The sequence below is a fragment of the Pieris napi genome, chromosome 7 (assembly GCF_905475465.1).
Source record: "Pieris napi chromosome 7, ilPieNapi1.2, whole genome shotgun sequence".
Taxonomy (NCBI): Eukaryota; Metazoa; Arthropoda; class Insecta; order Lepidoptera; family Pieridae; genus Pieris; species Pieris napi.
The window spans coordinates 4,435,535-4,496,482 of NC_062240.1; the positions used below are offsets into that span (position 1 = coordinate 4,435,535).

General features: G+C 32.5%; 6 protein-coding genes across 8 annotated transcripts in view; 5 read left to right on the forward strand and 1 right to left on the reverse strand.

The window, feature by feature from the left end:
• LOC125051421 overlaps positions 1-7,574 on the forward strand; it is a 9,782-nt gene extending 2,208 nt beyond the window's left edge. The window contains exons 2-10 of one of the 2 annotated variants that reach the window (XM_047651717.1): positions 100-268; positions 488-657; positions 730-896; positions 1,149-2,398; positions 3,141-3,309; positions 4,468-4,637; positions 4,712-4,744; positions 6,367-6,533; positions 7,360-7,574. In XM_047651717.1, the coding sequence (XP_047507673.1) occupies positions 3,141-3,309; positions 4,468-4,637; positions 4,712-4,744; positions 6,367-6,533; positions 7,360-7,555 (735 nt within the window). In that variant the 5' untranslated portion in view covers positions 100-268; positions 488-657; positions 730-896; positions 1,149-2,398 and the 3' untranslated portion in view covers positions 7,556-7,574. The remainder of the gene's footprint in view (positions 1-99; positions 269-487; positions 658-729; positions 897-1,148; positions 2,399-3,140; positions 3,310-4,467; positions 4,638-4,711; positions 4,745-6,366; positions 6,534-7,359) is intronic. The other variant, XM_047651718.1, reaches the window with a different exon arrangement.
• A 4,008-nt stretch (positions 7,575-11,582) lies between these two features.
• On the forward strand, positions 11,583-17,168 carry LOC125051422. The gene is made up of 5 exons (XM_047651719.1): positions 11,583-11,718; positions 12,875-13,043; positions 14,097-14,266; positions 15,570-15,736; positions 16,636-17,168. The coding sequence occupies exons 2-5, from the start codon at positions 12,875-12,877 to the stop codon at positions 16,829-16,831; spliced, it is 702 nt and encodes a 233-aa protein (XP_047507675.1). The 5' UTR covers positions 11,583-11,718; the 3' UTR covers positions 16,832-17,168.
• A 2,316-nt stretch (positions 17,169-19,484) lies between these two features.
• On the forward strand, positions 19,485-24,381 carry LOC125051423. 2 transcript variants are annotated; one of them, XM_047651722.1, is made up of 5 exons: positions 19,485-19,583; positions 20,222-20,390; positions 21,173-21,342; positions 22,671-22,837; positions 23,776-24,381. In XM_047651722.1, exons 2-5 carry the CDS (start codon positions 20,222-20,224, stop codon positions 23,969-23,971), a joined length of 702 nt encoding a protein of 233 aa, XP_047507678.1. In that variant the 5' UTR covers positions 19,485-19,583; the 3' UTR covers positions 23,972-24,381. The 2 variants fall into 2 exon arrangements, with proteins under 2 accessions (XP_047507678.1, XP_047507677.1); XM_047651721.1 differs by having other exon boundaries at positions 19,486-19,597.
• Positions 24,382-25,266: 885 nt separating this feature from the next.
• LOC125051407 (DNA topoisomerase 2-binding protein 1-B) lies at positions 25,267-47,092 on the reverse strand. The gene is made up of 26 exons (XM_047651698.1): positions 46,805-47,092; positions 46,577-46,728; positions 46,299-46,431; positions 46,090-46,197; positions 45,764-45,901; positions 45,305-45,426; positions 44,136-44,311; positions 42,836-42,933; positions 42,635-42,751; positions 42,017-42,244; positions 41,533-41,710; positions 40,176-40,292; positions 39,707-39,888; positions 37,945-38,114; positions 36,698-36,897; positions 35,582-35,746; positions 34,823-34,942; positions 33,762-33,908; positions 33,054-33,205; positions 32,267-32,371; positions 31,587-31,637; positions 31,024-31,177; positions 30,506-30,624; positions 28,897-29,097; positions 27,007-27,230; positions 25,267-25,488 (listed from the first exon to the last, which is right to left on the reverse strand). The coding sequence occupies exons 1-26, from the start codon at positions 46,892-46,894 to the stop codon at positions 25,293-25,295; spliced, it is 3,843 nt and encodes a 1,280-aa protein (XP_047507654.1). The 5' UTR covers positions 46,895-47,092; the 3' UTR covers positions 25,267-25,292.
• A 211-nt stretch (positions 47,093-47,303) lies between these two features.
• Positions 47,304-49,767, forward strand: LOC125051425. The gene is made up of 4 exons (XM_047651724.1): positions 47,304-47,597; positions 48,036-48,171; positions 48,245-48,384; positions 48,532-49,767. The coding sequence occupies exons 1-4, from the start codon at positions 47,493-47,495 to the stop codon at positions 48,682-48,684; spliced, it is 534 nt and encodes a 177-aa protein (XP_047507680.1). The 5' UTR covers positions 47,304-47,492; the 3' UTR covers positions 48,685-49,767.
• A 728-nt stretch (positions 49,768-50,495) lies between these two features.
• On the forward strand, positions 50,496-59,866 carry LOC125051409 (alpha-1,2-mannosyltransferase ALG9). Its single transcript, XM_047651700.1, has 9 exons — positions 50,496-51,956; positions 52,223-52,389; positions 53,103-53,289; positions 53,617-53,816; positions 54,696-54,973; positions 56,344-56,501; positions 57,808-57,992; positions 58,666-58,875; positions 59,412-59,866. Exons 1-9 carry the CDS (start codon positions 51,856-51,858, stop codon positions 59,699-59,701), a joined length of 1,776 nt encoding a protein of 591 aa, XP_047507656.1. The 5' UTR covers positions 50,496-51,855; the 3' UTR covers positions 59,702-59,866.
• Positions 59,867-60,948: the final 1,082 nt, after the last annotated feature.

The window sequence follows — 60,948 nt, forward strand, 5'->3', positions numbered from 1 at the left end:
TAATGCTTAGGATAAAGAATTTTAACGTGTTCGTTTAGAAGCTCTGTGGGTTTCACAAAGTACGTTGCAAAAATTAATCCTAAACTATTTTTGTTTCAGATGCCATTTACAAGAATTTGGGATGAGTCTTGTCCTCGCGTTTGGGATAAATGGGAGGCTAATGGCCTAGAGTGGGTTGTTCAGGATTTGGACCCGAAAGATGATGAAGAGGCACTTAAGATTTTAGTAGAACATCTTTGTAGTGATGAACTTCTTTGCTCTTTAAGTAGTATGTCTAAATACTAAATAATACATAGTCCTATTTCAAAAAACTATTATTTATTCAGGATTCATAAAAATTACATATTTACAACACCATTTGTTTTTTTTTAAATATATAATAGGGGGGCAAACGAGCTTGTGGGACGACCAAAATGGGCAGTTTTTTGTATCACATTTGTAATGTTGCATTTTCTATATTGCATGTAAATTTGGATATTTATTGTAGAACTTACTGAAGACAATGAAAGTGTAGAAGGAATTAGAAAATTTTGGATCCCTTGCATCGCACAGAGGATGTGTTTAGGGTGTTACACCTGGGTGGATGGCAAAAAGACTTTGGTAGCTCTAAACCTGTGTATCGTTATGTCTGCTGGTGATACTTTTCCCAATGTTGAGGTATACATATACGAGTAATATAATCTATTATACTATATAAATAGCAAATACGTAGTAACATCATCATTTCAGATCACAGGTGAGAAGTGGAAAAACGTATATAAAGGGATGGAGTATGTTGAAACCAAACGAGATCCACACAAGTATTTGGAATTGAGTACTCTTTTACATGCGTTTGGGCTTGTTGTGAAGAGGGAGTACAGAGGCCGTAAACTTGGTGCCAAACTGTTGGCTGCTAGGTAAAGTCCAATCCTTGTACTAGCTGTTTCTCTTAATCTCGTCCCTTAGTCTGTCTTTTCCTTAATAGCATTATAAATAATCTTGAGTTTAGTGTCAATGATGTCTCAATAAGTAGGTGATTGGTTATTTGTATTTTATGGTTTTCTCGGGTACCACACATTTAAATAATACTACCTTAAAGGAATTTAAGCGCTAGTCTCTCCAACTACAACTGATGTAACACGTTTAATATAAATTTTAAATATTTACAGGGAGCCGCTGTGTAAGTTACTTGGAGTAAAAGGTACTACTACGGTATTTTCGGGCCCAGCTTCACCAATCTTGGCCGCTAGATGTGGATTCGTCTGCATTTACAAAGCGTCTTTGAAAGAACTAGCTGACTCAGGACTGGACTATCCTCCTGAACCTAATACGTATATAAAACTCATGGTTAAGCGATATGATTAAGCAAAGATATTGGTTCAAAACGAGCAGTGTTGGCCTAGTAGCTTCAGCATGCGGCTCTCAGCTGCACCAATGCACTTTCTGTCTATGTGCACATTAAACACTCGCTCGTACGGTCTAGGAAAACAACAGACTCAAAAAGCCTATTTAAAAAAAATAATGATCACGAAATAGATACATATGAAATTTGAAGTCCTGATCTAGAGGGTTGGTGGTCACAAGGGGTCACTGGTTTTTTTTATTGGTACACATCCAAAGTTTAAAAAAAGGAATAATGAGCGTTTAACGTCAATGAAGTAAGGTCAATTGATTGAAATTGAATTTGACGGTTATACCATCAAGATCTTAACACGTAATTGAGGAAATTTGGTTGACTATTCTGAGAAATTCATACGAATGTCGAGTCATACTGGAAAATTTTGTTTCTAACATCGTTCAGATACTAACTACCCTCACACAACATAGCAATAAAAAATTTAGTTTTTGCTTTTATAAAATATTTATAGTATATTTGAACTACTCGATGGAAGGTTGCCATCTCCATTATTTTTACCATTTATTGTTATTGTTTTGTGCCCATTTCACTTAAATCAAAATTTACTTAATCCCATAATGTACCCGTTTTTACGTCAATAATAAAAATAATTTTACTTAAAATTATATAAAGTATTATTTCTAAAACAGAATAGTATATATAAAAATTTTATTATAATGAATATAATGACATTTAATGTCGACTTAAGCGATGTTTTAATTTACTCTATTTAGAAAATACTAAATTATTGAAACAATTATGTACGTAGGGGATATAAAATAACACTTTACAACATTTAATAAATTAAAATGGCAATAAATCAGTCTTTCCTTTACAAAGGGCCTTACAAAGTTTTGTATCTGTTCAAGGTCCTGTCTCGAGCTCGTCTTAATGTGTTTATTAATACTAGAATAGCCGTCGAGTGACACTGTCGTGTAGTGCTTATGATAAACTGATAATACAAATTGCAATTATCCAATCTGTGGTGACACGTGAATAAGGACGTATATATTATAATTTATAGTAAGTACTGAACTACACTTTCAGTTCTTAAATATAGAACAATTAGAATCAAGCTTTTCTTAAACATCTTTGTTTATAGTTGAGAAAATGATTAATAAAATAATACGGATATTAATCAGTTGTTTACTGTCATTTTAATTATATAATATAACAGCTATATAATCGTCATATTACCATCATATATAATGGATCATTTAAAGAATTATATTTTATAAGGCGTTTAAGAAATTGTTTAAAGAAATATGTTTTACAAAGTTTACGCCTAGCTGATATAATAGATATAATATTATAAATTAAATGTTTATTGCTTACGCCAAACGGTACGCTTCACTAAATACAATTGAACGAATACCAACTCAACGATTCATTAATATTAAATTTTCCTTGTTTCATTCAATACTTATATTTATTAACGTTTTTATATGCAAAATATGCGTAGGTAATCTCTTATATACTTATTATATATATAATGAAAAACTATCTCATATTATGAAAAGGTATGCGGATAATTTAGTCCTGAATTATGGCAACATATACAATAAACATGAAAGAGACACTACAATAAAGAACGATTACTACAGTCAATTTTATATTTTATTAGTTTGGTCATTAGTGTAACTGCCAAGGTAACCGCGTTGGGATGTTAAAATAAATTAATTAGAACATAATCTAATAATAATTTACCAGTGAATATTTAATTAATATCTAAATATAATCTAAAATGTTATATATTAATTTATAGATGCCTTTTAAAAGAAATTGGGATGCATCGTGTCCTCGAGTTTGGGATAAATGGGAGGCTAACGGCCAGGAGTGGGTTGTCCAGGACTTGGACCCGAAAGACGACGAAGAGGCACTTGACATTTTACTGGAACATCTTTGTACTGATGAAACTCTTTGCTCCTTAAGCAGTAAGTCATATGTAATTTAGTGTAGAGGAGTTATTTTTACTTTCTAATGCCTAGTCCTTTAAAAAATGAATCAAAGTTTACTTATCTTTTAAGTTGAGTCGATAAAATAAATCAATCAGGTCAGAATGAAATGATGAATCTTTTTGCCCTCTTAAAGTTCTCATTACCGACTCAGTGGCTAAGTGGTTTACGCAGAAGAATGAGATGAACTCGGGGTTCAATTACCAATTAGAGGTCATCCATAAAGTAGGTACGTCACACGTAAAAATATAAAATACTAAAACGCAAAGTTTGGATGTGAATTAAAAATTAAAAAAAATTACGAACTTGATCTATATTAATTAATAATTTAGCATTCTATTAAAGTGAAATTGACCAAAAAAAAGGGGACACTTTTGAGTTTTTTCTCAAAGAATCCTTCTTCATCAAAGGCATTAGCACTAGTAAAGCCACAAGACAGTAAAGTAATTTTATTAGATTATTATTTAATAAAAATAAGTAAAAAATGAAAGTAGCTGTTTTCTCTAGATTATTTTTAAATACATACATAAATTTAAAAATGTGTGACGTCACATCAGGAGGGGGGGTTATAAAAATGTGACAACCTGTGACAAGGACGGGGGGAGGGGTTCAAAAGTCCTAAAATTCGTGTGACGTACTTTATGGATGGCCCCTTACAGCAAAACAATAATTGTATCGGTATACATGTCTTAAGAAAGACCAATGATGACACAGAAATATGTCGGCCCCTTAATTGGCTTTGACAGGGCGTGTGAACTTTTTGACACAGTAAGGGTATGTTTCACAATGTATGGATAAAGTACCAAATAGCTATGCAACACAAATTATTTGGAATATAAATTGTGCTATTTGACATTCATCGGACTCATAACTTATGATGGACTTTATTTGACGAATAGCGCTATCTGACAGTCGTGAAACGCAACAATAGTGTTTATCCTACCAATAAGTAATTTGGAACTTATCCTTACATTGTGAAACAGACCCTTAGCGTCGTAGTTAAGACAAAGTTCTACTACTTTCTTATTTGGAAAATGTTGATTCACGGTTTTGTACAAAAAATTGTTTTGTTAAATTATTTTCGATTTATTTTATTGAAAAAATTAATTTATTACTGAATTTTCATTGTTTACATAGAGCTTTCGGAAGATGAAGAAAGTATCAAGGGTATGAAGAAGTTCTGGGTACCCTGTATAGCGCAGAGGATGAGTCTAGCACTCTACACCTGGGTAGATGGTAAGAAGACCCTGGTAGCTTTAAACGTGTGCGTCGTCATGTCTGCTGGTGATACTTTTCCAGATGTTGAGGTTAGTATTATAAAAATTAAGCAGGCTAAGTAATTGAGAATATTGTTTTTATTGTTTATATTAATTGGTTTCAGTCGCCAGGGTCTTTAGACATCAATCTTAAAGAGGTAACTTTTGAACCCTTTTGCAAGTAGCTACAAAACTCTTTATCTACCTTCTATTTAAATATTGGTTTCTGCGAGGTCTAGCATGGCTTTCTGTTTTCGATGATTCGCGGTATACATTCTTCTTATGACCACGCTTTTATAATACATGTTAGATTTTAACTGTTTAGGCTAGAAATTCCCTTCAAAATAATATACCCTCGGCACGCGCAAGATTGGCATACAATTCATGGTATGGCATGGCATGTGTTTGAAATATGAATAAGATTGATTGTCTCAGTCGTTTGACTAAATTTAAAATCACTGTATCATCTAGATACCCAAGAGCCGTCATTCCATTGTAATAGCAGTTAGTAGTTATATAAACGCACTAAGTAATACTAGTATCTATAGTCTATACTATATAACTTTTTTCTCATTTCATTTCACTTTGTCCCACAAGATAATGGCACACTTACAAAGTAATACCCAGACAAAACTACATTTTTAATTTCTTCTATTTTATCGGTTAAACGGGCTGATTATAATCGTTTAATCTGGCTTTACAAAGTTTATTTATCATTGCTAAATTAGCATATACATTCTTTACACTTTCTACAAAAATTTTAGGGTCTGTTTCACAATGTACGGATAAGTTCTACATAAGTTCCAAATTAGCTATATACGTATTAGGTACTTATTGGTAGGATAAACACTATTGTTGCGTTTCACGACTGCAGATAGCGCTATTCGTCACATAAAGTCCATCATAAGTTATGAGTCCGATGAATGTCAAATAGCACAATTTATCTTCCAAATAATGTATGTGTTGCATAGCTATTTGGTACTTTATACATTGTGAAAAAGACCCTAAGTGTTAATATTTTCAGGTTGTGATTTTTTATCATTACTGATATGTCCAGACACATGTCTATGACATATATACCTAGTCAAATACTTAATAGTATTATTTGTTTGCACATAGTAATTATCAAGTACCTTTTATAAATGATCTCCTCCGCGATTGTAAAGAAAGTCAATACCCTACTCACAGTCGTAATACTAGCAATAAGCTACCAGGAATGTCTTTAGTTATTTATTAATACTGTGATGAGTGCGTTTTGTATGTATCGAATCAATAATGAACTTTTAATATAATATTAAAAGGCTATTTAAATCAAGTCTCCCTCTCCAAACATTACACTTCAGTTTGAGTGTCTCAAAGTAAATCAAAATGATGAAATAGCACATTCCCACTAGTATTCATTCCTATAACAAGAATCCTATGAAGAGTTTGGATGTACAAATTTCCAAAAGACTTTATTTACTTGCTTCTATAGAGAAATATTTGTTCTCACTTTATGTAAGTGCGTGGTTAAATTTTCTGCTGATGCGTTTGTTACTTCATTATTAACAATAATTATATTATTATTATAACATTTTGTTTCAATATGTCGAGTGCCATTATGTTTAATAAGTACATAAGTGTACATAATCACCAACATGAATAAATACATTTTGATTGTGATTTTATGAAAATATTACTGCCTTATATAACAAAAAGGCTACAACACGATAGTTTGAACTAAGTACCCTATTATTCGTTAGCAATATGTAAGTTATAATAATTTTGTTATCTTTTTCAGATCGAAGGTGAGAAATGGAAGAACGTGTTTAAAGCGCTTGAGTACGTGGAAATCAAGCAAGATCCACACAAATACTTGGAACTGGATTCGCTGTTACATGCATTTGGGCTTGTTGTAAAGAGAGACTACAGAGGACAAAGGCTTGGTGCCAAATTGTTGGCTGCTAGGTAACTTTCTTTTAAATTCAGCTTACGCTGGCCATAGACGGACCGCATTTTGCAGTCGATATTGACTGCTCTAAGCGGTCGCCGCACGGCGATCTGCAGTTTCCATACTAAATTCATATCCGCAATACACGGACCGCACGACCAGTTTCTGAGTGGTCGGAGCAGTCGCCCTGCGGTCGAGTTTCGCCGTGCGGTCGACTGCTTAGAGCTGCCGGACCCACCATACACGAACCGTTACGAGCGGTTGCTGCCGACCGCGCGCCACTCCCGTAAATAAAATAAAATACTAACTAATTCATCAAATGAAACCAAGGACATTCTACTACTTTTAGTTGAAAAACTATTTAGTGTCTTCTCTCAGCTGGGGATACAAAGTATGAAATATTCAATTCTGTTCTCTTGATTGTAGTATTGGACGCACCCACATACTACGGTGTCTTCTACGCCTACGCTTGCCTAATAGTAGTACAAGAAGCAGTGTTTCTTCATAGAAATCCATCTTGTAAATGAACTCACATCAGTATTATTTTGCGGTCGAATACAACTGCTCCTAGCAGTCGTAGTCGACTGCATGTTGCAGTCAAGACCAACTGCTGTAGAGCGGTCGCGTTGAAGTCGTACACGACTGCAACACGACCGCATAATGCAGTGCACGTGCAAGTGCACTTCAAGTGTACTTAGTTACCTATATGAGTAAAAAAAAATTCATGAGCCAATCTCAAAGATAAGATCAAAAGTCCTCATGTACAGATATTACTTCTCAGCAATTAATTTTTAAGAAACAATTTAGCCAATTTTTGCTGTGATTAATTTCAAATATTTCCAGAGAGCCACTATCAAAAGCACATGGGATCAAAGGTACTACGACGGTATTTACGGGTCCAGCATCACAGAAATTGGCGGCTAGCTGTGGCTTCGAAAGTATTTGCGAAGCATCCTGGAAGGACCTGGTTGATTCAGGATTAGACTATCCTCCTGATACTAATAAATATATTAAACTTATGGTTAAGCGATTTGACTAAGCAATAGAATTTTGGTAGAACTATAAATTCCACATATTGAAATAATTTCAATTTTGTGTATAGAACCGGATTGGCGTTTAGTGTGCATTTATTAAGGTCACTTAACTAAGATCAAGACCGAATTACCTTAAACTGTTTTATGGGTTAAGGGTATCTAGTACACAGCTGTTCAAAACGAAACATCTAAGTTGTAAATCAGGAAATCCACAGGAAAAATTATTTTCATTGTATATTATTTATTATTTAATTAGTTTTAGCAAAATATTTAATGAAAGCACGAATTCAAAATCTTAATTGTCTTTTCCAGATTAGTTTTGATTTCAGAAGTATTATTTCTTATACACAAGGATAAATAATAACTTTTATTGTCATTAATATAAATTTTAGTTTTATTTGTTCAGAATGTCTATTAAATTATTTCAAATTCCAATTCAACTTAGAGTCCTTCAAGAAAAGAGCGTACCAATCCATTAAAAGTCGGCAACGCACTCGCGAGCCCTCTGGCATTGAGATTGTTCATAGTCCACTTAACATCAGGTGGGACTCCTTCCCGTTGTAGGACCCTAAGTTGAATTGGTTTGAAAATACTTCGGTAGCCAGCTGGTTCCATTAAACTCCTTTATTTTATAGAAAAATATTTCAAAGCTTATAATTCCGACACCATTTTACACAAAATATACTATTTAAATTAAGAAACATTTAATATAATAAACAAAGATGGTTGTATCGTGCCGTTTGATTGACATATTTACTTTATTATCAGGCTACTGTTGCCTTAGCTAGGTATCGGTCTCACAACCTAGCGGTCATGCCATCGAGTCAAGGGATTTTTATTTATTTATACTTCGTTATATTAAAATAAAACAAATAACACGAAAATTATAAGGGATGCAACGGGTGGCTTTTAGGCCGGGAGATAGTAACAAAAAATAGTGGGTCATTTATATATAGTATGGTGGTTCTTCAGGGGTCTTATTATGCAAAGAAAAATGATGGTTATAGCGCTGATACTGGCGGCTCAATCGCTTGGGCGTTAGTCGAACTCGTCGGATTAATTACCAAAGTCAAACGATTTGTTCCACAAAAATTCTAGTATTTTCCGATCGTTCATAATAAAATAAGAGGCGGCAGTGTCATGCCATACTTCTCCGGTGTGACTTACAGCCCGCCATACCGACGCGAATGCGTCAATTTAAAAAAAATGTAACCATTTATCGTGCAGCCATTTACAAAAATCACCATGCCATACTTTTCGGACGGTTCCAAATAATCACTAAATTCAAAGCTCTCGTTAGAAGTATCTAAAATAATCAATAAAGCTTTTTTATAAATTTTACGAATATTTAAATGATCCTAATCCTTGGGATTGATTTGCTCCAGTTCAAACACATTTTATGACTCAAAACATAGCGATTAAAAAGAGTGCCGAAGAGTTTCTTGCCAGTTCTTCTTGCCCGCTCTACGCCTTTGACTTACGAACTGGTAATAAATGTCAATTTAGAATTAATTTAACTTCTTTTCTGACGTTCATAAGTGTACTTGTTTACCTATATGAATACAGTTATTTTGACTTGACTTAATGTAGAAGAATTTTAAGGTTAGGGAGGGAAGCAATCGTGTGTATGGATTTTTCTTTCTGTGCACGCATTTAAGGGAAGGTAATAAGTAATAAAACAAAGTGAGAAAGCCGACATGGCTTAGACAACAAATTAAAGTCGAGACTTAACGGTGAGTATGACTTATGTAGGTAAGTCAAATCGAGTCATGCATATGTACTTAATGTGTAAGTACAACCCAAATCGACGTGTCATATGTGATAATACAAAAGGCATAATTCGAAAAAGAATAATATTGAAAAACGAAAAACGCGACTATGTTTATAATGTTGATGTTTTAAAGCATGTTTTTTGAATACAATTATGTTTAATAAAGTCATGATTATGAATTTACAGTTTTGTGCTTTGATAATGACACTATAGAAGCTGTAAAAATTTGTTTAATTTTTGATAAATTCTATAAATCAAGTTTACTATTTTTGCTTTCATTTGAATCCATACTAGACACACTGGGACTCTGTCATTTTTATCGACTTTATACAGGGTGTTGTGATTATAGCAATTTAAACTTTGGTAGGCATATTTATTTAAATTAGAATCCATACTCGATGCACTGAACTTTATAAAAAAATATTGATTTAAAGGTTAATAATTAATAAGCATAAAGAACTTTATGCTGAGGGAAGTTATTGATTCAACTTATTAATGCTATCGCCTTCGTCTATGGACTCTTATGGAGAGATACTTATGACTGGGGTATCAAAATACCTGCTTCATTTGTTTTCTAATCGAATGAGATCTCTTAAGAAATATACGGTCTTATTACATTTCTATGTAAAAGTAATGTTAACCATGGTAACAAATATCTTCTCTCCATATATTACTTATTAGTGTCCCTATCTGATTGCACGACGACAATCTTTATTATTGAGGTTCGAACAATAAGTTAATTATCCTCCTGATTTGTAGTAACAATATAAATGAGAAAGGCTAACAACGTAATAAAATAAACATCGTACCTAAAATACTGTACACTTATACTTACACAAACAGTTTTTACTTTTATCACTAAAACCACATAATATATCGATTTCTTTTAGTGTCAAGTCTATTTTAGATAATATTTGAAAGGCTATTTATAGATAACTCTATACAATCTTTTATAAAAGATAAATTTCCAAATATATTTACAAATACTGACGGTAATCTTAATATATATATATTTCTTGTGTGCGTGTGTATGTGACTGAACTCCTCCTAAACGACTGGACCAATTTTGATGAAATTTTTTGTGTGTCTTCAAGGGGATCTGGGAATGGTTTAGATTCACAAATCAGCCCGCCAGATGTTAAGGGTAGTCCACCCCTAAATTTTTATTTTTATTTTTTAGACAAAATTTTTAATTTCTATTTTTTTTTATGATACAGCATTAAAAAATACATACAACCCCTAACTTTCACCCCTCTACGATCAACCCCTATTTTTTTATTATAAATGATATACATGGCGAAACGACGTTTGCCGGATCAGCTAGTAACTATGTATTATTTTACATTTAGGTTTTTAGTTCTTGTGTAGGTTCCCTAGGGACTTATATGTCTCACTGAAGCGGGGTTGGGAGACATCACATCCACCTCTTTGTTTGTATAATGTATATATCAACGACCCATTTGTCAAATTGAAGTTTCACGGTCTCAAGGTCAACCCATTTAACGACTTCGATCATCGTGACGAAACAAAATTCCAACGCAAGCGACCAATTCAAATAATCTCGGAAGTCGCATGCAAAGTCATTCGTAATGGATAAAAAAATAGCTGATAAATATGACAGTATTGTTGGTGACGTCATGTACTTAATACCTCATGCTTATGTTTCGAATTTTAAATTTTATTTGGCAGATGAAGTATTTGATTTGATTTAAATTAAAAGTTTAACAATAACGACAATTTTGAATTTGGAACATTTAGATTGTAACATCTTTCAGAAACTAACTACCCTCACAACAGATATTCATTCATGTTTTTGCTTTTATAAAATATTTATAGTATGGAGGTTGGCAGCTCCATAACTTTCATAAAAACCTGTGATTTTGTCATGATAGCGTTTTTGTTTGAGCCCATTTCATATAAATCAAAATTTACTTAATGTACACTTTTTACATCATAAAAATACTTTTACCTACTTAAATATGTATTATAAAAAAGTTTTATTTATTAAACAAAATATAAAAATTGTATTATAATAAATTAAACACTTGATATCGATTTGAACGATGTTTGAATTTACTCTATTTAGAAAATACTAAATTGTCTTTAAATTATTTAAACAATAATGTACGTAACATTTAATAAATTAATACTCTATTACGAAACGGCAATAAATCGCAGTCTTTACTTTACAAACGGCCTTACGAAGTTTTGTATCCGTCATATCTATCGATATACCTATATATACCAATATATCGAGCTCGTCTATCTTATTGAGTTTATTAATAGAAGAGTAGCAGTCGTGTGACACTGTCGTGTAGTGCTTATGATAAACTGATTGTACAAATTACAATTGGCCAATCTGTGGTATACGTGAATTAAGTCGCATATATAATTGAAGTAAGTAGAAATCTGAAGTACACTATCCATTTATAAATATAAAATTGAATCAAGCTTTGCTTATATATCTATAGTTATAGTTACTTATATTAAGTTATTAACTAAACAATGCGGATAATAATTAGTAGGCTTACTGTCATTTAAATCATTAACAAGTATCAGCAGCAGTCATATTACCAATATTTAAAATGTGTGAGTTTGAATGTTTTCTTAATATGGCATTTTTTACGAAGTTTACGCCTAGCTGATGAAACTAAAATTAAATGAGTGTTATGCTTAGGACAATCGGTACACTTCTCTAAATATAATTAACTGAATACCAACTCAATGATTTATTAATATTAAAGTTTCCTTGTTGATATATTTATTCAATAATTATTTATTAACGTTTTTAATTGCAAAATATACGTCGGTAAACTCTTATATATAATGAAAAACATTCTGATATTATGAAAAGGTATCCAAATGTGATGACAGTTCACCTAAATTATGGCAACATATTCCACAAATATGAAAGAGACACTATAATAAAGATTGAGTACTACAGTGAATCTTATTAGTTAAGTGTAAATTATTATTATTATATATTATTTATTATTAGTTAAGTGGATATTAAAACAAATTAATCAGAACATAATCTAATAATAATTTTCTAGTACAGACAAAAAAGTAATAGATACATTTATCTCGATTTTGCATTTCGTAATAATATTCCTTTTCGCGCCGAAAACAGATACATTACCGCGCATGCACCAAAGCATATATATGTGAACATTGTAATTTGCTGTAGGGTGACATAGATATATTCGTATGACTTAGACAAGACAGAACCCAATCGTAACATAGTCTATTCCTCTTATGTATAAAAACTAAATAAGTTTATTTAAAGTAAACACAATACTTACTTTAAGTGAGAATCACGGCGTTAATCCAATTAGAAAATAATAAAGAAGTCTTCATGTCAAAAATAGTTTATCAAAATCAAGATCATACATATGTACAATCTCCGCGATAAGCGATTTTTATATTTTATTTTCTTGAAGGCAGAAAACTTCTATAGAACTTGAGCATGTGCATTTGCTTTAGATTATCCGGTTACTACACATTAAAGTAAAACTTCTTTAACGAATCTAAAATATTATATATTCATTTATAGATGCCTTTTAAAAGAAATTGGGATGAATCATGTCCTCGAGTTTGGGATAAATGGGAGGCTAACGGCCAGGAGTGGGTTGTCCAGGACTTGGACCCGAAAGACGACGAAGAGGCACTTGACATTTTAGTGGGACATCTTTGTACTGATGAAATTCTTTGCTCCTTAAGTAGTAAGTCATATGTAATTTAGTATAGAGGAGTTTTACTTTCTAATTTCTAGATTTTTCTATAAAAAATGAATCAAAGTTAACTTGAGTCGATAAAATAAATTAATCCGGTCAGATATCTTTTTGCCCTCTTAAAGTTCTCATTGCCGACTTAGTGGCTTGCGCAGAAGGATGAAATGAACTCGGGGTTCAATTCCAGCAAAACAATAATTGTATATACTTGCCTTAAGAATGACCAATGTTGACACAGAAATGTGTCATCTAGACCAGTCATTATAGACATTCGAAATCGAAAATTTGATAATAATTCCAAAGTTTTCAAACTTCGGTCAAGTGAATGGTACATTGGGACGACAATAAATCTCATTTTGCAACCTTGTCCGCAGTCCGGAACATTGTTAAAATTGCAATTAAATTAATTTTTGCTGTATGGTTGTGAAAAAAATTCCAAAAGTTCTGCAAACTTGGGGAAGTTTTCGATATAATATTTCATATCACGTATAAAATTTGCAACCAACCTAAGTGTACGGAACATTTTTTGTTATTTATTTTATTTTCGATATATCTGTCAAATTTGCAGAACTTTTGGAACGTTTTCCTTCAGTTTAATAAAGAAAAACATTAATTTTTAATAACAAAAAATGTTCCGTACACTTAAATTGGTTGCAAATTTGACACGTGATGTAAAATAATATATTTAACACCACTCCAACTTTGCAGAACTTTTGGAATTTTGGTCTCAAGAACTGAGCAAATTATCATTTATTGCATTTTTAACAATGTTCCGGACCGCAGAGCAGGTTGCAAAATTTTATAGTTTGTTTTAATACCACTCCCGACCTTCATCAAAATTTGAAAACTTTTGGAATTATAATGAATTAATTGTCTTGACTGACTGGACTAATCCCCTCCATTGGATTTGAGAGGGCGTGTGAACTTTTTCACACAGTAAACATCTTAGTTAATACAACGCTTAATTTCTTATTTGAATACTGTTGAATCACAGTTTTGTACAAAAAAATTGTTTTGTGAAAAAATTTCGTTGATTGAACACAGAGATTACGGAAGATGCAGAAAGTGTCGAAGGTATAAGGAAGTTCTGGGCGCTCTGTATTGCGCAGAGGATGTGTCCTGCGCTCTACACCTGGGTAGATGGTAAGAAGACCCTGGTAGCTTTAAACGTGTGCGCCGTCATGTCTTCTGGTGATACTTTTCCAGATGTTGAGGTTAGTAGGTAACATAAAAATTGTACAGGCTAAGTAATTGTTAATATCGTTTTTATTGTTCATCTTAATAAGTATCATTCGCCAGCGTCTTTCGACATCAATCTTGAAGGGGTAAATACTGAAATTATAAATGAAACGTTGCTACAAAACTCTTTTTACACCTTTGTTATGAGATAACTAGCTTGGCGATATTTATAGAAATCGACGCAAGTCGCTTTACATAACTTTCAAAATTTATTTTTGTATTAGTAGTTTAGATACTAAATTATTATTTTTATTTCACTTTGTCCTACAAGATTATGCCACATTCAAAAACTAATACAAAGACAAAAGTACATTTGTGATACATCAAAATTAAGTAGTTCATCCATTTTTAAAGTTCTATTTAAACGATTATCTTCTGTTTTATTTCGGTTATTGACATGTGATAGATTTTAATTAGTCAGTGTTTTAAACAGGCTCATTTTAATCTGGCTTTACAAAAATTATATAGCATACATATTCTTTTATAATTTTTACAATATTTAAAACGTATAATAGGGGCTTTCAAGGGGGTATACAAGAACCGGTGTGGTCAATCGACTTCCATAATTTTACAGATCTGAAAAATAAGCTATAAATTACAGTGCCTACACACTTCTATTTTTATTTATCTATCTATCTATCGTTAGACCATATTTTTTTAGTCTAAATATTTTCGGGTTGTGATGTTTTATCAATACGTATTATGACCAGACTATGACATATCGAACAAACATATACAATAAAACTCAGCTACGGTATCTAGATTTAAGTCGAATTGAAGTATATAAAAAGCCAAAGATAAAAATACTAAAAAGAAACTTCGTCTCTGTAACGTAAGCTGTATACTTTTTATCTTATTACCCTAGTATTTAAATCTACAACGCTAAACGCCTTATATAAACTTCAGTTTGAGTTTCTCTAGTAAATCAACAAGATAAAATAGCACATTTTCCCTAGTATTCATCCCTATAACAACACTACTATGAAGAGTTTGGATGTATAAATTTCCAAGACTTTATTTGCTTGCTTAAATAGTGAAATCTTGTTTTGTTTTCACTTTATGTAAGTGCGTGGTTCAATTCTCTGCTGATTTCTAAGCGTTTGTTACTTTATTATAACATTTAGATTCAATTTGTCTCGTGCAATTCTTATTTATGATTATTTTGAATAAAATATGAATAAATACATTGTGATTATGATTTCATGACAATATTACGGCTGTATTTGAACTACCTATTATCCGTTAGCAAGTTAATAATAATTTTATTTTCTTTTTCAGATCAAAGGTGAGAAATGGAAAAACGTGTATAAAGGGCTTGTGTTCTTGGAAATCAAGAGAGATCCACACAAATACCTGGGACTGGATTTACTGTTACATGCATTTGGGCTTGTTGTAAAGAGAGAATACAGAGGACATAGACTTGGTGCCAAATTGTTGAATGCGAGGTAACATTCTCTTAAATTTAGCTTAGACTAATTAATTCTGATTCCTGCGTCTACAACGCTTTAAAGAAACTACTACATAATTTTACAAACTTTGCGTTAATTGATATAGCAATTCAATATAGAACTATCAGTTTAATTGTGAAAGTATAGAAAAATATATAAATATTTTTAAAATAATATTTTAAAAATTGTTTATTTAAAATTGTAAAAAAATCAATAAAAATTGTAATTGTTAAACAAATATTTATTAGATTTTGTTTAATCAATTTGATTTCTTTCCTGGTGCCAAATTACAGGAAAAATTCGAAATATACTTATAATATGTGTGTGTATAATAAGAATGTAATTAATATTGAAATAGTACCTAATACATTAAATATTTATCTTTAACTATATTTATAATATCAATAGCAACATTGGCCATAGCATTCTGATCTTGTTGCAATTTAATTATATCAATTAAATGACCGCCACATTGTATGACAAAAACTGCAGTTATAATTTTATCTTATTTTTACTGAAAATATAATGTACTTCTTACATATTCATTGTAATAATTAGAGTATACTTAAACTTAAGACCAATATATAATTAATTTTTTTTATTGATTAATATTGGTTTTGTACAGATACGTGATCAGACTTCTGCGACTCATTGATTTGTGGTTCTAATCTGTGCCCGTTATCAAGGCGACCCTCAAAGTTTTCCAAAGCACATGCATATTAGGTCAAAACTAGCTTCGAATCTGTGAGATTAAAAAAATAGCATAAACGAGTAAAATAGATCAAAAGCCAATCTCAATGATAAGATCAAAATTCCTCAAGTACAAAAATTACTTTCCAGCAATTGAATTTTAAGTAACAATTTATTCTGGTGTGATTAATTAAAAATATTTTCAGAGAGCCACTATCAAAAGCAAATGGGATCAAAGGTACTACGACGGTATTTACGGTTCAACCATCACAGAAATTGGCGGCTAGATGTGGCTTCGAAACTATTAGCGAAGCATCCTGGAAGGAACTGGCTGATTCAGGATTAGACTATCCCCCTGAAACTGATAAATTTATTAAACTTATGGTTAAGCGATATGACTAAGCAATTTGTTTATAATATATTAGCGCTTAGTATGCATTTATAAAGGTCCCTAAACTAAGGTCAAGACCGAATTTAAACTGTTTTTGGGTTAAGGGAAGCTGTTCAAAACGAAATATCTAAGTTGTAAATCAAGATATCCACAAAGAAAATAATATTGTCCCTAAACAAAATGTTATTTACTATTTAATTAGTTTTAGCAAAATATTTATTGACATTCAAGATTCATCATCTTTTCAAGGTTTCCAGATTAGTTCTGTGCCTTTTCAGATGATTGATATATTTTATCATTCTACGATAGTTAATAACTTTTATTGCCTTGAATATAAATTTTATTTAACAATTGATTTTTTATTTGGTCAGAATTTCTATTAAAATAATTTAAATTCCAATTCGACTTAGGGTCCTTCAAGAAAAGAGCGTACCAATCCTTAAAAGGACCAACGCACTCGCGAGCCCTCTGGCATTGAGAATTTCCATAGTCGACGTAACATCAGGTTAGGCTCCAGCTCGTTTGAAGGACCCTAAGTAGAATTGATTCGGAAATACTTCAGTGGCCACCTAGTTCCACGTAGAAGTGGTGCGCGGCAGAAACTGCCTTAAACAACGCTTAGTTGTGGAACATGAATGATCGACAATGAAAATTATCTAGAAACTCAATGAGGAAAACCAAAATTTTTATAAAATAAACTTTATTACAATCTAAGTCTAAATTCGGGAAGACAGTGTTCGTTAGAATCAGGCAGTGTCTCGTCCGAGAGGTACGCGCTCAGTAGTACACACACACACAGGAATACGTTTAGAAACGAGCCACCTCGCGTCCCGATCGGAAAGCGGATACCTTTTAATATCCGCAAAGCACGCAGTCACAGTTTCATCTGCGTACGGTGGTCTGCAAATAAAATAGAAAATCTTTGATTTGTATTATCAAAACTTCTTTAACGATGCCACTCAACGACACGTCGGGTTATGAAAATGTAATAAATCGCGTCCTTCAACGTAACCTTTTTAGGAAAACTCCTAGTTTGATGAAAAAATATTTCAAAAATGTGTAGCATTCGGGGACTGCCGCGGTAAAGCTATTGCATAGCATTGTTTTATCAACTTATGTAGTTATAATTATTTATTTATGCAGTATTTTTATTCTTTGATATTGATTCAAGTTTTTTTTAATATTAATTCCATAATCTACCACTGTACCAGACTCAGACTAACACGCCTATATAGTCTATCTCACTCTAACGCGTACCGCTTGCACCCGATGTGAGACGTCACGTTACGTCATCGTGTGTTAGGTTATTTTCGTTACGGAATTTCTTGATTCGGTCTCCACGCTCAAGGCCCGCGATAGAAGCTATGCAATAGCTTAATAATGAAGTGTGGAGTTTACACGAAACTACCTTTTGGAAGGGGCAACTAGAATCATCTTTGACTGACAGATACTAAACTGTAATAACTAACTTTTTACAATTTTAGCTCAAGTTTAGGTTACCTAGGGCTTATTCGACCTTATATGTTTCACTGAATAAGGCTGAAGAAGGCTTCATATCAACCTCTTTGTTTGTTAACTGTATATATATATCAATGACGCATTGATCAAATTAAAGTTTCTCAAGGTCGACCCAATTAACGACTTCGATCATCGTGACGAAACAAAATTCCAACGCAAGCGACCAATTGAAATAATCTCGGATGTCCCATGCAAAGTCATAGATAATAATCTATATATATAAAAATGAAACCCGTTTTCCGTTGTCACGACATCACATGAAAACGGCTCGACCGATTTGTCTGATTTTTTTTTGTTGTTTGTAATTGTCAGGAGAAGGTTCTGATAAAAGAAAAAAATAAAAAAATTGCGCGGAAAATTAGAAAATTCAAGAATACTACACCAAAAAGTTCGAATTGTATGGTACAATTCGAACTTTTTGGTGTAACCTTATGGCGTTTGACATAACACAACATGACAGAATGCGTGCTGCAAATATCGTCAGAGGATGTAAGAAAAATGAATATCGTTCAAAATAAATGCTTCGATCCGAGTTATTATAGTGATAATATAATAATATGCGAGCCAGAAAAACAAACAAAGAATGTTGTATAACATAAAGCATTAGAATAATAAATACTTTGTTTCTGAAATATTTTTTAATTCATTATACCAATTTGAAATCAATATTCATAGTTAAGACAGGACAACGTCTGTCGGGTCCGCTAGTAGATAATAAAATAGCTGATAAATTTTCGAATATTGCTGGTGCGTCAAGTACTTATGCCTCATGCTTATCTCTCATGGTTCGAATTTTAAATTGTATTTTGCAACCCCATGAAGTACTTGATCTCGTTTTATATTAAAAGTTTAACAATAACGATAATTTTGAATTTGGAACATTTAGTTTCTAACATCTTTCAGATACTAACTACTAGCACAACACACAGATTCAACAGAAGAAAACAATAATGTACGTAAAAAAGAGTTTCTAGGGGATATGGGGACATACAATACCACTTAACAACATTTAATAAATTCTCTGTTACGAAACGGCAATAAATCGTAGTGTTTCGTTTACAAACGGCCTTACGGAGTTTTGTATCTGTTGTAGGTCTTATCTAGCGATACACCTAAATATATCTATATATCGAGCCCTGTCTGTCTTATTGAGTGGATAAAGAGTAGAGTGGCAGTCGCGTGATAAAGTGATTTTACGAATTGCAATAATTCAATCTGTGGTATCACGTGAATTAAGTCGCATAGGTATATAATTTGAAGTAAGTAGAAGCACCATCATTCATAAATATAAGAAAAATTTAATCAAGCTTTGCTTATATGTATGTATATATATTTTATGAAGTTAAGATTATTAATTAAATTAATAGTTGTGTAATAATATAGCCTTTATATTCCGAAACTCTGTGATCTACGCTACAGTATATCTCGGAGTTCGGTGTGCCTCTTGGCAAACGCCTTATTTCTACTGTTCTCTATCCTTTGCGACTCTTCTCCAGTTGTGGCCTAGATTCAGGAGTTCTTAAAGTCCCGGTATTGAACGATACTAGTTTGTTATGAAATCATATAATATAACAGCTATATATATATATATATTTAAAGTAAATTTTTAGTTCACACAATACTTACTTTAATTGAGAATCACGGCGTTAAGCCAATTAGACAATAACAAAGAAGTCTTCATGCCAAAAATAGTTTATCGAAATCAAGATCATACCAGATATTATGTACAATCTCCGCGATAAGCGATTTTTATATTTTATTTTCTTGAAGGCGGAAAACTTCTATAGAGCTTGAGCAGGTGCATTTGCTTTAGATTATCCGGTTACTACACATTTAAGTAAAACTTCTTTAACGAATCTAAAATATTATATATTAATTTATAGATGCCTTTTAAAAGAAATTGGGATGAATCATGTCCTCGAGTTTGGGATAAATGGGAGGCTAACGGCCAGGAGTGGGTTGTCCAGGACTTGGACCCGAAAGACGATGAAGAGGCAGTTGATATTTTAGTGGGACATCTTTGTACTGATGAAATTCTTTGCTCCTTAAGCAGTAAGTTCTAGATTTTTCTATAAAAAATGAATCAAAGTTAACTTGAGTCGATAAAATAAATTAATCAGGTCAGATAATATCTTTTTGCCCTCTTAAAAATCTCGTTACCGACGCAGTGGCTAAGTGGTAATTGTAACGGTATACTTGCCTTAAGAATGACCAATGATGACACAGAAATGTGTCGGCCCTCGGTAGCTTTCGAAAGGGTGTGTGAACTATTTAACACAGTAAACGTTGTAGTAGGTAGTTAAGGGGGCGTCCATAAATTACGTGAGGTGTTTTTTTAAATTTTCTGTACCTCCCTCCCCCCCTGGTGAGATGTCGTGAGATTTTATTCAACCCCCTCCCCCAACCCCCAATCTCACGTGAGATTTTTCAAAATTTGGGTTTCTTACGTAAACGCGTTGGATTGTTATTGTAAAAAGAAAAAAATTTGCTTCTTGCTTTTATTTACGACTAAAACAAAATAAGTGAAATGTTGAGAGTTTAGGTATTGAGTTAGCGGCAAGTTGCAGAGATGGCCTTTAGGGTTTCCGAATTTTTTTTTCAATCAGAAAAAAAATTGCGTGATATTTGCCGAGACCCCCCCTCTCTCCATCGTAAGATTAAATGAGATTTGACTCGACCCCCTCCCCCCCTTAAACACCTCACGTTATTTATGGACGCCCCCTAAGACAAAGTTATATTACTTTCTTATTTGGAAAATGTTAATTTACAGTTTTGTACAAAAAAAAATGTTGTGTTTAAGATTAAGTTATTGATAATTTTTGTCTAATCAACAGAGATTTCGGAAGATGCAGAAAGTATCGAGGGCTTAAGGAAGTTCTGGGCCCTCTGTATTGCGCAGAGGATGTGTCCTGCGATCTACACCTGGGTAGATGGTAAGAAGACCCTGGTAGGTTTAAACGTGTGCGCCGTTATGACTTCTGGTGATACTTTTCCAGGTGTTGAGGTTAGTAGGTATTATAAAAATATTGTTAATATTGTTTTTATTGTTCATCTTATAGTTTCATTCGCCAGGATGTTTCGACATCAATCTTAAAGGAGTAGTATTACTGAAATTATCAATGAAACCTTTTTGCAAGTTGATACAAAAGTCTTGTTTTTTGCAAGATCTGGCATGGCATTCTGTTTTCGATGATTCACGATATATATATATTCTTATGTTATGTACGTTAATACCTTTGTTAATAAGATAACTGGCATGATGATATTTATAGAAATCGACACAAGAAGCTGAACAAAACTTATTGTTTAATTTATTGTTTATTAGTAGTTTAGATATATTATTTTATTTTTTCCTACAAGATAATGCCACACTCACAAACTAATACTTAGACTAAAGTACTAGTTATACGTATACATTTTTTTACTGTTAATATTTTAGGGTTGTGATTTTTTATCAATACGCATTATGGCCAGACACATTTCTATGACATATTGAACTAACCACCTAGGTATAACATTAAAATATGCGACTAACTCCGATACGAAAGCGGCATCTAGATTGAAGTCGACTTTGAATCTATTTAAAGCCAAAGATAAAAGGAATCTTTATCTTCTTTATTATACTTTTTATCTTATTACCCTATGGTAATGCATAAAGCGTTGAAGATTTAAATACTATTATTTAAATCTTCAACGCTAAACACCTTATACAAACTTCAGTTTGAGTTTCACAAAGTAAATCAACAAGATTAAATAGCACATTTTCACTAGTTCATCCCTATAACAACACTACTATGAAGAGTTTGGATGTACAAATTTCCAAGACTTTATTTACTTGCTTGAATAGTGAAATCTTGTTTTGTTCTCACTTTATGTAACTGCGTAGTTCAATTTCCAGCTGATGCCTAAGCGTTTGTAACTTTCTATTTATTAAATTTTGTTAAAATATGTCGAGTGCCATTATTTTTAATAAACTTATATAATTCTACATAGTTATTTATGTATTATTTATTTATTTTATTCCATATCATTATTCTACCTTTACAGTTATTATCTACTAATTCGATAGAACGACACAATAATTATACCCACACCAATTAACCTAGATAAAAAACATTAATAAAAATATATTTATATAAGTACCTAAATCTTATAACTAATAATATAAGAAGCAACTGTTGTATCTTCTAGCAAATATGTCTATATCAACTATAAAATAAATTCTATACCAACACGAATAAATATATTTTGATTGCGATTTTGTGACAACAACTACCTATTATTATCCGTTAGCAATAAGTAAGCGTTAATAATTTTTTTTTTCTTTTTCAGATCAAAGCTGAGAAATGGAAGAACGTGCATAACGGGCTAGGGTACGTGGAAATCAAGCGAGATCCACATAAATACTTGGGACTGGATTTACTGTTACATGCGTTTGGGCTTGTTGTGAAAAGAGAATACAGAGGACATAGGCTTGGAGCCAAATTGTTGGCTGCTAGGTAACTTTCTCAAAAAACTTGAAAATTATTTATAAATGGTTATTTATTTTTTAAATTGTCTCTATTTATTAGATATTTTCAAAATCTATTTTGATTTCTTTCCTGCTGCCAAATTATAGTAATCATTCTAAATATACCTAGATAACGTAGTACTTTAGATAACTAAGGATAGGATGTGTGTACAAAAATCTAACCAATAAATAAATATAAATACATTAAATATTAATTTTACTACATTTAGCGACGAATGTCAATAGCAACATTACCCATAGCACTGACCTCGTTGCAATTTAATTATATTAATTAAATGACCGCCATGTTGTATGATAATATATATAATAATCGCCAGTTATAATTTTATCTTATCTTTACTGAAAATTTTTTTAAAGTACTTCTCACTGTTACCACAATATTTGTTTTCAAGTCATACATTTGAAGTTAAAATTCGATAAGTACCTATTATAGAAATATTTATTTTGGGATTTTCAGTGTCAGACTATTAATAATGTGTCACATATTCAGTGTTGATTAATATTGGTTTTGTACAGATACGTGATTAGGGAGCGTTCAAGTATTACGTAACGAATTGGGGGGGGGGGGGTCGTTTTGTAAAACGTTACGACGCGGGGCGGGGATTGAATTACGCGTTATTGTTAATATTATTTCCGACTATCCAGTACTTTACACCACATAATGGTAACTTTTAGGTATAAAGAGTCACTAGGTGGTCACGAAACGGTTTACTATACTTGAGTACAGAAAAACGTTACGGCGCGTTACATGGGGGGAGTAAAATATGACCTATTTTACTCGTTTATATTATTTTTTCTGGCCAATCTCAATGATAAGATCAAAATTCCTCAAGTACAAATATAACTTTATCAGCAATAAATTTTTAAGTCACAATTTCATGTGTGATTAATTAAAAATATTTTCAGAGAGCCACTATCAAAAGCAAATGGGATCAAAGGTACTACGACGGTATTTACGGTTCAAGCATCACAGAAATTGGCGGCTAGCTGTGGCTTCGAAACTATTTGCGAAGCATCCTGGAAGGACCTGGCTGATTCAGGATTAGACTATCCTCCTGAACCTAATAAATTTATTAAACTTATGGTTAAGCGATATGACTAACTTTAGTATAACCATAGATTTTACCGGATAGAACTGGATTAGCTATACATTAGCGCTAAGTGTGCATTTATTAAGGTCACTAAACTAAGGTCCGAATTACCTTAAGCTGTTTTTGGGGTAAGGGAAGCCAGTACACAGCTGTTCAAAACTAAATATCTAAGTTGTAAATCATATTCCACATAAAACCATATTGCCCGTAACAAAAAGTTATTTATTTTTTAAGTAGTTTTATCAATATATTTAATGACACACGAATTCAACATATATATTATATATTGTCTTTTCAAGGTCTCCAGATTAGTTCTGTGCTTTTTCAGATGATTGATATATTTTCTACGATAAGAAGTATTATTTCTTATACACAATAGTTGATAAATTTTATTGTCTTGAATAAACATTTTATTTAACAATTTAGTTTTATTTGGTCAGAAGGTCCTGTCCTTCGGGTCCTTCAAGAAAAGAGCGTACCAATACTTAAAAGGACCAACGCACTCGCGAGCCCTCTGGCATTGAGAATTTCCATAGTCGACACAACATCAGGTTAGGCTCCAGCTCGTTTGAAGGACCCTAAGTAGAATTGATTCGGAAATACTTCAGTGGCCAGCTGGTTCCCCATAGCAGTGGTGCGCGGCAAAAACTGCCTTAAATAACGCTTAGGCCCTTTCTCCACTGCGCCGGTCCGGCGTCGGATACCGGAATGAGTCATGAGAAAAATATCGGAAGTTCGGATTGCGCTTCTCCACTATATCCGTTCCGACAATAATCTATACTTGTATATTTATCATGCAATACCTATATTAACTAAAACCCATATACTTTATTATATTAATAAAACGTTCTAAATTCTGAATATTTTATTGCCCTGGCAAGTTTATTATTTTTTGTATATTGTCTATCTTAAAATATTACTTAATAAATAGTTCACTAATACTATGGTATAAAAATATAAATAAATAGCAACATAATTTGGTTTGGTCCAGGTTATCCAGATTCTTTCAAATTAAACAAACTATAAATAAACCTGTGAATAATAATTTATAACCTCTTGGATACTTGAATATACTTTGACCGATAAAACACCGCGTTCCGATCTAGCAACTTATCGGATCGTTAAAAACCGGATGCCGGAGTAGTGGAGAAGTATGTAAGTAAGTGAGTTGTTGCTGTTGTGAGTTTCTAAATCGGATCGGTAATTAACGTTTGCCGGACCGGAGAAGTGGAGAAACGGCCTTAGTTGTGGAACATTAATGATCGACAATGAAAATTATCTGGAAAATCAATAAGTAAAATCACAATTTTATAAAATAAACTTTATTACAATCTAATTAGGTCTAAATTCGGGAAGACAGTGTTCTTTAGGATCAGGCAGTGTCTCGTCCGTGAGGTAAGCGCTCAGAAGAACAGGGGCACACACAGGAATACGTTTAGAAATGAGCCACCTCGCGTCCCGATCGGAAAGCGGATACCTTTTAATATCCGCAAAGCACGCAGTCACATTTTCATCTGTGTACGGTGGTCTGCAAATAAAATGAAAATCTTTGATTTTTATTATTAAAACTTCTCTAACGATGTCTCTTAACAACTCCACTAAAATCGAGACGTGCATAAATACTTTATCTGTAGGTACGACCCAAAATCGACATATCATATTATATCACCCTCAGTAATATGCATGAATATAACATAAGCATGAAGCAAACTGACGACTCATTGGTCTAGTGGTTAGTACCCCTGACTGCGAATCCATGGGTACCGGGTTCGATCCCCGGCTGAGACGAACATCGATGTGATGAGCATTTGGTGTTGTGCTTAAGTCTTGGGTGTTTAAATATGTATTTATATGTCTATCTATCTATAATATGTATGTATATCCGTTGCCTAGTACCCATAACACAAGCTTCACCAGCTTAGCATGGGACTAGGTCAATTGGTGTGAATTGTCTTTATAAAAAAGAAACGCAAGAAGAAAATTGGAAAATCGCGATTTATGTTTTAAAGCATGTTTTTTGAATACAATTTTTTTAATAGTCTTGATTATGAATTTACAGTTTTGTTCTTTGATTAAGTCACTATAGATTCTATAAAAAATAATTTAAATATGTACTAATAAATTTTATAAATTACTTGATTGATTAAAAACATAATTTAATAATATATCGGATCAAATAAAAAATTGTTCTTTAGAGTTCTAAACGGTTGTAAAGAAACTTCTGTTTTTTGTGCTATGACAAAAAATGCAAACCCGAATTGAACGTTTGAATAGTCTAACTTCTTGGAAACATTACTAACTAGTAGTTATTATTAACTTGAAGCACATATGTACTAAATAAGTTTAGCAAGTTATTATTGTATTGTCTTTTATCGGGACCACGCACGCTGCATGCGAAACGTCGGAGAAATTTAAAATGATGTAAAATAATTGCAAATTTTTAATAATACATAACTTTAATCCGGTAAAAAAGTGTTTTCTTTAAAAGTTATTATTATCCTTTTTATTTCTCAGCGCTAAACTCTGGAGAATTTCATTTTGTGCCCTTAGCATTTAAAATCTCACTTTACCAAAAAATCTAGTTAGGCCCTTGTATTAGGGAGCGATATACACACATTATAATATACATATATATATATACTAGCAGACCGGCCAAGCGTTGCTATGGCTAAGGTTTTTGATATATTACATAGTAGTAAACTATTCAAGGGAAACGGTAGGAAACACCAGTCATGGGGACCACCATGCTTTATTGGTGGCTTATGTGAAACGTTGATACTTTCAACACAGCGCCATATGTTATAATATTGCGGGTATAAATTATGATGTAAGCTATCTTTTAAGTTAGATCAAACTGCACACGGTGTACAAATTTCATTGAAATCGGTTAAGTAGTTCAGGAGTCCATAGCGGACAAACAACGTGACGCGTAATATATTAAGATATATGTATATATCACTAGCCAATATTTGTTATCAAAACTGCAATCCAAATCTATTTATAAAAAACACGTTCATACGTATATTATTTCTCAAACGAAACTCACTCTACATCCGGCGCCATTCCACCTCCAGCTTCCAGCAACCTGCCCAGCAATCGTTTCCTACCAGCTGGCACATGTAACAATGCCACAACACCTTGGAAGGGCCCGGGCGATCCCTTGCTAAGCGCACTCCGCCATTTAAATGCAGCACGGGCGAGGCTTGCCTCTGCTCCCGAAAGAGGCGGGAGTGCCAGGGCGAGAGGATTGCCCCATTCGAATTCTTCTTCCTGTTATAACAGAAACAGTGGAACTGGGCCTCAGATCTATCTATATACAGTCGACTCTCGATAATTTGAAACTCAAGGGACCAGAGATAAATTTCAAATTATCAAGAGTTCAAAATAACAAGTGTTTGAATAACCACGAGGGGGAGGGGCGACTGAAGGAAATAAAAATTTGATCAAAATTTGTTACTTATTATTTCTATATTCTTATTATGTATTAACAATTATTCACAAATTTTTATTTCGAAAAGAACTCTGTTATCTTTTTTTGAGTGAGTGACTCATTTATGTAAACAATTGACAACTCTGTGCATGTATGTAAACAAATGACAGGTATGTGCATGATAAACGCTTCAAATTATAAAGAGTAGGGAAGACCGAATTTCAAATTATCGCATGTTGGCGAGCAAGATAATACTTTTTCAACTTCAAATTACCGAAGGGACCAATTATCATTGATTTTATTCAATTTATCGAGTATTTTTCAAGGGACCGGAAAAAAATTCAAATTATCGAGAGATTTAAATTAACGAGTGTCAAATTATCGAGAGTCGACTGTAGATATATTCTATAGGGGTCATTCAAGTATTACGTAAGTCTTTGATATATTTGGTGATTACGTAAACAGTAATTATTTACTTTTTTACACGCTTTATATTAGCTTCACCTGTATGTATTTAACCGACTCCTTCGGACTCGATTTTGACCCACTTTAAACGGACAGATTTTATTCAAATTTTGCGCACCTGTCAAAGATCGATGACAATGCAATAATCCAAAAAAAAAAAAAATTAACTAAAAAATAAAAAATAGTTAAAAATAACTAAAAAACACGCTTTTAAAGCACATCAAACTAAAAAGTGAAAAATAATTCCTAATTTAGGCTGAAAATGGTAATGAACAAAAAATACTGGTATTATTGTGAAAAAGCGTGGGGCGCTCTGTGCCATATTTTTCGTCTATAGAGCAACGTGAAGCGTAAAAGCGTGTTTTTTAGTTTTTTTTAAACTATTATTTATTACACATATTACCCACACATTGTCTATACTTGAAATCGAAATGCATTTTCGAGGATCCCTACAAAAAAAAATAATACGTTTATGTTCTATTATTTTTGAGAGCTTTGCTTACTTTTGATGAGGGGAGGGGGTTATAAATTGCAGTCAATCTGCTTACGTAACACTTGATCGGCCCCATATTTGTTTCGTGATTTTTTTTAATAAGCAAATTAATTTTTTTTTTAGTTAAATGCAAGATGTTTTCATTCAACATACGAGAGAGTGTTAAATATGCCCTATTTATGTTTAAAAACAAGGTTAAATGTAACTGGAGGGTTAAAGCACTAACCCTCAGTTGCCTATTTAAAAAAAATACCATAAAACACTGACATTCACACCAGCACACAACACAGCTGAATTTAGGTATTAGTTATTACTTAGTTAAGTGTATTTTATATTTTTTATAGACTTTTTTTAACCTTTTTGTATATATAGACATATTATGTATCCATCATTGGCTATATTTTTATATCTATCGTACAATTGTTTTTTGTGAGCTGTGGGAATCCGAAATAAATAAACACACATTAATCTAAGACCAAATACCAATGGTTGCTAACTTGTTAATATGTTAAAAACTTTAATAACTAAATGTTAATAACTTCACTTACCGAAAGAAACTTTCCAGCAGCCCTACTCCTGTCTATATAAGCTGGATGCAGCACCCATTTACCACCGGCCACAGAGCACAGCATCTTCTCACTCCGTCCGGGAAGAGAACAGAGGAGATGCGTCGCGCGAGGGTCCAACTCGGCTCCCTCACAGACCTCTCCTCCCAGGTGGATTATCATTTCCGTTATTTCTTCTCGATTCTGTAGATTTGTCAATTCTTATAGGACAAATATCACTTATGGTTTTAATATTAGGATTATACACTATATAATTGATATTTTTTTACTATTTATTTATTTGTTTAGTTGTTTTATTCGTTACCATAATATACAAAATCATACATATAAAAAACAAAAAAAAAACAGGTTACATAAGTTATTAAGGCACCGGGCGACCTTATCGGTTACAAGCGATTTCTTCCAGGCAATCCTAATATGGAACAATAAAAAAAAGAAACACCTACAGCGGGTAAAGTAAAAGAAGTGCATAATTTATTAACAAAAAAAACTCATAAACATGTAACTATAACTAAAATTAAATAAAGTAAAATCTAAAGAAAAAATATAAATAATAATATGTATAAACAAAAATGTAAAAGCTAATCCGTTAATTGAGTCACAATTAATAAATATATGTATATAAGTAGTGGCTCATTACGAGGCAGAAGAAAATCTATCAAAAAGAAGATTTTTAAATAAAAAATGTGTGCGTGTACTAGGTGTACACACGTAAGAAGTGAAACTTCTTTATCACCTTATTTTTCGAAAAATGATCTACTATATGCAACTTAACGAAATTGGTTAAATAAAGTTCAACAAAAGGCTTTTATTATCATAGACATGAATACAAATACAATTATTTCATTTTACCTTATTACTACTAAAATTATTACAGAATTTCATTAATTGTAATAGAATTATTACTATCATTGTTATCGTTATTATATATTTTTGTTATTAATGGCTTCGAATCTCTTCGGATCAACCGTGGTAGGGACAAGAAAAAGATGGTGCGTAAGAACTTTCATTCCAACGCCTATAAAGAAGTTTGACTTCAAAAAGCAACATGGCGCGTAACCGAAAAATGTGACGCGTAACGAAAAAATTTACACTAAATTTTTTTCCAACCCCGATAAAGAAGTTTCACTTCAATAAATTGTATTCCGAGTAATTGAAACATTAATGGTTATCTGTATAACCATAAATTTTTCATTTAATAAAGTTTATCAAGTCAAATATAGACGTAACATGCGGATTAGTCTAAAATATATTTCTTAAAATGTACAATTTATAAATAAATTATCTATTATAATAATGGATTATAAAATATAAAAGAAGATTATATTATTTTTATGATAACGAAATAAAACTAGCTGTTGCACATCTGCGCGGGCATTTTGGGTCTATCTTAGTAGAAGTGAATCAAGTTATTATGTAATTAATTTAATTTCTATCTTTATAATGTTAACATAGGTTTATTTATTAAATTAAAAGGTGAAATATCAAACTTTCAGATGGAACGTCAAATAAAACTAAAAATGTTATAATATAAATGCATCATTACAATTACGAGAATTTAAATATTATGGCTATTTATTAAAATACTTACATCGACATTAGAAGACAACATAAACCGTTTGATAACTTCAGTTGGGGCGCGGTGGGGCGTGGTGTCGTCCCATCCCACTGTATTCGGCTGAGATTCTGGTCCAGTTTCCACTTCTGGACCTGGATTATACATTTATCTATTAAATATTTTAATTTCTCAATTTAGCGGTTAACCGTTCTACACTTGAACTTGTAACGAAGAAACTCATTTACGGTTTAAAATTAAATACTATTCAATTTAAAACTAATTTTTTTATACCGCCGCCCATGGACATTCTCAATGCCAGAGGGCTAATGCGTTGCCGGCTTTTTAAGAATTGGACACTCTTTTTTTTAAATAAAGCAGTGTTTTGTTAAAGCTGAAAAATTTAATTTAGAAACTTCTATAAGAAATAATAATCAAATCTTTATAATTGATCAAAAGATTTACTATAACAATGTTTAACACCCCTAAAAAAATCTAATCTAATCTTCTCCTAAAAAAACACCCTTTGAATAATTCTTGAAAATTTCTCTTACCAGGTACAGCGAGGCTCACAGAATCCCTAGTTCTTTTGGACCGCTGTGAACTGAGCCTCGAACTGAGGGCAGCACTGAGTCTTTGCAACTGGGCGTCGACTCCCGGTATACTATTTTTGCTTTCATTGGAATCCATACTAGACGCACTGGGACTCTGTAATTTTGATCGATTTTGTACAGGATGTTGTTTTTATAGCAATTTAAACTTTGATAGCCATATTTATTTAAATTGGAATCTATCTTCAAAGCACTGAACTTTATAAACACAAATATATTGGTTTATATGAACATTAATTTTGGTTTAGATTCTATACAGGCTGTTGCTTTTTTTACTTACAATTTGAAAATATAAATAACCTTAAGTAGAGACAGCAAAAATAATTTTGATGCATGAAGAGTGACACCACAAAGCATATTCAATAACTTAAAACAATTAAATCTTGTTTTCTATTAAAAGGAATTAAAATTGAAGAAAATTGAATTGCAAAGCACAGAAATGAATATATTCGTACCACACTAACATATTTGTTGTTATCTGTAAATATATTGAATAATAAAAATACCTGATTATGACATAATTTGGCCATTTTAGAAGGCGGCGTCTCCACGTCATCCTGAAAACATGACACAAACGTGAAACAGAACTATATAATATATTATATATTATTCATAATTTAGCACTCATAACATTGATACTGAAATTTAAATCCCCGATAAAAACGTTAAATTAAATCCATATCCTAACTCGTATCTCAATTCACATTCTCGGCTCTATCAAACATGATACAAAAAAATGGTTTAAAAGCTCTTGAAATTAGATTTAAGTTCGATTGGATTGAAGTTCTATATTACAGATCATAAAGGTTTATTTAAAAAAAACACATTCTATTTCCGAACGTACGTTGTCTACAAAATTTCAAACATTTTTTTAAAGTTATAATTCTGCTAACATAACTCTATCAGTGTTATTATTATAGCAATCAAAAACATATAACTTACAATTATATATTTAATATTATAATGTACTATAATAAAATAAACGATTTATTTAGTTCAACAGCAGAAACATAAATCTAATGGATTATCAGAAAAAATACTATGAACGGTCTAGCCTAGTAAAAAAATATTAATATAAAATAATTAGTCACAAAATTTAATTAAATAAATAATTATATAGGTAAATAGATTATAGAAAAAGAGATATCGAGGTTTTCATGAGCTAAAATGGGGTTTAGGTCCATACTTGCAAATGTAACTTCCTCGCTGTGGGTACACTTTGTTCGGCGGTAGGCGTATTTGAGTTACCATTGAATTGCGCCAGGAATCGATTTCTGATCTCCGATAATGGCTAAAAATATCAAAAAATGAAACATTGTCACAAAAAGTATTATAACCGAGATATAATAAATTCATGAAAATTTAAACGCTAAAAAGGCAAGAATCTAATAGATCAATTCTTAAAAAAAGTATTATGTGTATTTTTGTTAGTAAATACTTTGTTTTGATAATTCTTTATTAGTTTTGGATTGCATTAAAACTTAAAGAAACCATCTACCATGAAATAGATAAAATAATAAAAATATCAGTTAAATATTTAATCAAAATATTTGATTACATATCAATCTATTCGGAATTAAATCAAACAAGATATTACCCTTTCACCATTCATAACAACTGACGTTGACGGCTAAAAGTTGACACACATGACACTAATAAAAGTGAATTGTCAAAGTAACAAACGTCAAGTGAACAATTTTACCCTATATTTAAAATTGTTTGATTAAACCCAAAATATCTTTATTCATATAGGTAAACAAGTACACTTATGAATCGTCAAAAAGAAGTTAAATTTATTGTAAATTTACATTTACTACCAGTTCGCAAGTCAAGGGCGTAGAGCGGGCAAGAAGAACTGGCAAGAAACTTTCCGCCACTCTTTTTAATCGCCAAGTATTGTCATACAAATTGTTTGAACTGAAGCAAATCAATCCCATTAATAAAACTTAAATGTTTTTTAATGAATATCTCACCGTCTGCTGTCTATCAGTAGGCGTGTCTTGTTTAGATGGCAGGTCGTTAACGATTTTCCATAATCGCTTCCTATTTTCCGGAGAAAGTCGACCAGAACCAGGTCTCAGAGCCGCTCCGAACCCACTATCTGGTGTTGCTATGTTTCTGGCAACTGAAAATTAAAAAGAATATACTATATTCTGATTTTTAATTACGTAGAATTCTGACAGCTATTATTTTTCGACATGTCAGAAATAGCAAACCTTTTTGCCTGGCACATTTTTCAATTTCAATACGAGTCTGAACATATATTTTATTTGTTAGTGAATGTATCCATTTTAAAAGTGATTTAACGGCGAGTGATATTTACGTCCCTTTTCATCACAAATAGTAAAAAACACACAAGTTAAGATAAAATTTTGTTTTATTAAAAAGTTTTACTAAACCTGGAATTAGTAGGCAGTGATGCCAGCTAAAGAATAAAATAAAGTAATTAAAGTTAATTCGACATATTGTTCGTGATATTGAAATATTTGTTATTTTTGAATTAGGTCTTGAGTAAGTAAATATGTATTTAGATTAACCTTTTTGAAGGTAAAACATAAAAATACGTAGCATTTTATTTACAAACTATTACAAAAACTGACTTTTTTAATAATTTCATTATTATTCATTTCGAATGTTTTTTTAAAGTGTAATTTATTATCATTACACATTAAAGTACTTACAGTTATCAACCGGTGTCCTAACTGGGTCGGAAGGCATCTCCCCTCTCTTCACAGCTTGCAGCCGACGTCGTGTGGTAGGACTGAAGTTAGCAAGATTTGGAGTGGAAAGCGCGTCGTCTAGTGGCGGAGTTCGGACTGCACATACATCTAAGAACATATTTATCATAAAAACATAAATTAATTCTTTATTGGTAAAATTTCACTCTCATCAATTGTTCATAACGCGCCTAAAGAAGTATAACTTCAAAAATACCAAGAGCTAAGTGCTAACTGAATTCCCTTCCTATAATCCAGATGGGCGTTTCAAAAACAATATTCATATCCAGTTCGACTCGCAGATTCTAGCCAAAGTGAATTAATATAAATTACAATATTATTCACCATTAATAATGATATTTTTCAAAATGGTTTTAGTCGGTTTTTTAAACGCTCTAGTGTCTATTTTTAAATTTAAAAAAATAAAATAAATATTAAATAAGTCTTTATACCTCTTGTATAAAGACTTATTTAATCATTTACATAGACAATAGACAATTTTGTAATTTTTGGCATAACCAATTTCTACCCCATATCTACTTCGACAATTGTCCATTCCCATAAATTGAAAAATATTTTGTATTTCTGTTGATTACTTTCGGTACTGCGATTCTGCGTTAATCAAGACGAATGTTTAACCTCAATAAATCCAGCAGTAATTTTGCAATTTCAATCCGTAGTTCATAAGGTAAGCTCTCAAATAAATTTATTCATTAAGTAAATACATATAATTAATTAAATAAATATAATAAATTTATTAATCCTTTGTACGTTCCTATCAATAGTCTCACTGAAAGTAAGTGCTGTGGTCACAAGGCTTGCGCGTGTTCAACAGCGAGCGTAAGATGCCAAATAAATTCTGCGCACTACTTTTTTTTTTGGCGTGTTAATAAACGTTTCTTTCTATTAAACATTATTAAATCCCGCGGTTTCAATCGTTATGATTTAAAAAGTTTGAAAAAAAAACATTACACAAAATAAAGAAAATAATTTTGATGATTCACAATGTTCATTAAAATGTATACCTTGTTTGTCCAAGTCTAGCGAGTCATTTGGTCTCTTTGGAGTCTCCTGTGAGTCACCCCCGAGTAAACCCTGTCGAGCCATCGCGATGTATCTCGACGCGGGTGACATGTCATCGCCATCTTTAAACAAAACATTTTAAAATTAAAACGCGATCATAAATTATATAAACAATTACTAGAAAAAATCAATTTTAGATGATGCTATGATCGATTTTATTTAACTTTATACTCTGATTTTTAATTCCGTAGAATTCTGATTTCACTAGTATTGCTAATAAAAAAGTTTTTCACCGAAATAGGGACAAATTTGACTCATTTGAGGGAAATAAAAAAAAATGTTTAATGTTTTACCTACAAAAAGCTAAATCTAAATCAAATGTTATCTTTACTTGTGCGTTTTTTACTGTTTGTGATGAATGATGATGCCGTTAAACCACTTTTAATGTGGAGCACCATGTTTAATAAAATGGATACATTCACTAACAAATAAAACGTATGTATAGACTCAGATGTTCAGACTCGTATTGAAATTGAAAAATGTGCTCGGCCAAAAAGTTTTCCCAACTCTGACATGTAAAAAATGATAGCTGTCAGAATTCTACGGAATTAAAAATCAAAGTATAGTAGCCGGGGGGTATCCGGGTAAAAATCCCGATAAACATTAACAATACATAGGGACAAAACTTTTTAAATTAAATATATTCTTAAATTAAATAAGTAAAACTTGCATCTGTTTAAACTGACTCTATATACACTCACCACTGCATTTAGCTTTAGGTGTTTCGTCTTTTTGTAATGAGCGCCTCGGAACATGACTTTCAGCAGGAGGAAGCATGTCATTATCTTTGTCTCTTTCCTTCTTCAGTGATTCTTGATTATCTATCTCGGTCTCTTCTGGTTCCGGTTTTTCAGGTGTAGGTGGCGCTAAAGTTATAATAAATTTATATCGCCTTTACAAAAGCATGCACATAAATCTGGCTGAAGCCAATTAAACAATTTTGTATTGGGTACGTTATTATTAAAAATAACAAATAACATAAAAGGTTATATCACTCATCCCTGAGGTCGTAGGTTCGATCCCCGGCTGTGCACCAATGGACTTTCTTTTTATGTGCGCATTTAATATTCGCTCAAATGGTGAAGGAAAACATCGTGAGGAAACCGACATGTCATAGAACCAAAAAGTCGACGGATGTGTCAGGCACAGGAGGCTGAACACCGCCTTGCCAATTAAATTGAAAAATGATCATGAAACAGATTCAGAAATCTGAGGCCCAGACCTAAAGAGGTTGTAGCGCCACTGACCAAATTAAGACAGTTGAAAGCTGGGTACACAGGGGAGCTTAAATTTTTAAAGGTTTAATTGTATTTTAAAATTATTTTAGTCGTTTATAATCCCAATCCAACCATTTGCATACATTTTATCTTATATATTTAATTTTAATAACGGTACATTAAACATACACAGAAATTTGAGTTTAAGACATGAGAGACTAGGGCCGTATTTTTTTTTAATTCTCTAAAATCAAAGTAATTAATGAAACGAGAAAATATTAATACGAATAATGTGTTTCAGACACTCTTAGATCAAATATTCTATTGAAACGTTCACATCTATATAAATAAAAATGTATTGCTTAGCGCAAAACTCGAAGACGGCTGAACGGATTCAAGTATTTTTTTATTTATTCCTTGAACTCTGAAAAAGGTTTTTATGGAGAAAAATTTTTAGATTCCGTTTTTATTCTGGAAAAGCGAACTGTCAGTTCCATATGTTTGTATATAGCTACTAAAAAGGTAGGTTAAGTAAAATATCATATAAAGGCGGAACGACGTGCGCGAAGGAAAGTAAAAAATAAATTAAAAAATGCATACCCTTAGTATCTCCAATGAGATAAGGTTTTTCGCTGACTCTCTTCCCTTTCTCAAGACAAGCTAGGAGCCACTCAGCGGTAACGGCGGGAAGACCCCACTTTAATGCCCCTAAATATTTATCCCCACTTGGGGTGGGACATATAAGATGGGTTGACGCTTGGGCATTCGCCGTGTTACGTCGACAAAAACGGAGCTGGGTTCTGAAAAATTGAATTTTGAATTTAATTCCAAATTTTGTTCCAATATGTAGTCCATTCGGTGTCGAGACCCTTGGTCCGTGGGGTCCTAACGCTTTAAGGCTGTTTAAAGAAATTTCAAAAAGGTTAGTCGACATCACAGGAGACCGAAGATCTGGCAGCTACCTCGGACAAAGAATTAGTCTAGCAATTCAAAGGGGGAACGCTGCCAGTATCTTCGGAACCTTGCCTAAAGGGACTCCTTTTAATTATATATTTTAGTTTATGTTAAGTTTAGTTATTTATTTCAATGTAGGTATATACACAGAGTATAATATGATGGTTGCACAAAGAATATTATTTTGTCCAAAATCAAGTGACTCTTTCTGACTAGTTGTCTTTTGTTATGAAAAAAGAGATAGTGACAGTTTAGCGATACGTTTAGATTGTCCTAACGTTCATGAAATATGCCTATAATCTCTATTATAACTAACGGGTACCCGTTAATCAAATTTATTCATATATTATAGGTGATGTTCGCTTATGAAGATCGATATTAAAAAACAAAAATCTAAATTTACATTATGCTCCACATGACGTATTAAAATAATGTGTCATATTGTTTTTTTTTTTTTAATATTTGATATTTTGGTATCAATATACCAAAAATATAAATATAATTCGTTCAAATAGGTAACTTAATATACACTTAGGAACGTCAGAAAAATCTTAATGCTTCTAAAAAAAAAATTATTTTTATTTTTAATAGAGCAAACGGGCAGGAGGCACCTAATGTTAAGTAATTTACAGTCACTGCCAGTTCTCAAATCAAAGGCGTTAAACAGGCGAAAAGAACTGGCGATAAACTAGCCGTCTTTTAAATTGCCAAGATTTTTTTTTCAAAATGTTTCAAAGTACCTGTAACCATTACATCTCGGTCCTCTTCACTATTAATTTATGTCAATCAAATTAATTATTGTGGCAAAAATAATAAATAAGTAAACCAAACAAGGCACGGTGAAATAGGAAAATGTTGGAACAACACGCAAACACGTAGTACTAAATACTCACGTAGCACCAAGTAGCTTGGCCAATTCATCCAAAAATGCCCTCTCAATTCCACTATATGTACTAAGACAGGCCACTACCCCATTTAGTGGTTCACCGCCAGACTCGGGTACCGTCACAGGTCGATGGTAGTATTGCAATGGAAGTAATTCTTGTTGACTTAAACAATCTTTCTGTAAACAAAAAAAAGAAAATTTTTGTACACTATAATTTCTGTTGGATATAAGCCATATCGTATAAAAATTTATGTCATTTTAGAATCGTTTTTATACTCGTAACTCGTATTATGTAATGGCGTACTACATATAGGTCGGTTATCTAAAGCTGGCGCGTTCACAGTACTCACACTAATGCAATTTCACTATACAGTATGTTTAAAAATATTCCTTTTTTGCCAAGCTATATATTGTAGTCTACTCTGGTTTAAGTAAGGTTGGGTGGCTTGTAAATAAATAAAAATGTGTCAAATACATATAAATATTATGTGCATACGAGGGTGGATCCAAAAGTTCTAAGCCCGACCAAGAACGTAAAAGAGTAGTTTGTGTAAATAATTTTTCATTTTTCGACATAAGCTCCATCTAGCTCAACAGAGTTAACTAAAAATTCTTTCAATACTCCTCTTAGAAACCCCAGTCGCATCTGATGTCAAATTAAAATTTTTTTTTTTTCATTAAACTGTTTTTATTAAGTACGGAATGTATTTTATAAGACATTTTTTTCAAAGTATTCTAGCCTCCAACCAAATAAATAAACGATCACAGACAAAATAATAATGAGAAAAAGATCAACATGTACAGTAAAGATCAACATAAACAGTAGCAAAAGCAAAACAATAACTGTCTCTTTTATACTCATAAGCTTGACCGATCGCGAGGGAGACGGACAGTCTTTTCATGATGCATATTCAGTTTGACAGCACCCCTCCGCTTATTCACAGACACTACACAAGCACAAAGTGTAAATGTGTTGAAGCCGCCAGCTTTAGATAACATACCAATACACAAAATATTGAACATATAACATCGCTGCTCATAGGAAACAAGGTTGGTTGTAATAGTAAACAACTAACGAATGATTAGGAAGTCCACTTTCCCAGTGAAAGCTTTCTTAGAAACCCTTTCTATTTAAAGAAACAAAATTTTATGGTAGCTAATCATAGAGACGACAGTCCCTACTTTAAGGACGTCCCTGTGTTGACGAAAGAACCTTCTCGAAGCGAGACTGAACATTCTTCGTTTCGAGTGCGATTTCAAGAGATTAATATCGAAGAGATAAACTGCGCGTTATTGAAGTAATTTGTGTATTTCTGCGCGTAATTTGCATCATTTTAGTGTAATAAAATTCCTCGTTGATTTATAAACCGTAAAAATAAACAATGTTTTCTCATATTGACTTAATTATTAGATATCCACATTTTACGCAATAATATCAAGTAATGTATATTATATACGTAATATGTATGTATGTTAAGTTTACAAAACTAGTAATTCAAAATATTACTATTTTCGTAATAGTATTGTATAATTAGAAGGCTAAATACACGAAAAGAGTGGCGCAGAGTTTATTGTCAGTTCTTCTCTTCAGTTCTACGCCCTTGATTTGAGAACTGGCAGTAAATGTAAAATTAGAAGCATTTAATATGTATATCTTTTTTGACGTTTACAGTGTGAATAAATTTTGACTTGACGCATTAAACATCCATTTGGCGGCTTAAATGGAGTATATTTATGTATACTGTACGTATACCACGTATAATACTCACAATCCAAAAGACAGTGACATATTCGACCCCTTCGTCCTCACATTCCCAGTCCAGGGGCACAAGGCGATAAGTCCCTTGGCCCCCTCCTCCCCTGGCAACTAACAACCCCCCAGCTGCTGAAATCTCCGCTCCTAACTCACTTATCGCCTCCTCTTCCAAGCCCTGGACTTCGATTTTCAAACCTATGAAATAATGAATTTAAAATAAATTAAAACGGAATTCGAAATTTAAAAAGTATTGCTAGGTTCAATTATTTCCGCTCGTTTTAAATTTTGAAAGATGGAATGTTGTGTGTTACCATTATTTATCTATGGAAGTAACATTGTAATGCTTCAAAAAAATCTAAATTTAAAATTTATTGCCAGTTCTGAAATCAGGAATAGACTAGAACTGATGAAAGTGATCAGTATGGCTAATGCACAAACCGTGACAGATCCACAAAGAGAAAAAAAAATTGACCAGTAGTTACCACTAAATATTTGTTCAATCTCTTCAGTTGGTTCATCTACCATATCGTCAGTAATTTCAGGTACAGGATCATCTCTTACTGGCTCCGGAGTTTTTTCTCTTGGCTCCAGTACATTTTCTGAAATCAATCATTAAATAAAACAAAAATTTTATACACGAAAACATTCGAAGTTCAAATTTAGTTCAAAATTTGTCCACGGAGCGCTGATCAAGTTTTTCATATAAAATCGAGGGTTACCATGATTTACATATAGTATAAGATCCCGCTATACAACGACCTTCACCGAGATGCTTATTTAATGAAACTTATTTTATATTTAATTTAATATGTCAATAAATATAATCCATATGAGTTGCCTAACAAATTTCAGTCCAGAGTATGTTTAATTAATATTAGAAAAAAAAATTTTTTTTATAATTTGCATGTAGTAAATTTTTTGAACTTTTTTCAATCAATATTTTTAATCAGGGTAGTATTATATATGTATCACTATAACCTTCTTTTATACTAAAGATGTATATATACTTTAGTGTCACATAAAAAATATACACATAAATAATGAATTGATTAAAAACAACCTAACGTTTGCATATTCTATGGGCTTCATACTTTCGATTGGTATAGAATTTATCTAATAATCATACCGGTGAAATGTTTAAAAAAATATATTTTTTTTAAATTAATTAAACATACTCTGGACTGAAATTTGCTAGGCAACCCATATGGATTATATTTATTGACATATTAAATTATATATAAAATAAGTTTCATTAAATAAGCATCTCGGTGAAGGTCGTTGTATAGCGGGATCTTAGACCAATATACTCGTGCTAAGTACACCCAAAACAATAATTAATTAAATTTTATTCTATAATTATACAACTCGCAATTTGACGACTCATTGGTCTAGTGGTTAGTACCCCTGATTGCGAATCCATGGGTCCTGGGTTCGATCCCTGGCTGAGACGAACATCGATGTGATGAGCATTGGGTGTTGTGCTTAGGTCTTGGGTGTTTAAATATGTATTTATATGTCTATCTATCTATAATATGTATCTATATCCGTTGCCTAGTACCCATAACACAAGTTTCACCAGCTTAGCATAGGACTAGGTCAATTGGTGTGAACTGTCTTTAAAAAAAAAAATTAAACGCATTGAAATAAACGCTAAACAAACTTCGACACGGAGGCAAGACGTAATCAAGGCAATTATATTATAATTTTAGTGAATTCTAATCGCGTCTTTATTCCTGTGCTTTAAAGTATATTTTACTATGACCAACGTCATTTTGTTGTGTACTGTCATTAGCAGTTGATCTGAGGTATAAGAAAGCATATTATAACTGAGATACTTACGACTTAAATAATGATTAACAAGGTCATCTTGCATATCCGGTTCCGGTTCTGGTTCAGGCGGCGGTAGGTTTAGTGGCTCATGTAATAACTGTAAGTTGCGTTTACTCATCGGCGATGCTGGTTCTATTGGCACTTTCTTTGACTTTTTGGGTGTGGCCATTTTAATATTCATTACATACTGAAAAACACATGTTTTGGTTCATATTCCGGATCGAAGGACCATTTATTGTTTAGTTAGTTTGTAAGAGAATTTGTGATTTATGTCGTATGCAATATATTAGAGCTCAGAAATGCATTATCAAAATCCTTTTAAATTATTGTTTACATCCCATTCTAGTGTATTTTTGTATTATAACATAGAAAATATAGACAATAAGATAGAAAACAGTGAAACAGTCCAGGCATGACGTAGCAAGCAGAGGGAAAATTCAAGCTTTATAAGATAATATAACAGTATTTACATAATAATTTTATTTATATTTACCTCGGCCTCATCAAGCGCCCTTCCAGCCTCAACACAGGCCAATAACCACATCGCAGTCAACACAGGTACATTGGGCAATGCAGCCAAAGCCGCGGTACCAGCTACCTTCGTACCGGCCACTACGTGCGTAACTCTCTCGTGCGGACAATCGTATCGTACGCCACCGCAACGTGACACGCACGCAGTTGCACGTTCACGACAAATGCCTTCCAGGCCTACCAGCCATATCTAAAAATATGACGTTTGAATACTTACATACTTTATACAGATTAAAGAATTCAATTCTTCTGGCTTTGTGTATTAAGCGGGTTCGCATACGTCTATTTGTTGATTAATTTTTTGGTTAAAGGTACTAAAATTAGGTTTTGAGTTATACTTACTAACCAAAATGGATTGTTTAAATTTTATGTAAAGTTGATTAAATGATTTAATTTATTAAATCATTTTATTCTTCAATACCCAAAACAATGAAATTAAATATATTTTTTTTACAAAAAGGATGATGCGACGTTAGATATTATTGAACATAATATATATATATATATATATAAATATATCTTTAAATTACAAAATTGTGAAGAGATAAAATATTTAAGATACAAACAACGATATACATACACAAAATCCATCAAATATTGGACCAGCTTTCTTGATTTTACTCAAATCAAATTTCTCATAAGCTTCCACGATCTCTTTGTCCATAGATGTATCGGTTTTTCTTGTCTCTTGTGATAACTAAAAATTTATATAAAAATTTATTTTATTCAATTTGCAATAATAAAACATCATTATGTTCTTTAATAACAACTTATGGATTACCTTAAATCTTCCAGACAATGTGGTAACATCCGCTGCTCTAGATTCGTCAACAAAATTCATTGGCTGTCTCAAGTTTGTTATACGAGAAAAGTTTAAACCTAAAAATGTTTTTAGCTTAATCAATATAATTTTGTATATATATACTTCAATTAAGGTGGTCTTTCAAGATAGATTACTCCGTTCCAGTCCACCTTTACATAGCCTTAGCCAAAAATGAGCCTTAAACGGAACAAGAATTATTTCCGGTAAAGTATTAATGATAACAAATTATGTTTTATAACATAGTGTTACGTATGTCATAAATAATTCATTAGTATAAAATATATATCGTCGCTGTAGAATGATAACCTCGTTTGTCAAAAAACATTTATTTTTTATTCTTAAGACTTTTAATAAATAAGTTATTAATAAATAAATCCTTTTTACCATCCAAAACTATGGACAAAATTTTTCTCGTTTCCTGTAAAGTTTGGTTCTCTCGACATACGAGGTTATCATTCTACAGCGACGATATGTATAAGGGAGCGTTCCAGTATTATGTCAAGCAATTTTTGGAGATTATTGACCCCGCCTCCATGTAACGCGCAGTAACGTTTTTCTGTAAGTATAGCAAAATGTTTCGTGACCACCTAGTGACTCTTTATACCAAAAAGTTACCATTATGTGGTGTAAAGTACTGGAAAGTCGAAAATAACAATAACGCTTAATTCAATCCCCGCCCCGCATCGTAACGTTTTACAAAAGGATCCTCCCCCCATCCACCCACCCACATATAAATATATCGATAGTGTCTCCGACACTATCGATATATTTATATGTTCGCACAGTAGTGATATTGTGTATATTATGTGTTTAATTTTAATATTATATATGTACCTACTTTATTATATTTTATTTAATATTTCTCGACATTATCGTATTGGCTAGTCTGTAAGGATAATGTATGTATTTCTGTAATAAATCTAATATATAAAATCCTCGTGTCACAGTTTTCGTTGCCATACTCCTCCGAAACGGCTTGACCGATTTTGATAAATTTTTTGTGCTTATCCGGTATCTATGAGAATCGGCCAACATCTATTTTTCATCCCCCTAAATGTTAGGGGTAGTCCACCCCTAAATTTTTTGTTTTAATTTTTAGATATTTTTTTTTGTTTTTATTTTTTTATGATACAGCATTAAAAAATACATACAACCCCTAATTTTCACCCCTCTACGATCAACCCCTATTTTTTATTATAAATGATATACATGGCAAAGCGACGTTTGCCGGGTCAGCTAGTAAATAAATATATCTTACTCATATCAGGCAAGCGATGTTCAGCGAAAGGCGAAGATGTTGAAGCCCCAGTCACCTTATACTTATGTAGGGGTAATGCCACACCGCGTTCCGCGGAATCAATAACCCATGATGGTAGAACGCACGCTTTTCCATATTCTAACGCTGCCTTATATTTTTCGCTGCCAACTCCATCCCTTTAAATCAATTTAATTTTAAAATAGTATTGATCAAATTGTATGTAAGAGTCAGTTCTGATTGCATTGCATAGGGTGAGATTTAGAGTCGAGACTTAGCGCTAAGAATTATTCTCATTTGTCCAATACAATACTGTTTTTGACTTACGGGGTCAAACTTAATTTGTTTTAAGATTATATGCATCTATCTCTCAATATGCTTTTTCTCCTTCCGAGGCCCTTTCATCTTTAACCACTTCATTAAAAACAAAATTATCACTAACATTTCAAAAATCACATTACATACATTTACTAAACATCTCAAACGATATCTTGTTAACCTGTCGTATTCTGATACTGAAAATATTCTTATTGTACAAAAATAGTTTTAATATAAATGTGTAGAAATAATTAATATAACTTATAAAATACTGTTTTCATGTCAAAAGGAAGAGACTGGCTGCCCACAACACAGGGAATCCTAGTGTGGGGGCCAGTGCACTTTACTTTATCTAAATATCTTGTATATTGTGCATAATAAAGTTTTCTTTCTTTCTTTCTTTCTTTCTAATAACTGACATTATGGATTTATATTTTCCGTTTAAATAAGTAGTAACATTATGGATTGTAAAGGTAATTATAATGTACATATTGGCAAGTAAGGTTCATTGTAACCTTTACTTGCCAATATTGTTAATGATTTTTTTTAATTAAAAACACATTTGTTGAGCATGGAAACCGTTCCACAGTTTATCTATGCCCATCATGCTACATAGCTACAAAGAATAAAGTAAATAACTATACACTGGTGGGTTAAAACACTCACTCCAGCAGTATAGGGTATAGAATATAATTTCTTTTTAAAATTTATCTAATCAATTTACTTGAACATCAAAAAAGAACCTTGAAGTGGGGATTTCAGTTATCACGTCGTTTGACACTGTGTCACGAAATTATGAGGAGCGATAATTTCTATAAAAAGCTTTAAGAAATTTGTAAATACAAAATACTTACTTGGTAAGAACCACTACATCTGTACTCTCACTTTGGAATGGACCAGAATAGACACCACCGTTCTCATTAACTAACTTCATTATCAACTTCTTCTCATTTTTTGTTATCCCTGAGGTGGTCACCTAAAACAACCATTTGTATACTTTATTTATTGATTATAAAATACTACAAGCTACAAACATCATGTATGATTAAAAATAGAAGAAAAATAATGTTACAATAGAAAATTTGATCTCGAAAATGAAAGACACATGCATTACCTATTATGGTTCAGTAAGCGTGTTAGAATGTGCGTGATAGGTCCTAGGTTTGTTATTTGCAACACAATAAACTCAATTTCTGGTAATCAATGATTGTAACAGGATGGTAAACATATAGAAATGTGTTTGGCCCATACACCAAATAGGTAGTATGGCACATGACACAAAACAAAAAAATTTACCATAAAACATTACATACTTGTAGATTTGTAAATGGTGGTAAGCGGTGGAAATCAAAATCACTTGAAGATCCATTCACATTGAGCTGCAGTGAAGATTCCCACACAGCATCAACCCAAGATTCACTCATTACCGGTATTCCTTTTTCAACAGATTTCTGAAAGGTTAATAAAAGTTACCATAGAGTTTTTAAAGTTAAAATAAAAGTTTTTTACCAATTGCTAAATTTAAGTGAGAATGAGAGCCTTTAACCAATCACAAAAACTAATTGAAATTAAAAACAAATACTGAAAACCAAAACTTTTGAAAAATTTATAAGATTGCAAAAAAAAAATTTACACTTACAATATATTTGTCAGAGAGCACAGTATCGGACACAAGGTGTGTTGTCTCTTCTGTTAGCACAGTACTGTAGATACCTCCCATCCATTGGACTTTCTTCTTAATATTATCCTTGATATTAAAAAAATATGAAATATATAAAAAGGACAGTAAATAACTTTCTAGAATGTATTAAGTAATTGCTTAAGTTTATTTGGCAAGTAAATAATTACCTTCTGTGGCTTTGATAATCCACTAGCTGTAACAACAAGACCTCTCATAGCTATTGTGTAAACAGGATCTGGCCCAGATGGTATTGGAGTACCTTCTGTAAGGCAACATGATAAACACCGAGGGCCAACTAACCTGAGAATTTATTATTAAAAGTTAAACCACTTTTACTATGAAAGTTTTCAATATATTCAAATTATTTGAATTTAATAAGTCTCAGTGTAATTTTTTAAAGATTTTGAGACATGGGAACGCTTAGAAATAAGTAAATAGTACTTACAAGCATTTAGTTGCTCGTAGCCGCTCAAATAGCTCTCCAGAAAACTCTGCTAAGACGAACACATCCTTTTTAGTAAGACCGTCAAACTTTTTCCATTTTGATTCGTGCACAAACTGAGCGTGTATGCCTCCACCGGAATGTTGCTCACATGCCTTAAAAGACAATCAGTCCAATGTTACTAAATAAAGTATTGTTGTTGATAGTAAAAAAAGTATATATAGTACTCACAGTAAAAGCTAGTTTCATTTCTTCTGAACAGTCATGTTCACTTTTTAAATCCCTAGGTATAATAAACGTCACAATTATATCCTCCGACATTTTTCTAGTCACTACGTTTTTTATGGATCGTCTAAATACGAAAAGACATTCCTATAACAATAAATTATACACTAAACTAATCATTAGCGCAATGCGAAGGCGGGCGATTTATTTACAATTTGTACAAATTGTTGACAATTTAAACTTTGACGGTTAGATAGAATCTGAGTTGCCAAATCTACTTGTTAATTGTCTATTAATTAGTTCTCTTTTAAATTATTACATTTAGTATTAAAATAAACTGTAAAAAGTGCCGTTCAAAAAACTAATTTAAAAAAGATTGTAATAATAAATATCTGTTTTACTTTCTGCTATGAACTACTACCTTTATCTTTGGTGATCTGACATTTTTGACAGTAACGTGACATTTTACTAGAATGAAAATGTATTATTAATAAAATATATTTATTGATTGATATTCGCACCGAGGTCCGAACTCCGAGATAGTGTTGAGTGTTGACTTTTGAGGTTATGGCGATGTGTGTAAAATGTGAAATAAATAATTAAGTTTACGTCTTTTGATTCACGGTTTCCAAAGGGACTATCTTTTTTGACGGCTTTTTTATAACAACTACATATTGGTACATTTTAAAACAAAATGTTGTTCGACGACTTTAAACCGATTGTAGATATTGTTTTGAATAACTGGACCGCTTTGCAACTGGCTGTGGAGCACGGAATGGGCGCTCCTGGCGGTAAACAGGTAAACATCAGCTAAAATACACTGATAGTCGTATATTATTGTACTACGGGATCCTATATGGTGTTTTCAAAGGGTACTGGAAATCTACAGATACCCATATTGGGGGTTGGACTTAAAAATCGGTCGTCCGAATTTGATAATACTGATTATGCAGGAGTCTCGAAGGACCGTGATTGGAACACCTCCAAGTGTTATAAAAAAAAAAAAAAGTTTTGTGTAATGTATTAAAATTTGTAAACACTCGACATTTTCGAGGTGTTCCAATCAAGGTTCCCCGAGACTCCTGCATAATCAGTATCATCAAATTCGGGCAACCGATTTTAAAGTCGTTACCCCAATATGTTTTATCCCTGGAATAGCAGCACATTTTTGAGCTTAACCCCATGATATATGTACATGACATCAGTATGTGAGCAAAACCATTTTACTATGTTTCAGACTGCACAACTTATGTCAGTGTATGTGACAAGATTCTGTGTTGAAAATATTTTGGATGCTGATGAACTAACTGAAGTGTTAGAAGATTTGATGGATGAAGAATTTGAGACTGCATGTCATGACAACTCACCTAGAGGTCAGTTGGTATGCACTATTAAAAACTAAATACTATAATGTTTAAATGTAAATATTAACATAAATTTTTACAGAAGTTGCAACCCTGCTTTTGAGTTTCCTTAATTTATTAAAAAATGGTCATCATGAAGAACTCAGAAATAGAATTGAAGCAATGCCAAAATGTCAAAAATGGTTGAGTGCACCAATACCAGATAAATCAGCTCCGCCCCAGGTATTATTTACATTTACATCTTTTTGTTTGATACTATACTCAACTCCAAACTCAAACTGTATTGTATCTAAAAAATAAGATAAATATGAACAAAAGAAATTGTTAATTTAATACATTTAAAAAATTATACATTGATGTTAATTACAGACCCATGGCAACCCTGATGATGATACAACAAGTAGCAGTGGTGAAGATGATGAGAGTAATATGAAAGATACCTCTAATAGTAATATAGCAGCTGAACCTATGGATGAGGGTGAGCCTGGCTGGACAGTTGTAAGGACACGGACGAAAAAATAATGTTTATACTTCATGGTTAAAGTATATATTAGAGATGTTATGGATATGACATTTCAGCTCTGGATACGGATATGGATATAGGAATAAAATTATATCGGTTTCGAATACGGTTACGGATATGTAAAAATGAAATAAATTTAAAATTTTAGATGCCCTTATACGAAATATCCGAAATTTGTGAAACGGTTACGAATATATTTTTATTTCGGATATCCGATAGTTTCGGTTACGGTTACGGAGCTTCATAACATCCCTGGTAAATATATAATAATTTTAGTTAAAGGTGCATTACTTGATTGAAATTAGAGGCTATAACTGAAGATTGTTCAGTTAAGTTGTAGTAGATCATACAGAATTTGTATCTCTACAAACAGACTATGAGTTTTAACAATTACAACAAGTGATATTTATTTGGAGAGAGCCAGTATAACACATCTCCCTTATGGTAATGCTAGCTCTATTTTAAGATCAGGTTGAATAATGCAACTTTATATTGTTATTTGTTATTGTTATTGCAAAATGACTAGGTTAACCCACAAGTTTATTTATTAGATGCAGAAAGTTAAAAGGTTAAATGTCAGTGCCTTGTATTTTATAACAACACACACAACACATCCCCTTCAACCAGAACATTCATCATGATCTATTTTAGAACTTAGAGTTATTATTAAACTTGGTTATATAATTCAATAAATAGAACCCAATTAGAACTTCTCAATAAGTTCTTTTCATAAAAGTCATATGAAGTCCTTTATAAGTTGTGATAATTGGTTGAATCAGTCTTTTGAACTTTTTATAGTACCATTGAACATATTTTGTGAGACTGTTTTTACTAGTTGGCATTATTATAAAAACTGGACTAAAAATAGTAATGAGTTTATTTAACATATTTAATAATATGGTTAAAATGAATGTTAAAAATTTAGGCATAAATAGGAAGTCCTTTTTAAAGCTTTGATAGAAAGGCAATGCAAAACATAAATATTTCAATTTCACATAGTAGTGGATTAGACATAGAGAGTAGGTAGCGTTGATTATAAGAACTCAACTTTTTAAAGGTGTTTAAAAATTGTCATGGTTATATAAACAGTACCATCTGTTTTATAATACGGTTGAGTTTCAAATTAATAGATCCCTAAATATAGTACATGAAATCTGTATAAATGCAACTACATATATAATATATATATATATATAAAAATAAAAAAAATATTAATTGCAGGATACTGTGTTCTGTTATAAATTTTACTCTTATTTACCCATATGTTTTTATTTAAATATAATATTTTTTAAATAAATAATGTATTTGTAAGTATATGTCAGTGGTTTTATGTACTACTAGCGACCCGCCCCGGCTTCGCAAGGATGCAATGCGCTGATACTAAATTCAAAGTGCTATATGGTAAAGGGAGAACCGCGGCCTCCGACACGCTGCGTCACGCAATTTTTAAATTTGTAATATCTTCGAAAATATTCATTTAAATGATATGCTATAAAGGTCCATATAGATCTATATTAAATCAACAATGTATTTAAGGTATTTAATAGGATAAGGATTAATACTGTATTGGTTAAAATCGCTTCGAAAATTAGCCATTATTTGTCGTAAAAGTAAATGACAAAAAAAATTTATTGTGTTTATTAATATACAATACTTAGAACATTTTTTTGATAAATCTCGTAGTGTTCAGCCTGCGTTTGCAATGTAAGCGGAAGAAATTTAATTATTTACGACATTACATTAGAAACCTCAAAAAGATCAGTATATCTCCACTATTTAATGGATGTTATTATACATATAAACCTTCCTCTTCAATCTCTCTATCTATTAAAAAAAACCGAATCAAAATCCGTTGCGTAGTTTTGAAGATTTAAGCATACATAGGGACAGAGAAGGCGACTTTGTTTTATACTACGTAGTGATAGTGATAAACATGAAAATGTTATAAGCATTTATGAATGAAATATACATAAGAGATTTTCTTAAATTGTATTAATAGCTAGACTATGTCTATACAATGCAAGCTATTACATAGACATATCATTCTAATTCAATTTTTAGGTGGGATTGATCAAAAATCCTAATTAAATTTTTTACAGTATAGTATCATAGTAAAATCAGTAGAATTTTATTATAGTCAAAAGTGTGAATTTAATATGAAACATTGCACCAAAACAACTTGTTTGATTTATTTCTTTTCTTTTTTACCAATGTCATATTACTATTAAAAATTTGATCTACTAGCTATAAGTTCAGTCTGAAGAAAAGGTACATCATACTTTGTCCTTAATAATAACTGATCATGTTATACGTGTCCCACAAGGACAGGATTGTTTATTTTATTGCTGTTTTTTTTTAAATCGATCTACTGGATCACGTTTATTTGTATATCTTACGATTCAAATCGATATTTTTCGGGAAGAATTGTCATCCCATATTTCAGCTTTGGTTTCATTTATTGTTATCTTGTTATGATGAAGTAGATGTAATCGAATATCTGGATTAACAGCCATACTGGTGTCCAGGTACAGCGTACATTAATACACTAATACAATAAGTTTCTTCGTTCTTAGAATAAATGTAGTTTATCTTATTTTATTAGTATTTTGAGATTTATTTATTACGACGTTAAGTAATAACTAATTCAAACCATAACTTTACTAACAAGGATTTCAAATCAGGGATTGTCATATCGAAACGCAGAATCCATAATTGATCGCTCGACCGCAAATCTGGATTGGAAATAATTTTAGATTATAGATCGAGTATAGAAAGCGGCCGTAAGACAATGATTCAAGATCAAGTGTGCACAAGCACTAACTAATGGATCGCTAGCAAATCGGTGAAAAGTGAAAACCGCTATCGACTAAAATTAAAATCAATTTTAAATTGATCAATCTTTGGATCTGCTGCTCCCAGACCCCAGTGTGACTGTGGAGTGTGGACAAAATGGAGCTGTCACTGTCTCAATCAAATCAGCATGATAAATGATAATTGACATTTGTATTCTTCTGTGCTGGTAATGCCTATTGTCAGTTAGTTTTTAGAAATAAAAAATGTGTTGGATAAACATTGGATTAGAAAATATATAGGATTTCAATATTCATTTATGTTTCATCGAACTGTGTTGTGACGGTGAACTATCTATGTAAATAATTTAATAATAAAAAATGCCTCTCACAGCAAGGCAACGGAGTATTCATAACAAAAATGGAGCAAAAAGATCGGCTAGTATGACTAAAGGGAAGCGGTCTAGAAAATATAGTGAAGGGTAACTCGTATTATACTTAGAGATAAATACTCATTGTGTATTAAGTATAATAGTTCTGAACATAACCTATCATGTAATACAAACGCTAGGTTCTAGTTTACATTGCAATTCTAAACAAAACAAAATTGGAAAGAATCAAATTGGTGAATGCAAATTAAAAAAGCTTCTTACAATATATTTGCGTTTTAAATTCCCTTAAATAAGGTATTTACTTTTTTTACATACATTATTCACTTTCCTTACTAACAACGAAATCCCGCCTTTAGAGAGTACCTTGTGACAAACGCACCAACAGACTTGCGTAGTATATCCTACCCTGGTGGAATGGTTGCACTAGGTCTATTGCTAACAGCTCGACTCATATCTGCATACTGGGGACATATAGCAGATTGTGATGAAACCTATAACTATTGGGAGCCTTTGCATTATTTAGGTAAGTATTCTGTTTTAAATGTTTCTGACTCTAAATGTTTTTTACTTATTGCATTCATTAGAGGCCATTTACATGTAAACATGTTTTAGTAATTTGTATATTGCTTGCCCAGGGGAAGAAAGTCTTAAAAGCAAAATCTATTTTAGAAAAATAAAAGAAGTAAAAGCTATTATTACTAGGATACTACATATACAAATGAAAGCTAATTTTTTTCCCATTCGATGGTTAAAATGTTTGTGTTATTTAGAGCAAATACAGTGTAAACTTTATATAACACTCAAAGGACTGTGTCTCATTTGACGTTACAAAGAGTTACCTTAAGATATTAAATGCAAAGAAAAATCTGTATTAGGAAAAGAAAGTTTATTTCAGACTAGACTTAGTAATTACATAAAAACAATTTGTATTTGAATGCAATTGTGTTGACTGTTATTTTTGTACTGTACCAGTAGTAAGGTTGTATTTTTTACTTATTGAAGTTATACAATAAGCAAAGACATCCTCATGATTCTTTATAATAAAATGTTAAGCTAAATTCTGAAAAAAAATAACAGTACAGTATACATCACTCAAGAAAGTCAATAACAACCAATCATTAAAACAGTTGTAAATTGTAATAGTGCTTTACAACTTAATTCCCTGGAGCAAGCTGGTTTTTTATTTAGTGAACAATTTACCAGTATAGCATAGTTGATATAAACTATTTATTTTAGTCTATGGAAGTGGGTTACAAACATGGGAATACAGTCCAGAATATTCAATAAGATCCTACATGCCACTATGGATGTTTGCAGTTCCAGCTAAAATACTGTCATTCATAATGACACCTGTTTCTGTATTTTATACACTGAGAGCATTGCTAGCTTCATTGACTGCCTGTTCTGAACTTATGTTTTATAAGTGAGTATCTTACTAAACCTTTTGTTATTGAATTCAAGAATAAATAATAACAGCAAATTGCAAAACCTCTTTAAGTTTTTCTATCATTTAGATGAAATTACTTTATACATATACAAATTTTCTATTTAATAATCTATGCTTTATTTGAGTAGTTGAGTTGGTAAGCTTTAAAAAACCTGTGGCACCACAATTTCTAAGTCTTGGTCTCAAATCCCTATTTTTTTATCATTTATTTTTCTTTAAGTACCTATATGGAATTACATTATTTTTGGGTCTAATAATATCATTCAACTTGTCCAATAAATAAATCCCAAATTTCTATTTCAGAGCAGTATGCCATGAATTTGGAGTGCATGTAGGACGCATTTGGCTTTGTCTGAGCCTGGCTGCGGCGGGTTGCTTTGCATCATCAGCAGCTATGTTGCCTTCTGCTTGGAGCTCAGCTCTTGTGTCAGCAGCTTTGGCCAGTAGTTGGAGAAGACGCTATGCAGCAGCAGTAACGTTTACAGCCGCTTCTACATTGTTAAGTATGAGCTCCTGCTTAAGTTTATATTTCATATTTAAATTTTAAACATGATGTACAATTCACTGTAAAAAGTATCCACTCCATACATTGTCTTGAAAAGATGTCTAAAAGACTTTATGCTCTACATAAACAACATACTGTTCAATCTGGATCTCATAAAGAGAGCTTGTCTAATAACGAGACTTCGGATGAGGCTGTTTTTGGAGTAAAACTTTAGGCGCGACTAGGGAGTAACTCAGATTTTTTTTTTGACGGAAGTAACGCTTAACGCTTACTGTGTTATAGTCTGTGTAGTTTCCGCTATTTAAAAATAACAACGATAGCGCGTTTTATAAGTCCGTCAGCGCCATCTAGTGGTGCATTATTTGAACTGATTTAAGTCAGTTTCTTGATAGTGTTTATTTAGGATAGCATACACTCGTTTTATTTGATAATGATTCTTGTAATTATGTTATTATTAGTATATTTATATTTAAAATGAAAATCCATACTAGTAACATGTGACCAAATTAAAATTCCACTAAAGAGGGAAGGTTCCCATCCTAGATTGCTTTTCTTTTTTTATACATACGGCCAGTTTTTTTCGCTCAATTTCGTATTTTACGATTTTGGAAGAAGAAAAAGTAAATTAAAACCAAATTAATTATCCTAAAAATCTGGTCTATTTTATATAGAAATAACAAAGTTGTATAAGAGAACAGCAAAGTGAATAAAAAAAAATTCAACAGTTAACATTTTTTTTATTTTAAATTGCAAAGTTTTTTGAAAATCCCTAAATATACTTATAGATTTATTACTTTTAAAATAAGTAAATTAATAATAAATTTTCTGACTGATTGCGACATTCTATAACTTACTGACCGATATTTAAACTTTTCAGGTTGGCCATTCACTGCCCTCATCGGAGTACCAATTGCAATAGACATGCTTTACTTCAAAAATAAATCCTATGAATTCTTCAAGTGGTCTCTAATATCTTTGATAGTGATTCTCGTACCAACTGTCATTGTTGACTCATGGCATTATGGAAGACTAGTTGTGGCTCCATGGAATATTGTTGCATATAACATTTTTACTGAACACGGACCAGATTTATATGGAGTTGAACCATGGACTTATTACTTTGTGAATGGATTTCTTAATTTTAATGTTATTTGGGTAAGTGTTTGTATATTTCTGAATAACCTATGTTATAATGTTATTTTGCTGTATTACTGTAATAAGGTTAATTCGCCTTTCACTGCGAGCGGAACGGACCCATTACGGACTCCACTATACTCGTAACGATGATTTTCATACATTTTCATTTCCGTGGGAAACTCGGTCAACTCGCTAACCTCATATGTGACTCTTTCAACTCGCTCTCTCCGCTTCGGTGGAAGCACATGTATGAAAATCATCGTTACGAGTATAGCGGAGTCCGTAATGGGTCCGTTCCGCTCGCAGTGGAAGGCGGGCATTAGATTTTATCTCATTCATATGGTGTTGTATTATGAGATTAATATAAAAAATTGTTAGACTCCAAGCAATAAGTTTCATATTAAATTCTTGAAAACTTTAATTCTCTATCTGTTCTCTTTGAGTAAAATAGTTATTGATTCTCTATTTATATCTTAAGTATGTTGCCATTGGCCGCTTACTATATCTCTACTACTCTTTATAATTTAAATGTATAGGGATGGTCTAAAAAGCAGCTTAGCCGAGTACTTCGTAAGTACGGAAACCGTAATTATGAAGCTTTTTGCCAAGTGATTTATTTAATGTATAAACAAACAAAAGACAACATATGTTTCAAGTAACTCCACCTTTAATTGATTGCTCATTAAAGGTCACAGCACACATATCAACTCGGAAAGGGATCGTCACCGTATCGCCTTTCGCCCCGTTGTCAACCAGGCGTCAACCTAACGTATGCACGTAGCCAAAGCGTATCAGCAGCTCCTTTACGTCAACTCGGCTACGGCTAGGCAACACCGCGCTTACGGCTCGCCGACCACTGCTTGATCTGGTTGGCACCAGATCAGTTAAGTGTAGCGCACGGTTATGTCCCAGTTTACAATAAGTGAGATTGCTAGCACTTGATGAAGAGAAAAAAGAAAATAGCAAAAATCTAAGAAAAAGATATTGGGTACACAATATAAATAAAACAAGGAGTGTCGTGGGAGTGGACAGGGGTAAGGACGAAGAGACGTAAGCGCTCGGACGACGAGCCGTAAGCGCGGGGACGACGAGCCGTAAGCGCGGGAACTGCAAGTTGACCACGCACCGCATCGCGGTTCGAAGCCTGTACCGAGGGGAGGCGATTACGTTACGATTCCGATTAGTGTGCGTTGCAGTAGGGAGTTTCATACAAACAATACTGAACGGCTCGAGGTGATACGATGGCGATCCCTTTCCGAGCTGATATGTGTGCTTTGACCTTAAGTCCGCTCCGCTAGGCTAACTCTAGGCATCTATTAAAACATTACACCGTTGCTCTCAAAAATAACTAGTTTGCAAATGCTAACTTTTCTTAATTATTATGACAGGTCCTAGCTTTATGCTGCCCACTTCTGCTGTTAGCGTGTCGTGTAATTGCTACGCGTTCGATCGCACCGCCGGCCTTTTGTATGCCCTATTGGCTTAGTCTGATGCCATTGGCCTTATGGCTTGGTGTTTTTATGCTGCAACCGCATAAGGAAGAGAGGTGTGTACATACTTTGTTAACGTATATAAAAAATGTGGACGTAGACGTTTGTAGACGTATATAAAAAGCGTGCGTGTACTTATGTACGCGCATAAGAAGTTATACTTCTTTGGCATTATTAAAAATAGTTTTTGATTGCATGCAAATAATTAATTACAATTAAATAATCAAAGACTGGAAAAGGAGTCATTATAGTCAATAAAGTTCAGTTTACATTAGAAAAATTAAATAAATAAATATTATTATTCTCTTACATTAAGTGTAACATAAATTCTATTTTTATTCGAATGTTGTTTTTAAATTATGTCCAAGGCCGTAGCATCTTCCGTGGGCAGCTTCATTCTGTTAATTTTGTGTCACGGTGCGAGCGCATCGTAAAATTTCACTCTCATAAATTTTTCATAACGTGCCTAAAGAAGTATAACTTCAAAAATATGGGACTATTTAAAGTTTTATTACCTCATTAATAAATCAAAGATTACACTCTTTAAAAGTGCTCTTCGTCTCTTTTTCTCATATTATTTAAGCTGTTGATGAAAAGAGACAGATTTAGTTTTTATGTATACGGAGGTATGTAGGTGTTTTGCTGATTTCTCTCGACTACATCCAACTTGTTTTCAAGAGTGCTTTGTATACAAGACTATATATAATTTTTTTAAAGGAAAATTCGTTGAGTGCTTGTAATTACATAGTCATTTTAAAGCAGTTACATTATTTCACTTGAATATTTATTAATTATTATATTGTCTTCCACCAGAGTTTAATATGAACACAATGGCTCGGTACTCAACCAAGCCTATTTATTGCTTATGAGTTTTCGACCAAAATGTTTGTATTGTGTCCACAACAGATTTATATATAGTCATACCTAACTACTAAAGAAAACCTAATTTTAACCAACATCAATTTAACCAACCAAAGTTCAACATCAATTTGATGTGTAATTTTTATGATGACATGATGAGTGTTCAAATAATTTATAATCACTAGACCTATCTATTGCCGGTATCTGTAGTTGAAATTCCTAAATTTCAACTACAGATCCGGTATCTGAGCAAACTTCTTGAGCACTAAACAAGGGGGGAAAGTTTCGCGCATCGCGGGACACAACCGTCAACTGAATATCCAATTACGCGATCGACACGTCACTCTCCCGCCGCCCCCCTCCCAGTGATACCTAACAATCGCTTCTGCGCAGTCAAGGACATTTGTTCAAGATGTTTGTCGATATCTGTACCAATATTTAAATAGGACTTAATATAAAAAATTCTAATTAATTACTTCATAAAGATTTTTTAATTTTCAGATTCCTGTACCCAGTATACAGTATGATAATTCTAGCCGGCGCAATTTCACTCGACTGTATGCAGAAAATGTCGTTCGCGATAGGGACAGTGCTATTCCAATGGCGCAAGGAGCGAGAGAGATGCCACTATCTCTCTTACACCGGCCATCTTGCAGTTATGTGTGTGATGCTCTTCAGTAGTATCAGTAAGTGTTATGTTCCCTATCTCTATATAATATCGCTAAATATATTTGAGTAATTACATTTTCTTACATACAAAAGTAATTCGATATTTGAACTTCTCTTATTACGACGTTATTCATAACTACTTTTTACAACAACGAGCAATTCTATAATCCTGGCCTTATTTATGGTATTTCTTTCCTAATAGACAAGTAATGATCGGCCTTCTGTCGATATCGACTGAATCTTGCTGGTTGTCACAAAGTTTTCTTTTCATAGTACTCGCAAGTCTTGCGCTCATATTTATTGAAAATGCGTACCAATTCTTAAAAGGCCGGCAACGCACTCGTGAGCCCTCTGGCATTGAGAGTGTCCATGGGCGGCGTCACTTAACGTGTTGTTTTTAAATTATGTCCAATGCCGTAGCATCTTCCGTGGGACACTTCATTATGTTAATTTTGTGTCACGGTGCGCGCGCATCGTAAAATTTCACTGTAATCAAGTTTTCATAACACGCCTAAAGAAGTATAACTACAAAAATAGAAAGGAAAATCTAAATCCATGATTCGAATTAATGACCCTAGGTTTAAGAGCCGTGGGCCTAGATAATACTTTGGAAAAATTCGATTGCCGGGTTATCAGAAATCCACTTCACCTTACAAAACCTGGCTACAGAAATCCCTTTTAATTTTTCAGGTATTTCCCGTATAGCAGCGCTATACAACAATTACCACGGCCCAATGGTGCTGTTGCGCCATCTACCGGCTGAACCGAAAGTGGTGTGTTTTGGCAAGGAATGGTACAGATCGCCTTCCAGTTTCCACCTCCCACCGGGTGCTAGTATACGTTTCGTGGCCAGCGAGTTTGATGGACAGCTTCCCGCGCCTTATAGTCACTTACATAATGGTAAGAAACAACAATTGCATTATATAAAAAAATCCACTTAATATATATAAATTACGTGTCACGTTGTTTGTCGACACGACTCCTACACTACCGAACCGATATCAATGAAATTTGCACACCGTGTGCAGTTTGATCTAACTTAAAAGATAGGATCTTACATCTCAATTTATACCCGCAATATTATTTAATTGCAAACTATTAGTTTATTATCTAACAGATGGCGCTGTGTTGAAAGTACCAACGTTTCACATACGCTACAATTTAATGGCATAACCACCAAAAAAGCATGGTGGTCCCCATGACTGGTGTTCTCCTACCGTTTCCCTTGAATAGTTAACTACTATGTAATATAACAAAAACCTTGGCCACAGCAACGCTTGGCCGAGTCTGCTAGTTTAAGATATAATTGAGTGCGGTCCTTTTAAATTCAAGTAACTTGCATTAAAGTAATTTTGTGTGTCTTAAATTAATGTGTGTAAAAAATTCTATTAAACAATATTTTTAGCCACAAATTCTGATATACCAAATTTTTACAGCTACCCGCATAATCCACCCATATTTTAACGATCTAAACAGAGGTAACAAGTCGACCTACCTTCCGCCTTCCAAGTGCCACTACCTAATCGACTCGGACATAGGCCGACCAACGCACTTTCAACCGTTTTACCACACAGATACAAAATCGTGGAACATTATTGCTTCTGTGCCTATTTTGGACGCGTCGAAGTCAAATAAATTCTTCAGAGCGTTTTATGTACCGGGCATTTCGCATAAACACGTTGTGTATGCGAATTTGTATTTGTTGAAAAATGTTTTAATTAATTAAATTATTTTGAATCTTTAATGTAAAACGTCATCTATTTGTTTGTGTGGTATTTCAGAATTGCATTTGACTTCGAAATTTATTTAGTAAATTTAAAATGGTGAACAATTTTGAGGTTTCGTACGAAACGAAGCATAAATAACTGTATACAATTCATGAAGTTTTTTAATTTATCAGACTATAGAGCGGGAATGGGTAAAATGTTTATTATATTTCCCCAAAAATTAATTTAATTTTACCCTTCGTATAGATACAATACTTAAATTGGGAATTCATGTTATGTCCTTATGACTATTGATAAATGAACATGACAAATCAATCTCTTACTATTTCTTTATAGTAATTAAAAACATAAACACTCTCATTTCAGATTTAATTCTCTTTTCATCAGCTTTTACTGAAAAAAACGACGAAGTACTTTAGTTAAAACAGAGTAAAGATTTTGTATTTTTTAATTTATTTTACCTTAATAGCAACAAAAATCGCTTAGAAAATGCAACGTTGCCTCACTTCACATCCAATTATATATAGCTGAAACTATTTTGATTATATTATAAGCATTTATACCCACTCTTTATAACTTTAATTGGTTTGAATATCACATTGTTAATTTTTAAGGTTTTCACGTAAAATGTGTTGTGTGCGAATTTGACTGCAATAATTTAATTCTAGTCAAAAATATTATGGGTTAATATATGCTTTTATAAAAGTAAGTAGAGGTTGGCTATATGTACATATTATTATAAATAGTTTAAATAATATATTGTAACAGTAGATTTAAGTATGTATGTGTATTTTTAAGTAAGCTTAATTTCATACCAACGGAAAACTTTCGAGCGGAGTTAGAAAACGAAAGATGCAATTGCTTGATTTTTCTTTATATATAACAGGGGTCCAGGGGAGGCCCACTCGGTGTTAAGTGATACCCCATTACCAGACTCGCAAGTGCGACACCGGCCTTTTATGTCATGATCGGTTTTCATCGTTCGTCCAATCACAGATACCCGACACTATCTGTCATATCGTTTAACCTATATCAATCAAAGGCTTTATCGTTTCGTCTTTCGTTTTACATTCTAACCTCATATTTATTAATTAATTTAACATTTATTTATTTACATTGTCTTTGCATCGGGTGCAAATTATTTCTTGAACGAACATAAAATATAAGTATTTTTCTGCAAAAAGCTAATTGTATTCCTTAGGATTCTGACAGTTTGAGATATTAAATCTGTCAATGTTCAGATGTT

Bases quoted from the DNA above. Each gene is read 5' to 3' on its own strand.
- LOC125051422 (XM_047651719.1), top strand. From the start codon at position 12,875: ATGCCTTTTAAAAGAAATTGGGATGAATCATGTCCTCGAGTTTGGGAT. The intron at 13,044-14,096 runs GTAAGTCATATG...GATTGAACACAG, and splicing joins AATTCTTTGCTCCTTAAGTA to AGATTACGGAAGATGCAGAA. The intron at 14,267-15,569 runs GTTAGTAGGTAA...TTTCTTTTTCAG, and splicing joins ATACTTTTCCAGATGTTGAG to ATCAAAGGTGAGAAATGGAA.
- LOC125051423 (XM_047651722.1), top strand. From the start codon at position 20,222: ATGCCTTTTAAAAGAAATTGGGATGAATCATGTCCTCGAGTTTGGGAT. The intron at 21,343-22,670 runs GTTAGTAGGTAT...TTTCTTTTTCAG, and splicing joins ATACTTTTCCAGGTGTTGAG to ATCAAAGCTGAGAAATGGAA. The intron at 22,838-23,775 runs GTAACTTTCTCA...AAATATTTTCAG, and splicing joins GCCAAATTGTTGGCTGCTAG to AGAGCCACTATCAAAAGCAA.
- LOC125051407 (XM_047651698.1), bottom strand. From the start codon at position 46,894: ATGTCGGAGGATATAATTGTGACGTTTATTATACCTAGGGATTTAAAA. The intron at 46,432-46,576 runs GTAAGTACTATT...ATAAATTCTCAG, and splicing joins CTACGAGCAACTAAATGCTT to GTTAGTTGGCCCTCGGTGTT. The intron at 45,902-46,089 runs GTAAGTGTAAAT...TTAACCTTTCAG, and splicing joins TGCTCTCTGACAAATATATT to AAATCTGTTGAAAAAGGAAT.
- LOC125051425 (XM_047651724.1), top strand. From the start codon at position 47,493: ATGTTGTTCGACGACTTTAAACCGATTGTAGATATTGTTTTGAATAAC. The intron at 47,598-48,035 runs GTAAACATCAGC...ACTATGTTTCAG, and splicing joins GCGCTCCTGGCGGTAAACAG to ACTGCACAACTTATGTCAGT. The intron at 48,172-48,244 runs GTCAGTTGGTAT...AAATTTTTACAG, and splicing joins TCATGACAACTCACCTAGAG to AAGTTGCAACCCTGCTTTTG.
- LOC125051409 (XM_047651700.1), top strand. From the start codon at position 51,856: ATGCCTCTCACAGCAAGGCAACGGAGTATTCATAACAAAAATGGAGCA. The intron at 52,390-53,102 runs GTAAGTATTCTG...TATTTATTTTAG, and splicing joins GGAGCCTTTGCATTATTTAG to TCTATGGAAGTGGGTTACAA. The intron at 53,290-53,616 runs GTGAGTATCTTA...TTTCTATTTCAG, and splicing joins TCTGAACTTATGTTTTATAA to AGCAGTATGCCATGAATTTG.